Below are 70,910 nucleotides of genomic sequence, written 5' to 3'. Positions count from 1 at the left end.
CCAATAAAGCTGGGTGTAAAGGAGCTGTGCTAGGCTTGCCCAGAGCCCCAGAATCACAGCCTGGTTTGGGGGGAGAGCACCTCAGGACTCAGCTCCTTGCGCTCCCTGCCATGGCAGGGACACCTCCCACGGCCCAGCTGCTCCTGGCCAGCCTGGGCCCTCAGCTGGCAGTGAGGAGAGGGGGAATCAGGGATCCTGTCCCCAGCACAGCCCACAGTTCTCCTATTCCACAGGAGCAGAAACTGCAAAGGAGACACAACCCTTTGTGTGAGCAAGGCACCAAACTCCCGACACCAGAAATGGGTTTTCCCTGCCAGGATGGAGGCTACACCCAACTTTCCAGCCCATTTGTTTGCAATGTACCCACAGAGCTCTCTGAAGGTGACCCAGGAAAGCCTCCAGGAAGTGTAGAGTTGTATTAATGATCCAAAGAGATTTTAAAAGTAATTTTTTTTAGAACCATCTGTCTGCTAAAAATGGCCAAGAGTCTCCCATGGAATTCAGCTCCAGCGCTGATGCCCAGTGACAGAGCTGGACACCAGCAGCAGAGGAGACTCTGGTCCCCATGGCTCCTTCCACACATTCCTGCTCCCAGATAAGCCCAGGATGGCCAGAGCTGAGCAAGAGGAACCCCAGCCAAGAGGGGAAAGCAGAGCTGACAAGGAGGAGGTTGCAGGGCCTGAATGCTCCTCAGTCAGAGAGGGAGTTTTTAATTTTCATGCTCTAAATTAAGTCATCATTGGTTATTCCTGAGATGGAAGGTATGATCTCCCTTTCTAAATATACACCTGGAAGGCTGCCAGGGGAACACAGCCTCCAAAACCAACAGGCAATGCAGCCTGGAGGAGAGGAGAAGCCCTCAGAGACCTCGGGAGCTGCTGGAAAGGTTTTCCACAGCAGGGAGAGGAAACCTTGGCTGGGGTGTGGATCAGGAGAGCCTGCGGTCCTGAGCAGGGAGGAGCTGAGGAGGCAGAGCAGCCCTGAAGCTCAAAGGAGCTGCAGAGGGCTCCTGGCATGGTGGGATGCTCCCGAGGAGGACAGGAGGAGCTGGAGCTGCTCTGGATGAGCTCAGCTCCTTCCAGAGCTGCTCATGGCAAGGGCACAGCTGGCACCGGCTCCCCAGGGGGACAGGAACTCTCTGACAGGCTCCAGGCTGGGACAGAACCCACGGGAGGAAGACCCAGGACCCTCCCAAGGGTGGGATGTTCCAGGAGCCACATCCTGGGATCCACCACACCAGGGGCAAGGCGGGGCTGTGGGCACTGCAGGAGGCCCTACAAAACAGAACTCCCAACTTCCTCCTTGCTCATCAAGCCCAAACAGTGCTGATTAATCAGGGCAATGACCACTAATGGCACCACCCTGCAAGGACCCTGAAATTCTAAATATCGCCTTCATTTTACAACTCCTTGAAAACAAGGGATATGCCTGAAACCAGATTTAGGATTTGGACCATAGTCCATTGTTTCCCAGTTTACCAAACTGGGACGTGACTCACTGCAGATTTCCTATCACAGCAGCTCCCCCCATTCTGTGCTGCCAAAAGCTTCTCCTCCACACTTGAAAATGAATTAATGTAATGAATAATGCATTCATATTTCAATTTAAAAAATGATTCTCCCAAATGATGGCTGGATTCCTTAAAGACTGTCCCAAAGTAGGTAAGAGACAGGGCCACTCCAGCTCCCTGCTAACGGGGTGTTAAATGATCCCAATTACGAGTGCTGCAATGTCACATCTTTAGCTCCATAACAAGCAGCAAAATCTTGGCACGGCTTTTGGCCAAAGGCAATTGCTTATCAAAGGCAGTGCCAGAGAAGAATGATTACTATTTCCTAATGCATCAGAGGAATGCTGCAGTGGGATGCAGAGCTTCATTAGCCAGAGACAGGCCCATTGTGGTGGCGGGGCTTCCACCGTGCCAGGGAGGTCTGCGGGAGGAGGCTCCTGATGGAAGGAGAGGAGCAGAGCCCAGCCAGGGCCACCGAGCCGTGTAAATTCACTCCCTGATCCTCCTGATTTGTTTAGAAAGCTCAGGGGTTCGTGTTCACCGAGATGAATTCAGAGAGAGGCCAGCGGCAGCACAGAGAGCATTTCTGAGTGGAGGATTTATGGAATCATGGAATCCTTTAGGCTGGAAAAGGCCCCTAAGGTCAAGTCCAAGCATTAACAACACCACCCAAAAGCAGCCCGGCTGCAGGAGGAGCCAGCCAAGCTGGGGTGGGGGTCCCAAGGGCTGCTGCCTCCAGCCCCACCTGAAAAAGGAGGGATAAAGATCTGCTACCCAGAGCAACACCCAGACTTTGCAGGATACACAGCACACCAAATTATCCTGTTTGGAGGGCCAGGAGCATATCAGGATTGCTCTAAGTGCCACAGACTCCCAGATTTAGGGATTTAGACTTGACTGGAAATCCTGCAGCACTCAGGCAGCCGTGCATCCCAGTCCTGCTGGAACCTGGATGAGCAGAGCTTGCACTGAAGGGAAAAATAACACGGGGGGAGGAAGAAAGTCAGCTGAACTTAGTTTAACCCCACAACGAGTGCAAAGGGATTTCTTATTTTCTTCCCTCTGGTTTGTCCATCCCTAATTAGTATCTCAGAGAAAGCCATGTTGGAGTTGTGTAACCCCACCAGAGCTGGGAGGCTCGGCCAGGGCTGCCTGGGGTTGCAGAAATTCAGAGTTTTTGCTCTGTCCTCCCAGCACTTCTCCCAGGCCAGACCATGGAGTGTGCCAGGGACCAAACTGCCAGACATCACAGCCCTCTCTGGCCCAAAATATCCTCAAAGGGTGACCAAAATTGGAATGTCTGGAGGCTGGAGCTCCCTGGCCTGCAGCCAGCACTGGGAACATGCTGGATTGGACCAGGCAGGAGGGATAAGGACCTCACCATCCAAAGACTGGCCCATAAAAGATGTGACTGCAGCCTGCAGCTCCCCACATTTTATCCATTTAATCTCAAATTTGAGGAGCTCAGCTTTGGAAGTTGCATCACCCCAGGCAGAGATCCTTCAAGGGCAGGAGACTGAGATGGAGTGGGAAGGATACAGCCCCCTCCCCATCCCAAACCCCAGGGCCAGCTGCTCTCTCAGGGGATGCAAATATCAACTGTCAACCACCAAAACTCAGGATTTCTCACCCCAATGGGTATTTATGGGTGCTTCCCAGGAGCTCTGAGGCAGGGAAATGTGGACACTGCCTGGAAAGCGCAGGGAAGGCTGAAGTTGGATTTTAAGGGCTGTTTCCTGGCACTGGGTGTGTCAGGAATATTCATTCATAACAGCCAATTCACACCAAAAATCCCAGACTTGCCATCAGATATCCACAACAGAAGTCAGGCCTAAGAGCACAACCAGGCCAGGGAACAAAATCAGTGCTGAATGATCCATTATCCAGCCAAGGGAGTTAAATAAAACCACCGTGACTTCCTAACAAGCCAAAATATGAGACTGCTCACACAGAAACCTTTGATCCTGGAGGACAACAAGTGCTGAAAAGGAATCTCATCCATTCACCAATTTCTCCCACTCACGGGCTACCAAACCTGGCCAGGACATTCCTTTGTGGAGAGATGAAGATTTTACACCAGATGTTGGAGAGCCCCACAGAGCCTGGCTCACCAGGACTTGGTGCTGCCTGGAAGGTTCCAGGGGTGTCCCCAGCCCACACCCACCACAGCAGGGCTCTCAGCTGGCTGCTCCTGGAGCCACCAATAGCCCCAGGAGGGGCTCCTTGGGAGGGATTTACTCCAAAGGAGACACATCCTTCCTGATAATGTGTTCCAGCTTCCTTTTCCCTGTTCACATCTGGGCTGTATTTCTAGGTAGCCAATTTAGCTCCGTGGTTCCACACATGGCACCGCAGCATCGCCCTCCCCACTCAGAGAAAACCTTTCCTCTGCTGAGAAACAACCCCCAGCAGCTCCTAAAGCTCGACAAGGAGTGGCCAACACGAGGAAACAACAGAGCAGGGGGGAGGAAAAAGGAATAAAACCCAGAATGAAGCGGTGTGACAGCTCTGGAAAAAAGCAAGCAGCAATGATCCCGTTTGTATAAGATATTCCGAGGGCTGGTGTCAGTCCATCATGGTTTGTATTAAAGCCAGATGGAGATCATCTCCTCTTCAAAGAGAAGTGGCTGTAGTTGTTACAGTCGGCCAGCTGGTTCTGAGCTCCCCTTTTCCCTGCAGTGTAATATATCCCGTGCTCGTTGGAGCTCACGTCCCATGGAATATCTGTGCAATTTGTAACCAGCACACAATGCGGCTCAGCTGTAATTCCATAAATCACCCCGCAGCCTCCGTTTAAGAATAAATCTTCTGATGGCTCTGCCTTGCAAAGGACCAAGCAAAGGTTTGAAAGGGTTTGGGGTTTTTTGTTTGTCTTTTTTTCCCCCCTCGCCTTTCGAAGAGGAAAAGAGATTCAAAGACATTTGCAAAATCCACAAGGGGTCAGTGTCTTGGCAGAAATCCTCCTCCAGCGCTGAGGAACACAGGCATGGCCCCAGCTCCAGGATGTTTTTAATACTCCGAGACAAGGGAAGGATTTGTGGGGGCAGGGGGTTGATTTTGATGTTTCTCCCTGCCTCCTTTTTTAATGAAAAAAAGCAACTCAAGCAGCAATTCTGCTTTGCTGCACTGTTTTTCTGCTTCGGCACGAGTGACCTCTGAGGAGTGGGGGAGCCCGGGGGGGGATGCTGACCTTGGACCTGCCCTGCCAGGGGGAGGCTGGGGCCGGGCAGGGAGGGCTCAGCCCCAGCAGCTTTCCCAGGGCTCGGGAACGTCCCCTTGGGGCCAGGGTGGTGCCACACAGGGACGGTGGGGTCACAGCCCCACAGCAAGCTCAGGGTGCTCCCAGGGCAGTGGTGTCACCCCCACCGTGCCCGGGGACATCAGCCAGGCAGGACGGGCAAGGTGAGGCTGCACAGCCAAGTGAGAAGGGTCAGCAATAACACCCCAAAGCTCAGTCCAAACCCACATCCCACCACAGGGCTGGTGTTGCACTGAACCTGTGCACACACAAAGCCTCAGAGCCCTAAAAGTCCAGCCCCAAATCCTTCCTTCTCCTGATACCAAAAGCGGGTCTAAAGGAGGGATGGAAACTACAGAACCTTCAAGGTCCCTTCCAAGCCAACCCATCCTGGGGGTGCACAGAGCATTTCCCAGCCCTTCTCCAAACAACAGCCCAGAGGTGTTTGTAAAATAAATAAAGAACATGTCCAGTGCTGCTGCTGAAGCTCATTCATGACCACATAAGAAGTAGGCTGAGCTTCCCAAGCCCATGTGCTGCATTTTCCTGCCCACATGGAGGATTCAGGGCTGTTTTCTGATTTGCCCCTGACTCAGGGGCTGCTGCTCCAAGAGGTGATGCCCAGGGGCTCACGAGCCTTGGCTTGGTCTCCCCTCCTCAGGTGTGTGGAGGCACAGGAGGGGTCTCTGAGGGGGCTGTAGGTTGGTGAGAGAGGAAGGATTGCCCAAGTCTTACTCAAGGAGCAGCTCTGACCTCCCACCCTCCCGCCACACACCACACTTACTGATCTTGGAGGAAACATTTCACAACATCACATTAAAAAATTCTTTTACATTTAATAAACCAAAGTTTATGACCATTAAGCTGCTATCAAAAGCCTTCTGGAAATCTCAGCTTGTCTAATTTCAGGCTGAAAAGCTCCAACCACGTTGGTAACTCCAAAAATCACCATAAACCCCCTTTCATCTTGCTGGATCCCAGCTCACGTGCACATTTCTGTGAGAGGTTTCCTAAGCAGGAATTCAAGGCTATCAAGGGTTTTTTAAGGGAAAAGCAAAGCTGAGCTCAGTTCCCATCCCACCTCACATGAAGGCACCTCAGGTGCTGGGAGGCTCCTGCCCGAGTTCCTACAGCTGCACTGCAATCCCACAGGTTACTGATCCCAACAGCAGCAAAACTCCTGCTCATTTAACCCCAGCTGGGCCATGGCTCCAATTTCAGGGATTGATAAATCTGGGAAGGGGAGAGGAACAAAGTTCTGCCATCACATTGCCACAGATGGAGGGCGATGTCAGATGTTCCCTCCAGCCTTTCTGGAGAGCAGAGCTTGGATCCTACCAGGGATTTCTCTGCCAACACAACCAGCTGGAGGAGGGGAGGATTTGCCCACAAGCAGAGGGGATCTCATGCAGCAGAAACACAGCTCAGCAGGGACTTTCCTGTGGGAGGCTCAGAAAAGCAGAACAGCCTCTGTGACCATCCTCATGTAGCTGCACCTTCAGATCCACCAGCAAACCTCACACCCAGAAATCCACCCCTTGGGCAGGTCCAAGAAGCAACAATGGGTTAATTATGGACTTGCCAAAGCTATTTTAAACTGCTGCTGTGACAGAAGAGCTGCAGAAGCTGCTCCAGCACCAGCTTCCCTGGGCTGATGGTCCCATCCATCCCCACCATGAGAGCTGCACCAAGGGCTGGCTCAGAGTCCTCAGAAGAAAGAGAAAAACATGCTGAATTCCCCAGCATTTGAATCACAGAAGTGTTTGCCAAGAATGGGCCTCCCTCGTTCCAGTTTCATAATTCCTCAACGCTCTCAGCCCCGCTCAGACCCCGTTTGGGTAATAATTAACTGTTCCCAGCACTGCTCCAGCTTGGCACACAGGCCTTCCAAATTAACAGCACCGAGGAGTTTATTTCTGTTAATTACACTGTTTTGGAAGGAGGAGAGGAAGGAAAGCAATTTCCAGAGATGTGTGGGGGTTCTCTTCTCACCCTTCCCCCAGGCATCCTTCGGGAGAAGGCGCTTCACGCCCACCACGGAGCTTCCCCAGCAATGGGCTGTGGTTTCAGTCCTGCATCCCAAAGGGAACACAGATCCCTGTGCCAGGGAAAGAGGAGGCCCAGCCCTGCTCCACACACAGCCTCAGGGGCTGGTGGTGACTCAGTTCCCTTCCTGGAGGGGTTGGTGTCCCAAATGCCACCCACAACCCGACTCGCCCAGTGCTGGGACCATCAGGGATGGACAAGACCAGCAGGGACCAAACAGAATCTTCTCCCTCCAAAACCTGTCAGGGAAGCCCTGGGGACCCTTCCCTTTGCTCCCATCCCCGTTCTCCCCCACTGCCCATGCCTGTCCCTGGGATGCCAGGCTGGAGGGCACGCCCCGGGGACAGAGCCAGGCTGTGACATGCTGCCACTGTGACTGAATCACACAGGCAGGTCATCAAAAATGTTTTGTGGCCACTTCATTTGGTTCCTGCCCCACCTTGGGGTGCAGAGACACTGGGGGACCCAGCAAGAGCCACTGTCTCCTGCCCCACTATCACACATTCCATGGCAATGGAAAACCCATCCTGGGAAGAGAGACACTTTATTATTAAAAAAAATTAAAATTAATCAATAAAGAAGCTTCTGTGAGTGTTTCACAGGAGAGAACAATCTCCTTTCCTCTTCCCTGTGGCACAGGTTAGCGCCCACTCTCTGTCAGCACAGTGGGGTCCCCAGACAGTCCCACCACGCCTGGCACAAGGCCACCAGCTTGTCACCCAGGCTGAGGCTCCCAGCACTGCCAGGGAAGGAGCTGGGAAGCAGCAGCCTCTGAGGAAACTGCTGGCAGCAGTTTGGGAGCAGCAGGGAAACCCTGAGCTCTGGGCTTCCTCCTGACCACAGCACAGGGAGATGCCACCAGCCCATGGCCCTGGCCCTCCCAGAGCAGCTCCCAGTGCCAACCCCTCCCACAGATGTGATCATAGCAAGCACAATCCCATAAACAGCATCCAGATGTGCTTTGGGAGGCTCCATAAACCTTCTTGATCTCCTGACAATGGTGCCCAGAAGGACTTGGAAAGCTGACAGAACGCTTTGAAGTTTTATGTGATGTGCTTTGGACATTCACAGCAACTGCTCCATGTCCCCTTCCCACATCCCCAGGTGCTGCTGGGGCAGGAAACACAAACCTGACAGTGGCTGGATTCAGGAACTGGGGAGCCTGGAGGCTGTCCCACCCTTCATCTCCACCCTGGGGTCTGGAAACCACTCTGGCATCACCCGAGGAAAGCAGCACTTGGGACACTTCCTCTGCTTCCCTGTCCAGGCTGAAAACACTGTGGGAAAAACTATTCCCAGGGAGAAATTTGGGATCTCCAAGCCTGGCCGTGAGCAGAAAGTGAGAGGGAGGAAAAGCAGAGGAGCAGCACTTCCCAAACCCAGAGGGGACCTGAGGGGGTCATTTTTAACAATTTCCTAAGGAAACACAGGAATGAGCCACCCTGCCAGCCCATCCCCTCAATCCCTGAACCACTGACTTGCTTTTAACCAAAACTGTGTGAGGATGAGCCCCTGCCAAAGCCCTTCCTTGGGGTCTGAATGCCACCCCACAGCCCCTCCTGTCCCTGCAGGGAAGCAGCACCAAAACCCTGCTCCAGTGAGGAGCCACCAGAGATGTCCCAGCCTCAAAGCCACAACCAGAGCTGCACCCTCTCAGGCCAGCAGGAAAATCCAACCCCCAGATGCAATTCCACGGCAGCTGGAGCCCCCCAAGCCCCTCCTCAACAAACTCCTTTATTTTCCCCAAAGCTCTGCCTTTCCCCCAGCCCCCACAAGTGGGGTGCACATCCCACCACCCTCCCAGAGCCCCATTTGCAGCTTTGTCCCCCTCAGCCCCGTGGCAGGGCTGGAGGAAGGCTGGGAGAGTCACATTTCCCCAAGAAATTCCGGGAAAAGCACTCCTGCTTTTAATGAGAAGGCTTTTTTTTCTTTCCTCTGCTCTCTTCCATAGCCAAGCTAATAAAAATGGAAAGCACTAAGAAATTCCAGCAGAAGGGAGGTGTGGGGGAGGAGCAAAGGGAAGATCCCACTCATTTAAACCTATCCTAAGCAGAAGATAATTAGCCACATATATTCCAGAAAGAATAGCAACAGTATATGCAATTATTGGGAATGCACACTTTAAGAGCATTTGCCAAAAATGCTTATTTTTATTAAAAAGGAATGGTTTCACAAAGGCCCAACTGTAAGAAAGGTTGTAATTTGCCCAAATAAAACTTAATTTGATCCATGAAATAGCTGTGGTTTATTGTGTAATATATGTGCTATGTGTTTTAATTTAATAGAATCCAATATAATTGTAAGCCAGTTGAGTTTCAGAGCAATTTTGGGTTGTTCCCACAGTGTGCAGAGCACAGATGCCACTTTGTGCATCACACCAGCACATCCATAAATCAGGAATATAGGAAGGATTATCCACAAAGCAGCAAGTAATGCTTCATCACGCCCCAGACAGAAAATAAGGCCTTTGAGGGGAGCAAAAGGAGCCATTCACAGGAAATAGCTCGGGATGCTCTGCACTCAGCCAGGCTCCTGGATGCAGATTTGGGGTGCTGGAGCAGCCCCAGGTGCCACCCAGCAGCCAGTGATGCCACGGGCCCCTTGCAGAGCCCCCAGCCCGCCCCAGGGGAGGGGAGATGGAGGTGAATCCTTATTCTTGCTTTCTAGGAAGGTCGTGGTCCCTCCTGGACACTCACAAGAGTCCTGTTCTCCCACCAGGCAGCTCCTGCTCCCATACAGCTCAGGACACACTGAGGGGACGGCACAGGCTCTCCCCTCCCCAGCACAGCTCTGCAGCACCCAGCTCCCATTTCCTCCAAAGCTGAGCTTAAACCAGCCAGGGAGCAGCAGATTCACCTCCTCAAGCCCCCAGCCATGCCCTGCACCAGTTCCCCACAGCCCTGTGCCCCCACCAGCTCTCTCCACAAGGCATTGGGATGGATGAGAGAGACATTTGATTATTTTGTCGTGGTGTTTGTCAGGGAAAACCCCACAACCCCCCCTCTGGCTCCTGAGGCTCATCCCACACCCCTGAGAGGCACCAGCAGCTCCATCCTCTGAGGCAGCACCACCCTGGGCACTGTTAATGCTCCTCCTCCACCTCAGTCCCACTCCAGAACAGGCAGAGCCCCAGCCTGGAGCACCCAGGGCTTTGGGAAGCACGGGCTGGTGTGTGAGCAGCTCTGCTAGAAGCATTAACACACATCCCAAAGAGCTGGAGACCTTCCACCACTCACAGCCCGCGAAGCCAAGCAGCATCACACCCCAAACCAAACCTCAGCTCCCTTCTCTACACCAACAGGGATTTTTGTCCTCTGCCTTGGTAGCCCACACAGAGCCCTGAATTTGAATTCCAGCTCTGAATTATATATTGAACAAGCCCTTCCACTGTGGAGATAAAGCCCTGAGAAGGAGGATTATGGCCCAAAGACTGGCAGCCCCCATAAAACTGTGGCCACACCTGTGCCACAAAGGGCTCTCAGCCTTTCTTTTTAAGAAGAGCTGAGAGTAGATGAATTTAGCAATAATTTCTTTTCCATTCTGGCTGCTGAAAAGCATTTCTCAGTCATAGCAGCAATGAAGTCTAGGACTGGGATGATGAATGTCTGCTCACAGGGGGAGCAGCAGCCTCTGGGACCCACCAGCAGCAACTGGCTGCTCCTCCCCAGCCCAGTGCACAGATTTAAACCCCACTATTGCTAAATTAAAAGGATCCTATCAAATAAACACAGCCCACACTCCAAAGCCCGCAAGGACTCAGGTCCAATTGGAGAATTACTAATTCAGGACTTCCACTGGAGTGGACTTGGGGTACAGCCACAACACACCAGGAGAACCCAGCTGGTGCCTCCAGTCAAGCCTTGGCACTCACAGAACTGTCCATGAGTTTCAGTGCTCAAACACCAGCTCAGAAGATCTCCCTGTCCCACCACCCCTCAGGTGACCCATGGGGAGCCAGGTGAGCCACTCCACCCACCCCAGGCTTTGCTGCAGCACCAAGAGAGCTGCCTGCTCCTGCCAAGGCCGTGCCGTGGGGCAGCTCCCCCTGAGGAGTCACTGCCTGGGAGGGGTGACAGTCACAAACCCACCCAACAGCTCTGGCCTGCAATGAAACCATCCCCTCTCACCCATACAGCAGAGCAGCTCCGGGTCAGTGCCCAGCTGGGCCCTCAGCACCAGGACAGAGCTCTGTTTGCTGAGGGATCCCTGCCCCAGGCCCAAGGGCTCTGAGGGATCCCTGCCCCGGGCCCCGGCGGCTCTGAGGGATCCCTGCCCCGGGCCCCGGCGGCTCTGAGGGATCCCTGCCCCGGGCCCCGGCGGCTCTGAGGGATCCCTGCCCCGGGCCCCGGCGGCTCTGAGGGATCCCTGCCCCGGGCCCCGGCGGCTCTGAGGGATCCCTGCCCCGGGCCCCGGCGGCTCTGAGGGATCCCTGCCCCGGGCCCCGGCGGCTCTGAGGGATCCTGGCCCTGAGAGCTCTGAGGGATCCCTGCCCCGGGCCCCGAAGGCTCTGAGGGATCCCTGCCCCGACCCCGAGGGCTACTCAGGGATCCCTGCCCCGGCCCCGAGGGCTGCTGCAAACTCTCGGCCTTGGCACCAAAACAGCAGAGGCTCAGAACTCCCTGAGCTCAGTGTGACCCTGGGTGTTCCAGCACTGCTACAGGGAAAAAACCCCTCATTTCCCCACTGCACTGCCCAAAACAAGCCCCTGGTGATTTGTAAACACACGGGTGACCCAAAAGCCTCCTCAGGACAAAGCTGAGCCAGGGCCAGCCCAAAAGGAGCCACAAAGACCCCACAGATCAGGCCAAGCACAGGCCAGCACCCGCCTGTGAGGGAGCTCTTCAATTTCTACCCTTAAAATGCTCTAAACACTACACAGACCCAACAACAGGGAACATTCCACTTACCTCAGGTACAGGGAGAGCACAATTCCTGCAGGAAGGAGGAAAATCCCACATGGAGACACTCAGGAGGCAGCTCAGAAAGGAGCAGTGCTGTGGCCATCCTGCTTTTATAGGGCTGGGGCAATTGGCAGCAGCTGAGGGTGCTGCACAGCCGGATCCCATCAGCTCCCTAATCAGCCCCAACCGTGCCCAGCTGCTCCTGCAAACCTGGCAGGGAATTCACTCCTCCTTCCCCACGGCAGTGCCCTCCACCCACAGTCACCCCAGGGCTGCTCCAGGTGACAATTCCCAGCCCCAGGTCCATCCCCACTGCCGGGAAGGCTCCAGCTGAGCTCTGAGAGGGTCCAGTGTGGAGCTCTATAGCTTTGAAGTCCTAAAGCTCCTGTAAAGAGTTCTAAGTTTCAATGATTATAAGGTATTAAAGGGGCAAAATGACACAGAAAAGGATACTTGATGTCATATTTTTTGCCTCACCATAAAATCCTTTTTTATTCCCTTTAAAGCCCTGCTGTCAACTGAAATAAAACTCCAGATTTATTCCTGGGGAAGTGCATGAGTAATGAAAAAAAAGAGAATTAAGCACCATCAGTGGATTGCACAAGGGAAAGCCAGTTAACCCTCAAATCCCTCCTTTGGTGCTGTTTTGTCCACAATTATGAAGTGGGTAGAAAGTGGAAAATGGTGGCACTGCTCCACAAGGAGAACAGGGAACAAAGGTGTCAATGTGGTGTGGGAAATGCTGGGGAAAAGAAAAGGAAACAAAAAAAGCAATGTTTGCTGGTGCTCCCCAGGTAAAATGAGGACAGTATTGAGAAAAATCTCTTTTAAAAGCCCCCAAAACATAAAAATGGCCTCTTGATAGACTGTGTGAAAGTGATACAGCAAAGGAGGTGGGTGGTTTGGCAGGACCCACCAAACTTAAGCCAAAGGGATAAAAAAACCCCTGCAAAGCTCTTGAAAGCTGCTTTAAATGAGAGTGACATGTTTTGACACCGTTCCCTAAGAATGGCTGTAACACAAACAAAAATTAATGATGTCAAGTATTAATACTGATGCTGCAGGAATTCAACCAATGTGGTCCCAATTAAACATCAAATATGGTTATAATTTGAAAAATGACTGCGGGAATGTCATTGCAACATTCCCTGCTCAGATCTCTCCAGCATCCACCCAGGTTCCTGTGTTTCCCTGTGGGATGCAGCCCCCACCTTCCTCCATCCCTGGAAGTGTCCAGGGCCAGGCTGGATGGGGCTTGGAGCACCCTGGGATGGTGGAAGGTGTACAACAAGGTGACATTTCAGGTCTCCTCCAACCCAAACCATTCCAGGATTCCACAATTCTGTCATTCCCCATCCTCACTCGTGGCTGTGGCAGGAACATCAGGGCCAGGTGCCAAAGTGCAGGACCCTGACATGCACCAGGAGGCTTCTGAGTGATAAATTTAGGCCATATTTAACTCTTTAAGGTCTCATTGAATCTTTTTCTCTGTGAATATGGTGACAAAAATATCCTCTGCAACCTTGAAAGCTTCCCAGTCACTGGGCTCCAGAGGCTGGGATTTTATGGAAATCAAAGGCACAGACTGGAATTGTAGCAGAACTCCAGGACTTGGCAGAGCTCCTCCCTGGCTATAAATAACTTCCCTGACCAAGCACAGCCCGTGTCCAACCTGCCCCTGCCAGGCCCAGCACAAGTCAGAGCAAAGGAGCTGATTTTATCCAGGATTTCCAGGCAGAGTAAATCAGCTGAGACCGGCACATCTGACCAGGACATTTTTTTGGCTGCAGCTGCTCCTCAGAGTAAATATATTCTTCCCAAACACTCCTGGATCATTTATTGCCTGGATGACAGACTGGGAGATCTACGGGACAAAGCTGCTCATGGCTCCTCCGAGGCACTGGAGACATTCCCAAAATCCAGGCCATGCTCCAGTGGAGGATCCACCCAAACATGAGTTGTCCAAAACCTCCATTTGTTTCTCAACCATCAAACACATCTGGGACGTGCAGGGCTCACAGACAACCCCTGGGTAAGGCCAGAAATCCAAACTGGTCCTGCTGGGCAGCTTTGTGGCCGTGCAATATTCTGCTTTGCTCCAAGACCTACTGATTAGCACTGATGAAGATTAATCTGCACAGCATGGATGTGCACCCTCATTCTCACCATGTTCTGTGTTATCAGAGAGGTCAGACAGCCCTGGGTGAGAAGAGCCACAGATCACCTCCTCCCAGTGCTCCCTGGCTCTCCAACTGGCCTCACTCACCCTCCTCTTGGAGCCAGCTGCAGCCTTCCAACTCATTTACTGCTTTTCCAGGGTCCTGGCTGAGATGGGACAGCAGCTGCCCCCTGGAACCCCCCTGACTGCTGCCAACTTCAGCTGGGGGGGGAAGAAAAAAGACAAATCCCCCCCCATAATGCGAATACTTTATTATCAATGAGTGACTGGTATTAGCTTTTTGTCTGGGTATTAATAATATTTCAAAAAACCATACATCAAAATTAGGGCTTTCTCCTATTTTTGCTGTATAATTTTTGTTGTTTTTTTTTCTTTTTTTTAAAAATCTGTATTGAAAGAATTATATAAGCCAAAGTGCATTTTCTGTTTTTTGTCCATATACACATTGCACCATACATAAATAATTACATTGTAAAAATGACTCCATAATTACAAGTATAATATATATTTTCATATAATATATAAAACTTTATATTAAATCTAGGTAGATGATATTTGGGATAGTCTGTGTCTTTTTTTTTTTTTTTGTCTTTTTTTTTTTTTCTTTTTGTGTGTGTGTGTTTTGTTGCCGTCGATGTTTTCCTTTCCTCGGAGGGTTACCGGTTGTTGCTGAGTAAGATCTCCAGCCAACACGGACACGACGTGATGAACTGTCTGGAATAACAGGGCCCCCAGCCCTTGGCGAAGCTGATCCGGACGCTGTTGGGGTCGTAGGGCCCGTCTGCATAATCCAGCTCGGCCGTGTGCTGCAGCAGGCAGGACTTCTCGTAGTCAAACACCTTGATGGAGTAGCCCGGCATCACCTTGCGCACGATCAGAGTCCTGCAGTTGGGGATGTCCAGTGTTGGGGAGTTGACGAAGATGGGATGCTCGCTGCGGTTGTAGGCCCACACCCCGTCCGGTTCCTTGCTCAGTAAAATCCCGTAGCCAATTTTACTTCGAGTCCTTCTCACAGTCTCGCTCCTGTTGTCCAGGTTTAGCTGTCCGAGGCAGAAGCCGTTTCCTTGAGGTAGGTCGTAGAAGATACTGACAGACTGTTCGTACACTGTGTAGAGGCGGCCCACGCGTGTCCGGTGCTCCCAGTAGGCCACGTTGCACCAATGGCTCCTCTTCACGGCATCGGGCGACGTGCTGGCGTCTGTGGGGACAGAGAGGGAGTCAGGAGTGCTGGGATCACCTGGGGAACCACAGGGATGGAGCCTGGGAAACAGCTCCTCACACCCATCAGCTCTGCTCAGTGAAAACTTGAACTTGTGCTCAACCCAGCCCTTGCGTTCAACACAAATCTCACGTTCAACCCAAAGATGGTTCTCAACCCAAAACTTGTGTTGAACACAAATTTTATGGTCTTCCCAAAATTGGTGTTCAACCCAAAGATGGTGCTCAACCCAAAACTTGTGTTCAACACAAATTTCACACTCAACTCAAAACTTGTGTTCAAGCCAAAGCTGGAATTTAACTTGAAGTTCATGCTCAAGCTAAAACTTGTGTTCAACACAAACTCCATACTCAACCCAAACTTGTATTTAACCCGAAGTTTGTGCTCAGCCCAAAATCTGTGCTCAACCCAAAACTTGTGTTCAACATAAATTTTGTGCTATTCCCAAATCTGTGTTCAACCCAAAGATGGTGCTCAATCCAAAACTTGTGTTCAGCACAAACTTCATGTTCAACCCTGTATTTGCGTTCAACCCAAACTTGTATTTAACCCAAAATTTGCTTTCACCTCAAAAGTTCTGTTTAACCCAAAGCTTGTGCTCAACCCAAAAATGTGTGCTCAACCCAAAGTCCATCTTCAACCCAAAGCTTGTGCTCAACCCAAATCCTGTCTCCAATTACATCAAATGCCACCAAGACTGGTGGCTCAAGCCCAGGCTGGAGACCTCAGAGGATGCCCACCATCTCCCATGAGCTTAGCACATCTCTCTCTCCATTTAATGTCCAACCCTGCATCCACAGCTGGGCCTGCGTGCCCTCAGGATATTGGCATTCCTCCCAATGGATCTGGTTCCAACAGTGTCCCGGTATCCTGAGCCTGGTGGCTCCCCAGCACCCCTGCAACCCCACCTTCCAAGGCCAACTTGTGCCGAGCTGACCCCTGGGATGTCCAGGATGTGCGTGGGTGAGTGACCCGCCGGGTGTCTCCTCAGTGTAATACTCTCTGACAGCCATGCTGATGTTCCCACGGGGAACATGAAATCTGAGGAAGTGTTTCATGCCAAGGGGGAGTAGCTGCTATGAACTATACATGTCCTTCTAAAAACCCACTGGAACTCTCTCCAGACAATGAGAGATGTCTCTTCTTTCTAGGAATTACACTCAGGGAAGACGGGAGGGACGCAGGCTGCCAGAAATCTGTTTAATCTATGATGCCTCCAGGATTTATGATGTCTCCAGAAGGAAGACAGGAAAAGAAGGAGCCCCAAAGAGGGCGAATTAACCAATTGCTGAACATCATTCCTGCTCCTGCTGCACCGGTTAAGGGAAAACCGCCGTGGAATTTCCAGCCAGGAGCCGTGCTCTGGCTGGCCGTGCTCCGTGGCCGGCATTAAGCTCCCTGACAATCCCTCACGTGCCCGCGGCCTGCTGACCCCGGTGCCTCCGTGCCATCATGTCCCATTAACTCGCCCACGGGGTGATGCCATTATTTTGCTCCAGAGCCCCCATTGACACACCGGATTTCAGGCCCAGCCCTCCAGCCCCGCTTCTTTTCAGGCTCAAATTACCCCGGAGGAGAGCGGGCTCCCCTCCCCATTAACCAGCTTTGAATTAAGCGGCTTTGTTGGAGTTTAACCAGAGTTGTAACAATACAAATTTAAGGGGAGGGCTGTGGGGGAGGGGGTGACGGGGCAGGCAGTAGGATGCCCTTTGCTGTGGGCAGTGCTCATCAGCCTGAAGCAGCCCCTTCTCCCACCACAGGTCACATTTTGGGGGTACCATCTCAGTCCATCCCTCTGTCATCAACTGGGACAACTTGCACTAAACCGAGGTGCTAAGACCTCCACCCATCTTCCACAGCATCCAGTTTCCACAGTCATTTTTCCTCTGGGACATCCTACAGATGCTCCCAGTGCTTTCCCAAAGCTCTCCCCAAACACTGAACTTTGCTGCTGTCCCACTCAAGTGATCTGGGGGCTGCACACCAGCTCAGAGCCTTTCATGTGCCGGGGCTGGAGGCTGGTAGCAATTACTGAGCTCTGCATCTGTTTAACCTCCCAACCTCCTCAAAGCCCTCCATGCCCATTAGCTATGTTGGTTTTGTTATTACATTTTTGAGAAACTACTGCTCAGCCCCTGCACTTCCCTTACAGATTAAGGATGGGACAACTTCAAACCTCCAGTGTCCTCAGCAGCTTCAGCAATAAACATTTAAATAGGAGTTTCTCATGGTTTAGTGCAAATTAATATACAAGAGGGGGAAAGTAAAGCTGGAGGAAAACAGTGCCTATCCTACAAAAATATTTTGATGGAGGTGCCAACAGCCCTGGTGCCATCTCTGCTTTCCAGGAACTGAAAAATATCTAAGCAAAAGCAGCCATAAAACATGGGTGATGTTCACATGCATTTGAAATACCTTCATTAAAAGCATTTCCATGCAACTTAAGGCAGGAACTTCCCTCCATCCATGCATGAATGCAGCCCCCTGCCAGTGAGCTCCTCATCTCTGTCATCCCACACCCCTGCCTGGCAGTGCCAGCTCTGCCAGCTCACAGCACTCCTGGAGAACTCCCGTGCTCCTTCAAACAGGCGTGAGTTTCAGGTAACTGCGCCTCAAGAAAGGAGAAGTTTCCTTTCAACCCACTTCTTCTGGCCAAGGGACAGGAAAGTCTTCAAAATCCAAAAGCAGCAGCCCACAGGGAAGTGACCCCTGGCAGGGGACGGCTCTGGGCTCATCTGAGCAGCCCCTGCCCGCAGGGTCCCTCTCCCAGCGCTCCCGAGCTGCGGTGGGTTCCTCTCCCTCCTTTTATCTCCCGGTGCACTCAACCAATTCCTGCAAAGATGAACTCATCCCGCAGCCCTGACATAAAACAAGCACTTCAGCAAGCCCCCAAATCAGGGGGGCCTGTGCTGTGTCTCATCCCCTGCCAAGTATTAGTTTCGCCTCCAGCTATTAGCCACTACCACTCGGCAGAGAGCAGGGGCGGCCGGCACACCACCACCTCCTCCTCTGCCTTTTAAATAAATATTCCACTTTTCCCTCCTCTTTTTTTCCATGCTGCCCTTTATGCACAGACAAGAAAATCCACTTTTTGTTCTGTTTTTTCCCCCCTCCCACTTCTGCTGGAACAGAGGCGGGCTTGTTAGCGTTCTTTTTGAAGAAAGGAAAATATTTGAGTCCCGCCGTGGTACAGGAGGGGTTTTTAACAACTATCATTGTAGGCAGCTACAACTTGTAGCAGCTCCAGAGGGGCTGGCGTCAGGGCTATCTCCTCCATCAAAGCCACCTTCATCCATCAGATGGAGGGGCTGAAACTCTGCCTCATGTTTACTCCTTCCTCCACCACTGCTCCTCCATGCATCCCAGCGACGCCTCCCAGCACATCCCAAAGTGAATTCAAACAATTAGAGATAAAGAAACAAGATAGGAAAATCCAGCCCAGAATTTAAAGGGAAATGGCTCCTGCATGGCTCAGGCAAAAGGAATCTGGCTCTGGGAATAAATGCAGAGAGCAAACACTGTAAATCCTCCCGGCGTTAGCAGCACTGCTGCTGTCACTCCCTGCAGAGTGTGGAGGTAAAGAAAATAACTTGAGGTTTGAGACTATTTGTGATTTGACAGGGTTTTATGCCAGTAAAGTTCAAAGGAGTGCTTTAAAAGAGAAAAGAAAGATGCTTTTTTCCAAAACAAAACACTGCACAGTCCCACTGCTTGATGTTGCACTTGAAAGCAGGATGGAAAACATGGGCAGATCACGAAGCACATGAAACAAACTGCTCTGATTCACTCCTTGGCTTTTCCAAAGCCACCAAACCTCCTCCCAGCAGGTCAAATGGCCCCCTCAATACATGGCTGCAAGGAAGAGCTTCTCAAAACACACTGAAGAGGTGCCCATAGGGAAGACCACGCACATGAAAAATAAATCACTGCACTCTCCAGATGTGACAGGGACTTAATGCACATCTGGGCAACCTGGAAATGAAGCGGGATATTCAGAAGTCCTCCCACCACAGAGCCCACTCCCCATTTCCATGTCCCTCCTTCCTGTGTCACAGGGCAGCCTCACACTCTACTGGCCATGGAGCTCAGGTACACCCTGCCTCAACACCTCTCCATTCACTTTTACTCCACTTTTGGACTATCAGGCCCATGCTCTCTGCCACAGCACAGATCTGTATTTACACTGCCCAACACACAGGAGCAGGGAAGCAGGAAGGTTACAGCCATACACAGGTCACTGTGAACAAGGTCCAGATAAAAGCCCAGTACAAAGAACACACACATTTCCCCAAAATCTCTTAACAGTTCACTGGGGAGCCATCAGTTAAAATAATTCCCCATTAATACCTAGAAACAAGCACCAGGGTAAGGAAGGGGTTAAAACTTTCCACAGCAGAAATGGAATTTTTATGGCCCCGCAAAAAAAAAAAAAAAAAAGAAAAAAAGAAAAAAAAAGAAATTAATTGTCAATCTGCCCCAGCAAAGCTCACAACCATTTTCTTTAAGCCAATACATTAAAATACCTCTGCCTTACAAGTTTCAGCTGGAATGCATCACTGTGCCCCCCAGAGCCCCCCTGCCACCAGCACCAACCCCAGCACGGCCCCTTGGAGCTGTCCCCAGCACGGGGGCCCCTCAGGGGACACACACCAGCCCCTGCTGGCTGCCCATGCTCAGGGCAGCTGTGAGTGGCACCCTGAGGGCACCTCGGAGGGGCTGGGGACCCTGTCTCGGTGCCACCATGGAGCACCCCGGTGTTGGGCACACTGTGTGTATTCAGGGCAACATCTAACCCCAGCAGGGAACAGACACGGGAGGCTGGGCAGGAGCTTCTCCAGGTGAAAATCCTGGTGAGGACAGGACGCTTCAGGCCCCTTCCCTAAGTGCTCCTGCTACAGCAGGACAAGGGACTCCTGAGGGGAAAAGCAGGTGGGAAATTTTTGCCCATTACTGCAGCATTTAGAGAATCCCCCTGCAAAAACCCTGAAGAATAACTGGGTGTAAAACCAGGGTTGGATACTTTTCCAGAAATACATTCACAAAGCTCACACCAATTCCCACTTTGGGTAATTTTTGCCCATTATTGCAGCATTTCACACTGTTTTTGACGGGACTGTGGATGATGTGGAACCTCATGGTCCAACCCCACTCCTACATGGTGCAAACAGATATTGATGTTGGTTTCTGGTTTCCTTCACTGAATGTAAGGATTCAGCCCAGCTCCCATCTCAACTACAAAACAAGGATGTGATTTTATGGGTCCCAACCCCTCCACCCCCACAAGGCACCTTCCTCGTGCTGGATGTGGCTGTTGGGCAGCCATGGACTCCAGTTCAGCTCATTTAGCCCAAAAAACCGTGGGAAGACAGCTGGGAAGAGCCTTCCCCACCACCATGTCCACCATCCTCCTCCTCCAGGCCTTGCCTTGGAGCGGAGCTCTGCTGCTCCCCAGCCTCCTCCTCCAGCAGATTTAATTTGTTAACCCAGGAGATGATTAACTCCGAGGAACACTTGCGCTGGGTTAATTAATTAAATTAGTTCAAAAACAAGGGTCTGACGAGCACCAGAGCCGGTGCAAGAGGTGTGTGGAGAGGCCTGGGGGGAAAGGGGGACATTTCCATGGCAGCCCAAGAAACAAAAGCAACACAGGACAAGGAGCCAATGCCAAGAATGAGGATGAAAACAATTTTCTCTGCATAAAAGAAACCACTCTGCAAAATCATCAGCTCATGCTAATTTTTTTTTTTTATATCCTTCAAAGCAAAACACATGCCATGTTTAGTTCTGCCCGGAAATTTGGAAGTCATCATCAGTTAGCTTATTTTTAAGCTAAACTCAAGGAGTTTGCTTCTAATGGACCTTCCCTGGCCATTAAATCCACCGTCCAGAACATGATTTTAAGGTATTTTAGCACTGTTTTTCTCCCCAGCTCCCCTGTTTTAGAAAGGGCTTTTCAGCCAAGGGTGAAAACTGGAAAAACCCAACTTGGGTATTTTTCCCTGACATTTTTATGTGTTCCTTCTGAAGGCCAAAGTTTTCAGAGATTTAGGTGATATTTTTAAAATGTTTTTGAGTCCAACAGTCTCCATTAACCTCAGCCTGTCTTGCTCAGAGCTTTGAGGCACATCCATGGCTTTTCCAGCTCCAGGTACCTGCGTTACACCTGGCACATCCAGGGAGCACAACAATGTAAATAGAGCTTCAAAAGGAGCCCCGAATGTCACCGCCCACGCTGGCTGCCACTTCTGAGAGCCCCAGAGCTGTCATCAACCACAGCCTGCCTGGCACTTCTGCCCTCTTGGAAACCAGCCCTGGATAAACCCAAACCCAGCAAAATCCTGGGGTCGTGCTTGGCATCTCCGTAAGCATCCACCCCTGTGCCCCAAGCAGCTGGAAAATGGGGAGGAAAACGAGCTGGTGAAAACCACAGGGGAAAGGTTGGGTGAGGGAAGGTCCCCACTGTTTGATTTTCTGTAAAATCCAGAGGTTTGATCAAAATCTTCTGTGTCTCATCTGGTTGGGATTGGCTTTTTCTTCTGCCTGCCCCTGGCAAGACACCAGCTCCACTCACAGGGGAGAAGGTTCATTCCCAAAAGTGCCCTCTGCAGCAGGGTGAGGGAAGCCAGGAAAAAAATGAGGGGTAACCCCCCTTTTTCCCCACTTTGAGAACTTGCACATTTTCTGGTCCTCCACCCATCCATGTGTGCAGTCCCTTTTTTGTTCCCCCAGAGCCTGAAAATCGCTGAGAATCTGGGAGAAATCACCCGATAAATCAGGGGATGGCAGAACTCCCTTCCAGCCACAGCTGTGATGTCCAAGGCTCCTCTCCCCACGCCGCTCCCGCTGCTCATCAACCCGGGGGCTGCAATCCCAGCCACATCCCGTGGGATGGGCACAGCCTGGGATGGCCCACTGGGATCTCCTGGGCTCTCCCTGCCTTTGGGAGCCGTTCTGGCTTGGCACAGCAGCTGTGGGTGCTGCCAGCCTCCCCTGGGGCAGCGGGATAATCCTCCCAGCGGCCGGAGCGCGGCGGGGCCGGAGCTGGGAAATGGATAAATATAAATAATCATGGTTTTCGCTCCCAGAGAAGTTTCGGCTGAGCGCTTCAAAGCCTTTTAAAAGCAGAAACTAATTAGTAGGTCCCTCAGCAGAGAAACAGGAATAACACCCCTTCCTCCCGCCTCCATCGCACCGCTCGCACTGAGCACGTTGGGCGCTGGAGCCCAGCCTGGGAACTCCTCAGCACAGGGCACGGGCAGAGGCTGTGCTGCACCAAACCAGCACTCATCCTCAATCCTTAATGATGGCAAAGACCTCCAAGGAAGGGGGTTCTCTCAGGGTGGAGGGGCTCTGAGTGCTGGAGCTGGTTTTGAAGGCAGAGGCTGAGACGGTGAAGATGTCATGAGGAGGCTGCAGAGATGCTGCTTGAGCCTCCTCATTTCCCACACTTGCCAAGAACATCAGGGTGTCCCAGCAGCAGCAGCGGGACCACTGACCCAGCACTGGCTGCTTTTTATGTCCAGTTGTTGGATAATCCATGGGCACTGAGCTCTCCAAACCAGGAAGGCTGTCCTGCAAAGGCCAGGCAGCCCATCACCACCTCCTTGCACAGCCCAACCCCAAATTACAGCTCAGCTCCCTCCAGGAACAACCCAAATTTGCCATTTCCAGAGGAGAATGCTCAGCTTCCCCTTCATGAGGCCTCCTTCAGATGACCCAGCTGATCACAGAAAATCCACTTCCCAAAACACCATGGAAATGGGAACTTTGGGCTTTGCAGCTTGGACAGGACACAGGACCCTGAGCAGGCTGTGGCTGCAGCAGATTTTTAGTGTCCTAACCAGAAATGAGTGGAACTGGGAGGAAAACCAAAGCAATACCAAACAAAACACCACCACCAGACGGAATTTAGGAGCCTGCACTGCTCCAGCCCCAGCCATTCCCTTTGGAGCAAGAGCCTCTCCCTGCTCTCACACCTCTGTGGGATTTACTCCTGAGAACAATGATTTCCAGGGGTTATGTGAGGAGCAGCAAATGGGTTGAAAAAACCCAAGGCCACCCTGATTTCTCAGCAGCCACAGTGACACCTTCAAGGGCAGACCGAGTGTTGGCTCCACTGGAGTATCAAGGATGGAGAGTTTTAGGAAACCATCCCCGACCTGGAAAACAACCTGTGACAAGGAGGCTCCCTGAGGGGGCACAAACAGCAGCCCAACAAACACTTTTCTCCATACAAGCTGGGAATGAGCTGCTTTGCTCCTCCTTGGCCAGGTGGGTGTAGAGCCTGGGCTGGGCAGACACCTCAGTTTGGGAACTCTGCCTTTCAACCCAGCCCTGTGCCAGAGGGCTCATCCCAGACCCCAGAGAGGCTCTGGGTCCTCTATTCCAACCCAAACCCCTCTCCAAAAGGGCTCCAGCTGAAGCCTCCCCATATCTGATAATTCATGCCCAGCAACCCCAAAAAAAGGCACTTTTCCCCAGCCTGGTACCAGTGCCCTCACATATATGGGAAGCAGACAGGGGCAGTGAGAGGAATGGGAATTCAGGCTTTGCTCTGCCTGGCCAGAAGCCAAGATTCTGCTCCTGATAAAGCTCTCCCAGCCTCCCTGTCTGCGCAGGCACCTCCGAGGGAGCCAGGGCTGCGGGGCTGCCACCCTGTCACAACGCCCACGGCTCCTGCAAGTCCCCGCTCGCGGAGATTTGCTGGGCTTTTACAGGGAATTAAAGGATTTTGGGTGCCAGCCTGGCCTCTGCAAGGAAACAAATCCCTCTGGTGTGCTGGCCAACCTGGTCACGCTGAAAGGCTGAACCTGTACGGGGAGGTCTTGGGCTCCTGCCTGATGGAGGGGCTGAAAGGGCTGGGGTGGGATCGGGGTGAGCAGGGATGAGAAGGGGCTGGTGCAGGAATCCCACCACAGGGACCACAGGGATGGTTCCTGCCCTCCTACAACGTGCCCAGGGCTGCGTGGGCACCCCCACAGGCCAGATTTTCCGATAGCTGCTCCATGGACTGTGTGTAAACATCTGCTGGGGCCGCCCCAGCCCCGCTCCAAGCAGGCAGCTGGTCCACTCACCACTGCTCGTGGCCAGCGCCCACGGGCTCTGAGTCCCACTTCAAGCAAAGACTAAACAATGACTTCAGCAAGTCGGGATTTAGGCCCCAGGGTCGGTCCCTGACATGCACAGAGGAGCAGGGAGGATGCTGGGCTGGCGTCTCCAGGAGGATCTGCAGCCCCTGTGCCATCTGTGTGCATGGAGGGGCCCTTCTCCTGCAAAATCCACAAACAAGCAGCCCAGAGCACCCATTTCTGCTAACCCGGGACAAGACCATCCCTGAAGATCAAACAAATCTTTTCTCAGAATTGTAGAATTGTCACAGCTGTAACTCTAAAATCATTGAGTCCCATTGTCACATTTTTATACTCCCTGGAACGGTGCTGGAAAACCTGTTAAAGTGCAGATAAACAGCAAGAAAACTGGTGGGGGATGAAAATCAATGTATTTGCATGAAACCCACACCACTGAAGAGCATCACTGCAGCCCAGACCTCTGCAAGTGCCCATGTCCCAGTGTCATCTCCCAAATTCCTCACCCTGTACTTGCCCGGAGACTGGAGGTGACTCACACCAATTACCCTCCCTGGCCAAGAAGGACTTGTTTTCATTTCTACAAACCACAGTTTCTTTAAAAAAAAAAAAAAAGAGAGGGGGGGAAATAGGAAAATGCCAAAATACACAGAGAACTCCATGGAATACATCCTGTCCTGCTGCACTAATATGAATCCCAGACAACTCCAGCTTTGCTTGGGATATTCTAGGAGAAAAGGATTAATGAGTTATCACAGAATGGTTTGGGTTGGAAGGGAGCTTTAAGCTTATCCCATGGGCAGGGACAGCTTCCACCATCCCAGGCTGCTCCAAGCCCCATCCAGCCTGGCCTTGGACACTTCCAGGGATCCAGGGGCAGCCCCAGCTTGTCTGGAAAATCTGTGCCAGGGCCTGCCCACCCTGCCAGGGAAGAATTTCTCCCCAGTATGCCATCCATCCCTGCCCCCTGGCAGTGGGAAGCCATTCCCTGTGTCCTGTTCCTCCATGCTGTGAGTTATAGCAAGGACACAGCCAGTGGAACTGCATTTTCAAGCTGAAAAAATAACATTTTCAGGATTGCTCTGTGCAGGGCTTGTGGCTGCAACTCCTCCACGAGCTGTTTTGGGGCTGAAAGCAAAGGCTGAACTCAGAAACTGTAGAAGAAGCAGCAAAGAAATGACAGAAATGACCTTCCCATGGAGAGGGAAAGGAAGGAGAGGAAGGGGAGCAGGTCGGGCTCTTTGTACATCAAGGCCAGGGAGATTAAGGGAGCACGTGAAGGCATCCTTAGGGATAATGAATCCAACACTGCACTCCCCCAGCTCAGCACTGCAGGAGAAACAGCAGATTCCTCCCCTGCCTCTGGGGAAATCTGTTCTAAAAAATAAAGTGAGGAAAACTGGGGGAAACACCAGGCATTACACATTCAAAAGGCAGCTTGTCACCAGCCTGAACCAGACCCCTTTTTTTGCCTCATTCCATATATATCACACATATAAAGAATCCACATGGATGTAGAGAATCCCCCTGCAAAAACCCTGAAGAATAACTGGGTGTAAAACCAGGGTTGGATACTTTTCCAGAAATACATTCACAAAGCTCACACAAATTCCCACTTTGGGTAATTTTTGCCCATTATTGCAGCATTTCACACTATTTCTGATGGGGCTGTGGATGATGTGGAAGCCTCATGGTCCAACCCCACTCCTACATGGTACAAACAGATATTGGTGTTATAAACTGTCAAGTTCTACACTAGAATCTTTAAATTGTTAAAAATAGGAAAGAAACTGCACAGTTCACATATTTTATAAAGCTGGGTTAAATCAACATCTGCAAAAAATATCCCCGTTAAACGAAATAGCAGGATTTCATTAAGTAAATTGCAAGTTGGCAAAAATTCTGAAAGAAAGGGAAAAAGCCACAGCCAGCCCTGTAATTTAAACCTTATTTTAACTGTGACAGCATGGCTGTGAGAGGCTGCATTTCCAAAGGAAAAAATAAAATGAAGTTTAAAAAAAGTACCTGTTCCCCCTGTACCTCACCTCAGTGTCTGCAGTCGTCACTCAAATGAGTTTTTCCACAGGGAGATGAAGAGGGAGCAGGACACGCTGCCACCTCTGCATCCTCTGTTCTGTGTCAGACCTACCAGCCCTGAAAACCTCAGCGTTTTCCAGCACAGCAGCACCTGGATGCGGGTGGGTGCTGGTGTCTGTAAATCCCTCAGAGCCCAGAGGGCTCAGGGACACCCCAGGGAGGAGCAGCCCCCCTGCCACCCCTTTCCCTGTTAGCTGAGCAGCTGAAACCCGGGATGAGAGGCTGCAGAGCTGTCAAACAGCTCAGTCTGGGTGACACTGCATCACTTGCTGTGCTTTGAACACATCCTGCTCCCCTGCACGAGCCTGGGGTGCCACAGGAGTGGGGGAACCCAAAGAAACCCCTGAAGCGCTCACCCTGGGTTCCCCTCCGGGGTCGCTGCTTTAGGGTGGTCCTGGCCCCGTTCTGCAGCTGTGGGGCAAAGCTGAGCCCTGGGGCGGGCAGGGAGTTTCCAGCTGGTTTTCCCAAGCTGCTGAGCCTTTCCCTGCCCGGGGTGACTCAGGCAGGCTGGGCTGGGCTGCGTGGGGAAGCCGAGCTCTTCCCACAGCCCCGGCCAAGGCCCTGCAGGAGCCATCCCTGCAGGAGCAGGGACAGGGACAGGACACCCTGAGGGCACCGTGCAGGGCCACCTCCTCCAGGCCAACACCCAGCGCCGGGCTACACATTTCAGCTCCAGAAACTCCAATTTCCCACCCAAAAGCTCTGCCTGTCCCAGGGGAATCACCTGGAAGCAGCGCTCTGGGATCAGTAAAACCCATCTGGCACATACTGGATCTGTTTGCTTTGAGAAGAATTGCAAAACCTCAAAACAAAACGTGAAAAGAGCAGCTCTGATCTGCAAACTTGGAGCTCAAGAGGAGCCCTCTCACAAAAAGGCCAATTATTTGCTTACAAGGTTTTGGCTTCGCTGTTTTTCCTGGCACTTACGCCACTGGAGTTATTTTGAAGGGCTGTTTGCTCCAGGAGGAGCCGAGCAAACAGCAATCCCATTTCCTTTCGGATCTAAACATCCGTTTGCCGTGCGAGCGGGAGGAAAAACCCAGCCCCGAGAGGCTCAGGAAGCTCAGGGGAAGGGGAGGTGGGTGCTGTGGGGAGGGGGCTCAGCACCCACCCAGCCAAGGGCCTGAAACCAGAGGGAAAGGTCACCCGAGGGGTCTGGGATGCTCTGCTTGGAGCAGAGCAAGCAAAGCTCCAGCTCTGGGCCCTCCCACCTCCCTCAGCACATCCACGGGGGCTGCACTGGATGATCCTCACGGGTCCCTTCCCACCCAAACCAGTGCAGGATTCCACCCCTACAGTGGGATGGGGCAGCTCCTGAGGGGGGAATCCCGGGCAATGTCACAGCCTGGTGCTGGATGAAGCCAGAAACAAAAGGGGCTGCACGGGCCCCTTGGAGCTCCCTGGAGATGCAGCATCGCAAGAGGAAATTTGGGAGCAGAAGCAAGGTGGTTGTGCTGGGGGAAGTGCAAGGCAAAGAAGGACCTGGAGCTGCTGCAGCAATTCCAGAGGAGGCCATGGAGCCGCTCCAGAGCTGGGAGAGCTGGGAATGTTCCCCTGGGGAAGGGAAGGCTCCAGGGAGAGCTCAGAGCCCTTGCAGGGCCTGAAGGGGCTCCAGGAGAGCTGGAGAGGGACTGGGGACAAGGATGGAGGGACAGGACACAGGGAATGGCTCCCACTGCCACAGGGCAGGGGTGGATGGGATATTGGGGAGGAATCCTCTCAGCTACACCTTCCACCCTTCAGTGAGCAAAGGGCCAGCTTGCCGGCATTCCTAAATTTCCTGGCTTTTGAGGATACAAGCCAGGTCATTAACATTATTTATAGGTTCCTGTGTATGAGTTTCCATTTGTTTGCCTGCTTAAAATCAGTTAGGTGGAAAAAAAAAGCAATTCCTGGAGGTCAGACAGTTAAAAAACCCTCATGTCCATGGTCTGATGGACCCAAAGGATCAGCAGCTCCTTTAGAGGCATAACTGTTTCCTTAAATGCTTATTGTGTAAATATTTAAGCTACTTTATAAAACTTTTACAATGTACTTAGGAAGCATAAATCTCCCCAGCAGAGCACGGCAGGGCCCGGCCCTGCACGCTCAGGAACACAAACAGGGACATTTCCAATGCTAATGCTGCACCCAAGGGGCCCTGAGGTCACAATCCCAGGAAAATCATTACTGAGCTGATCCCCTGGGCTCACCCCAAAAGGAGCTGCTTACGTGCACTGAGTCATTGCTGCGGGTGACTCCAGCCTGGCGGCCCTGACAACAATCGGGGACTGATGGCTGCTGGGTGGTGGTGTGCAGGGAGCCCTGAGGTTTTTCCTCTTCAAAGCACGGCTCTTACACTCCAGAATTATGTAATACACAAACAATCCACTGATGCTCATCCGTTTTAAGAATGAAATGATTTTTTTTTTTTTCGCTGCCTGTGGAAGGTTTGAGGTCAAGCCCAACTCGTCAGAGCCCACTGTTGCATCCCTCACCAGTGCACACCAGTGCCACCCACCCATGGCAGCCTCTCTCCTGGGGCTTTGTGGGGAGATGAACTTCCCAGAGGTGAATATTCCCTTGCACTGGGAAAAATCCCCCATGTGCTGACGGACACATCTGTATCCAGGCTGGCTTCCACAGGGAAACTGCAGCTTTGTGGGATTTGCTTGGACACAGCACTCACCAGCAGCTCCAATTCTTCAAAGAAAGAGACCTTATTTAACATAGGAAATAACATGTTTAGGATTTTTCCCCAGAACAGCCTCTCTACTGTAATTTAGGTGCGTCTGAGGCAACAGCCACAAACGGAACCAGGGAAATGGAAATTTATTCTCTCTGCAAAGCACAGCTTGCTGTTGTATATGATGAAATACATAGAAAGTCTGGAAAAAACTTGGATGGGAGTTCAAACACTGATGTTTTAAAGATGAAAGCGTGTTCTGCGATTAAATGTTTAAATAAAGTTTTCTGGTACTAAATCATTTAAACATTTTTACATTCCTCACATTTCTAGAAGTGCTGTTGGCTTTTATTTATTGTCATAACCCAGTGCCCTCAGCAAGCCACCAGGGCCACTTGAGGCAACCTGCCTTCCAAAGGGAAAGTTCTTTCCGCATGGTAAAAAGTCAGGAAGAACAAGGGAGCCTGAGCCTTATTCTCCACCCCCCATTTATTCTCCAACCCCAGTCATATTTTCCTCTTTTGCTTTACAAATAAATCCTCCCATGCTGCACATGGGCACAGCCAGGTTCTGCTCCAAATATTGACCAGAAATTCAAAGCAATTCCACTGACTTCACCATACTTAGCTGAAAATCAACAGAAATTGGCCTGAAGCAGGCTGTTCCAGGCTGCTGTCAGTGATGGAATCAGAATTGCCCATGGGGACACGGAGCAAGGCTCCACACCAGTGCCTCAAACAGTCCCAGGAAGAGGAAAACCTGAAGTCCTCGAGCTTTTTAAGAAGGTACCACTCATGAAACCACCAAGCCCAACGCTGCAGCCCAGCAATGCAAGGAAGCTCCAACCTGGCCTCTCCCAGCTCTGCCACAAAGCTTTGAGGAACTGCAGAGAGATCCAGGAGAAATGGGGTTAAATCTGCCACGAGCCAATTAAAAGTGGAAATGCTGGCAAGGTTTTTCCTGCAGGACAACACAGCAGTAGCAGAGGAACGAAAATCTGACTTTCTCCTACGACAGAGCTCGACAAACAAAACGTGGTTTCCAAAGCCAGAAGATAACTGGGCTCAGTCACCCAGCACGCTGCTGATGTCCTTGTTTCCTTGTAAATCCATCATTAAGGAATACAAACACCAGCCCAGGCTCAAGGGGACGTTGGTGAGCCGCGGGTCCTGCCCGGCGCTCCGGGCTCCATCCCTGATGGTTCCATCCCTGCTGCTCTGCACTGAACGTCTCCCCAGGAGCTCCAGGGCTGTTTGGCTGACACGGCCCAGGATAAAACTCCCTATTTATCTTGGCTCCCTCCGCTCCCAAGGCCCTAAAACCCAAATAAAGTCCGTTCCCCTCTGTGTGTATCTCCAACTATTGACACTGCTCGGGACCAATTTGCAAATCCAAACAACCGCGCTGTTGTGTAATGGGGCTGGAAAAACAATCAGGAAGGGGCTGGGGGTGTGCTCACAGGTTCCTGCTGAGGGAGGGCTGCAAGGGCCAGCAGCCCAGGCAGAGATTACAAGAAATTCAACTTTTACTCTGATAACAACAGGGGCTATTTTCTGCCCATGACATCACGCTCCCAACCCGCCCCGAAGCGGCGGAGATGGTGCTGGGGGAAGTCATGGAGCACTTTGCTGGTTGTTCCAGTGGCCAACATCCTACAGTTCCCTCTTTTTAAAACAGTGATTTTTCTTGTCTTTTGCAGCGCCTCACAACCACCAAATCCCCTCTGCTGACTCAGCTGATCTGAGGATAAATCACAGCACCCCAAATCCATGTGAACAAGGCCAGACCCTCCCACCTGCACTCCCCAGCATGAAATGATGGGGACACAACTTATCTGCCCTGTTCTGTAGAGAGAAGACGACCTGTGCCCCTCAGCTGGCTCTTCCTCCCTGTTGGCTGCAGTTAAGTATCTAAAAAAACCATCTCAGACATGGACATCTGTATTATTCTGAGATTAAGTGCAAGAATTGCTACCCAAACACCATCAAAATGGTCCAAAACATTATTAGCTCTTTAATCACATGCAAAAGCAACATCTCACTAAGGGAATTCAAATCTTATGGGCAATGTGTCGTTGCCTGGATGACTCTGGATAGGAAATGGAGCTGGAAATGGATTGTGACAATAAATACATTGGTGTGCCCTACCTGCAGACACAGAATTGATGTATAAGTGGTGGCATTAAGCTACACCTACATAACTGAAGGATGTCAGGGGCTGGAAAAGCACAATGCTGTGCAGGGCAGGGTGAAGTTAAAACTCTTATCATGAGCCCATTATTTCAGAATCAATGCTTAAAACTAAGAGCTGCCACAAACTTCTCCTGCAGCTTGAAGGACCAACCCAGAGCCCCATCCCAGCCACCACAGAGGCTCTGCTCAGCAGAAAAAAGGTCTCCTTTCAATGCAATGGAGAAGGCAGAGCAACAACTCTATTTTAGCCCTGTTGCTATGAAATGTCTACAAAAATAAGTCCTGGTTGTGCCCTCGCTGAGGCACATCCCTGTCCCGCTCCTCCTCACAGCCCTGTCCCAGCCAGAGCCTGGCCTTGGCCAAACTCACCTGGTTTCAGGTTTCCTGACAAACCCCGAAACATAAATACATCCCTAATTCTGCTGGGGAGGCTGAGCCAAGTTTCTGGCAGGGCTGTGCTTGGGATTGAAACAAGGGGGGGAACAAAACCACAGCGGTTTTGACCCAAAACCAAGGCTCCCCCCTAACTTGGCTCTTCCCACTGGTTTTTATTTTGACTCAAAACTCAGAGCTCCAACACCCCACTTGGGGAGGGGGATTTTCAGAGCCCTGCAGGACATGCAGCTTCCTGCCTGACACTGGATATCCTGATGGAACTGTGCTGCAGCTCTCCAGTGCCATGATGAGGAAATCCCTGCAGCAGAAATCCCAAAACCTGGGAGGCTGTCCCTAAGCCCTCCCTGCAAATCCCATCCATGCCCAGAGCCCAGCGCTTGGAGGCTGCACACAAACAGAGCCGCAGGCATCTTTCTGAGTCTGAAAGCAGGATGTTTGGCTGAGCTGCTCTTCCCTCAAATAAACACCCAGGCCCTCACTCCAGCAGAGAGGCACCGCTCTGGGAGCGCTGCAGCCGCTGCATTTCCAAAGAGCCAGCCTGGATCCCCTGCTCTGGGAGCGCTACAGCCGCTGCATTTGCACAGAGCCAGTCTGGATCCCCTGCTCTGGGAGCACTGCAGCCGCTGCATTTCCAAAGAGCCAGCCTGGATCCCCTGCTCTGGGAGCGCTGCAGCCGCTGCATTTGCACAGAGCCAGCCTGGATCCCCTGCTCTGGGAGCGCTGCAGCCGCTGCATTGCCACAGAGCCAGCCTGGATCCCCTGCTCTGGGAGTGCCACCTGGGGAAGGCAGCCATGGCCACAGCTCTGCAGGTGCCACGCTGCAATTCTGGCACGTGTAGGGAAGTGTTTGCTCATCCCCCCTTTCTCACGGACCTGCTGGGTTGAGTTAGTCAGAAAAACTCTGCTCTGCAAGCTGTGAAATGCTGAATTGGTGAGAATTTCTTTCTGCATCACAGTCTGCTGCATCACAGCTCAGGGAATGAATCCAAGGTGTCCAAGCTGATGCTCCCAGGCTGGGAGTGCATCTTCATTCAACACTCACTGCTGCCTTTGTAGTTTGGAGACCACCAAACCTCCAGTGTGTGCAACTGCACCACTCACAGCAGGAGCCAGGGTCTCACCCCTGTGCCACCACTAACCCAGGATAAAGACACAGCACTTTGGAGAAACATTTCTGCTGCCTGCTCCTCATACACCCTACACACTGCTCAGGTCATTCACGTGGCACAAGCATTAAGCACAACTTCAAAGGAGAAATGAGGAATAGAAGCCCCAAGAAAGGCCTGAGCTGTTTCCCTCAGGTGGCTGCACTCACCCAGGCACTGCAGAAATGCTCCTTCCCTGTTAAACCAGCCTGTGCCCACCCTCACCACTGCCCTGAGCCACTGAAGGCTGATGTGAGGAGCTTGGTACTTACTGCAGCTGGCACATGTGAGTTGTTAATGCCTGAACCACTTTCAGTCACTTGCCTGCCTTGGCAGCACCCCCTGAATCCCTAAAACCTTCCTGGGGGTTTGAACAGGGTGGAAAACATGACTCCAAACCCCAGGGAATGCTTCCTGTGCTCAACACACACCAAACACTCAGCCCCAGGGATGTGCACCGAGGCAGCCTGACCCACAGAAACAAGAGAGAAACTAATAAAGGCAAAATTTAACAACCTCTAACCCAAGCAGGGCTGTGCTGTGATGGCTGGAGGTGGCAGGGCCATGGCACATCCCAAACCCGGGTGCTCCCTGTGCCCACCCCAGGATGCTCCAGGGTGGGATGGCTCCAAACCCAGCCCAGATGCCAGAGTACCAACACCCCTGAGGGAGGACAGAGGCAGCAGGGAGGGCTCAGTGGGCTGGGGGAGAGCCCCCGTGCCAGGGGAGAGGGCTCTGGGAGGCAGCTGCTTCTCATTGAGAGCCCTGAGCCTGCAGGGAAGGGCACGGCGAGGAGGAGGAGGGGCCACAGGACGGGGATTAAAATAATATTGTGTCGAAATCTCAATGAGAGGGAGCAAAGGGGGAAGGGCGGGGGAAGCAGCGCCAGCGATGCGGCCCGGGGCTGAGCTGGGATGATCTGCTGGCTCCCAGCAATGTCCTGGTGCTGCCTGGTTTGTCCTCAGCCAAACCTGCATTGGTCCTGCTGCATGCACCCAGCCAGGGCAGCTCCTTCCTGCAGCCCAAGGCTCCCACAGGGGACCAGGCACTCACAGAAACCTTCCACGGCTGTCTGGGCACAGACAGCCCCTCTGTGGACAGCCCAAGGCTCTGGGAGGTGACAGCCCTTCAGCCCTTCCATTAACACCTTCCATTTTATGGGCTTTTTTCCTTTTGTGCTGTAAAGTGATCAGTTCCACAGTGCAGCCCGCTGGGATGTGCATGGATACACCAGGCTGGAGGGAAAAGGGCTCCAGCCCCACTCCAACAAAACCTGGTTGGTGACAGACCTGATCTAAACATGCACAAGTCCAGGATGTGAGACAGGTTCTCTCCCATTTTCCCTTCTGAAATTCAATTTCTTTGAAAAAAAAAAAAAAAAACAAAAACAATCAACCAGATTTGAAGCCAAGAATCAGGAGATTTCACAATATTATTTTCACTGTTTACCTTTGTTTGAATACCAGCTCTAGTCCAACCCAATCTCTTGTGTTTGGTTCTCACTGCCAAGATCTCAGCTGAATTTCCTGGGACCAGCTCTCCCCGATTCTCCAAACACACAGGGGTTTTCCCTCACCCACGGGAAGGGCCATGGAACCATTCCTGGGGCTGCAGCAGCGACACACACCAGCACAGGCAGCCCCAGCACCCGCTTCCTACAGGAGTAAGCCCTGGGCATCCAGTTTCCTTGAAAGCTTTGAAAAGCCAGGCTCAGCTTTTCCTTCCTGCAGGTTTAACACGAGCTGACACTTCCCAGCGAGGCTGCAGAGCTCGGGGGACTGCAGAGCTCAGCACATAAAACACCCAGAGCTGCAGCCTTTGAAGCACAGCCCTTCAAAGACAGGCACATACCAAATCTACTGAGGTTTTCTACACAAACAAATTCAGCATGGCAAGAGCAAAACTAATTTGCAAAGATCTTTTAATGTTGGAAGTCTCAAATGACCGACCCTTTCAAGCACAGCTGAATTCAATCCTGCTCTGAAGGTCTGCACTGGCGATTCAGCATGGAAAAGACACGGAGATTTCAAAATATGTGCCTGTAATTACTGGGGAATAAAGAATGACTCCAATTTTCTTGTTCCAGTGATGAAGAAGCTGCCCAGTGTGATCCTAGTCTGTAACCTGTGAAATGTGAGTGACTTTTTTTTTTTAAAAACATAATTCTGCTGACATTTCCCTTCCATTGAAATAACCCAGCCATGGGGGAAGAGCAGCTCCACGAGCTCACAGGATCTTCACCTCAGTTTGTACTCTGCTGGGAATTTCCTTGTTCTGCTGGGCTGGAAGTGCCCTCAGTCACACACATCCCTTTGTGCAAGCACTGCACAGGCCTGGTGCAAATGAAGAGTCAGATGAATTCCCATGCTCGGAACCCCTGTGGCATTTAAAGATGAGCCAAAGCAGAAATGGGCCCGTTCTGGGGTCTGCTGCTCCACACAAGCCAGATCCTGACTCCTGGGACACCACCCTGGGGCTTGGGGGGCTGGGATGTCCCCACCAGAGACAGGAGCAATCCCACAATGGGTAAGGCTGGAAAAGCCCTCTAAGATCAGCAGCTCCAACCATTCCACTTGTCCCCATGTGCCACAGCCACATGGCTTTTACACCCCTCCAGCCATGGTGACTCCACAACTGCCCTGAGCAGCTGTGCCAGGCTGGACAGCCCTTGTTGGGATGAAATCTTCCCAGATATCCATCCTAAACCTCAGCTGGCACAACACCCAACAGCATCCAACACCCCTGAAGTGGCGCAGCCACACTGACCCAGCTCTTCCCTGGATCAGCTCCAGGAACAAATCCAACATCCCACAGATACAACTCCATCCCATGTCCTCACCTGCACCCTGCAAACCCACAGGAACCCACCTGAGATGGGGCAGGGAGCCCCCAGGCAGGGCTGCAAACTGCAGAGCTGCCACCCAGCTCAGGCCCCAGCCATAAAAAGAGCTCCACAATAGTGTTATTTATTTTTTTGGAGTCACAAATGATTTCCAGCAGCAGGAGGGTGAGGGATGCGGCGCTGGACCCGGCACCCGGCCAGTCTCATAAATGGTTGGCAGCCAGCAGAGCAGCAAACCCATTTCCATTGAAATCAGCTTGTTGCTACTAATTTTTACTGGCTTCCTGGTCGATTCATAAAGTTTTGTTGGGTTTTTTGTGTTCTGTTGGGGTTTTTTTGCAGATCTCAGAAAGCAACTCCACGATGCTTGAGGGAAGCTGAGCCCTGGCCTTGCCCAAGGGCTGCTCTGCACCAGGCAGCACCCACAGCCCCCATGGAAACACTGTCCTGCTCCCAGGGCTTCACAAAACCTCAGCACAAAGAGCTCTGCAGAACAGCCACAACCCAAACCTGCTGGGCCCAGTGTCACAGTGCCCAGAGCAGCCCGAGCCCTCAGTGGCAGCTGCAGACACACAATTTATAGGGCAGGATGGGGTCTGAGACATTCAACTGCCCATTTTCACATCTGCCCCTTATCTCCACAGCTGCTGCACCACACAAACCCAACCAGATCCAACCTTGGAGCCTGAGCTTTTTAGAAGCACCAGTGACTGTTTGCTGTGAGACTTGGCCAAGCTTTGGATCACAGAACCATGGAATGGTTTGGGTTGGAAGAGACCTTTAAGATCAGCCTATTCCATCCCCTCCATGGGCAGGGACACCTCCCACCACACCAGGCTGCTCAGAGCTCCATCCAGCCTGGCCTCAAACACTTCCAGGCTCAGAGCTCCTGTTGGGCTGTGTCACTGCTCCTCTGGATTTCAAGCAGAATGCTGGAAAAAAAACCTACAGCTTTTTTTACCTATAGCTTGGATACCTTTTTTGAACTATAGTTCATTTTTACCTACAGCTCTCACTGTAGGGTTTAAAGAGCAACAAATAACAAAAAATAAACAGGCAAAAATCAGGACACAATGCCTGTGTTTGCCACAGAGCTGAGGGGAAGATGCAGCGTTGCTTCCAAAGGAGCAACATTTATTCAGGACTGAGGGAAAGCAGAACCCTGGGAGTTCCCAGCCAGCAGAGCCCATGTTTGCCTTCCCTGTGGAGGACAGGGATGCTCCCAGACCCCACAGCCTCGCACGGGGGGGAGAATCAAGTGCCTCATTCTTCCCCCTGGACAAACTTGGCTTTTCCCAGCACAGGCTCGCACAAACGGGGCCTTGTGTGAGCTCCAGGCTCAGGAACTGCACAGGCCAGGCCTTGGAGCAGCCAGGAGGGCAAAGAAAGAGCAAAGGGAAGCAAAGGGATGTGTGTCCATCCCAGCAGCAGCCTCTGCAGACAGGTGGGGTAAATCTGAAGATCTCAGCAGAGAAACAGAACGGGCTGGGCTGGGTTGGGAGGGCTCATCCCATCCCTCCTTCCAGGCTGCCCCAAGCCCATCCAGCACTGCCAGGGATGGGGCAGCCCCAGTTTCCCTGGGCAGCCTGTGCCAGGGCCTTGCCCAGCTCTCATCACCCACCAGCTCCTGAGGTGCCTCTTCCCTGATTGAACTGACAGCTTTGCATCACTCTCTGTGAAAGCACAAAGCAGCTGGCACTTTTTTTTTTTTCAAGTCTTTAACATTCTTTGGCTTCTCTCATGGAAAAATCTTAGCAAATGAGACCTTAATAAATGGAAAGAGCTGAAAAATAGCCTTGCTGCTGGCAGGTTCTGCTCCTGCTCATGGAATACACAGATAAAACCAACACACTTGTGTCTCCCGCCCTTGCGTGGAGCCACTGTGAGAAATCCTGCCCAAGCATCCCTGGCACCCAGAGATGCCCCTGAAGGCTCCAGCTTCTCCAGCCTGGAGGAATGGGCAGCCTGATCCTTGGGCCACAAGGAGGAGGAACATCTCCAAAGCCATAAACCAACCACAGGAGCAGGAAGGGGACGTGGCCAAGCTGCAGTGGGGCCAGCAGAGCAGCAGTGCCCAGCTGGGACAGCAAAAGTGGCACCAGGGCACTGCCATGAATTGCCCTGGGAAGGGAGGGATGGCTCTGGTCCAGCTTTGGCTCTGGGAATGCCCATGGAGCGGGTGGGGATGCTGCAGGACAGGAGCACGTGGGCTCCTTGAACCCTCAGCAGAGACCCCCTGCATCCCACAGAACACAGAACTGCTGTCAAGGGCAAAACAAACTCCCCACACATCCCTCTCCCCTGCACTGCTGGGATTTGACTATTTGGCAGGTTCCAGACATGGGATTGTATAACCTGGAAGGCAAAATGCTGAGGGCAGGGAGCAGCATCCCAGGCTGAGCCTGCTCCCAGCAGGGCTGCATCCCTGTGGGGAGCCAGGCTATATTTTGGGAGGGTTTGCAGGCCTGGGAATCAGAGGCAACTCTTTGCCATTTAAAGAATAAAACTAGGAAAATACAGTAAAAAAAGAGGGGGAAACCTGGGGTGTGGGGCTGATCAAGGAGGTGCTGGGCCAGGAGAGGAGCTTTGGGTTTAATTCTGTTTATGTCCTCTGATGCTGGTGGGTTTTCCCACATATTTTCCCACATCCAAAGCCTGGGATGAGGAACCAGCTTCTCCCTGAAGGAGCAGCTTCTCTGGGACAGCAGCACAGCCCAGCACTTCCATGCCAGAGCTGTTTGATCCCTGCTCCAGCCCCAGGAGCTGCAAAGGCCATTACCAGTCAGCATCAGCAGCCCTGCCAGAGGTCAGCCAAGACAGGCATTTCCATGTGAAATGGTTTTGTTCTTTCACAAAAAACACACCCAAACAGGAATCCAACAGTGCTGAGCATCCCCAGCCCAGACCCCAGTGCTGCACATCCTCCCCTCTCCATTCTCCCAGCCCTGCCCTCGGCTGATGCTCTTTCCCAGCTAAACTCCCATTTCCTGGGCTACAAGAAACCTGCAGAAGGAGTTTTGACAAGGTTGGCACAGTGTCCCAGGCCAGGCTGGATGGGTTTGGAGCCCCCTGGATGTGGGAGGGGTCCCTGCCATGGCAGGGGGGAGCAGGATGGGCTCTAAGCTCCCTCCCAGCCCAAACCAGGATTTGATGAATCAGCCAAGTGAAAGGCACAGAGCAGGGGCAGAGCAAGAGCTGGGACAAACCCCAAGCCCAGGAGCCAGGAGGGACCTCAGTGAGGCAATGTCCCCCCTGCAGCAGCAGGCAGCAGCAGGAGCCTGGGGCAGGGCTGGGAATGGCAGCCCCAGGCTCTGGGGAAGCACAAAGAGCTGAGTCTCCTTTGCCAGCAAACTGAACCTGGGCTTCAGGGGCTGGGGACACTTCAAAGCCCTCAGCAGCACTGAAGGGATGGACTTTTCAGCTGTGGAGCAGAGAAAATCCACACAAACAAGCAGTGTTCCAGAAAAGCAGGTTTAACCATCAGCAGCTCCCAGCGACAGCAGGGATGTTTTTCCTGAGGTTTTTTCCTCCTTCTTCCAGTTTGCCTTTTTTAAAAATTTGTTACCAAAAGCCAGCTCGAGCTCCCACACCACACAGCCCTTCTGGGTCTGAGCATCCTGCAGAGGTAAAATGCTGAGTTAGGCCTTGGAGCTGGGGAAGGAGGTGCCTTTGATGAAGAGCAAATCTCCAGACTTCAATGGCTCCGGTGAGCGCCACACAGTTAATAAGTTATTTCCGTGGAAAACCTTGGTAACTCAGTTATGAATCAAGCCTATAAACACCTCTCACTCATCAAAGTGCCACAAAAAAATCTATTACTGGGACTGTGAACACAAGCCTCTCTCTACAGGTCCCCTATAAGAAGCCAAAATTCCTCCTTCAAAACATTCCCCGTTTTCAAAGGTCATAAATACACTGTGTCCAGTATTCAGCAAATCCCTTTAAAAAGCAAAACACAGGCCCAGGGAAAAAGGAAAGTTCAAACAAAGCTGGATCCATGGATCCATGCTGCTTAAAGGACACAACCAGAGCTACATCAAAGGAACTTTTACTACCTAGAAAGTCGTATCCAGCCCCTAATAGGGTGCAAGAATGTAACATTTAGGCTACAAAGATTAAACTAATTTACTTTTAAGTAACTTGCTTACTTCCTGATGTTTCTTTTTATAAAGAGTGATGCCTAGGTGCTTGGAGAAGTGAGGGATGTGATTATTCTGTGATTCAAGGCCAAACATCATAACTACTCAATGAAGCACAGACAAAAACATATTTTATCTGCATCTTGTACTTTCTCCAAGAACTTCTAGGTTGAAAACACCCAGGCTAGCTGTGAAAACCCATCCCAGTTCTAGGTGACAGAGGGAGAAAAAGCAACTTTCTCCTTCTCTGCTGGAATATACTGAGAACTTCAGAGTCCTGCCTTCAAGGGAACCCAAATTCTGCCCATGGAACTTTCCCTCCAGGGCATCATCCTGCCTGGATCCCTGATGGAAAATTCCCCTCTGGGGCTCTGGAGCCGTGTGTACACACAAATACAGAGGCATCATCTGCAGGGCAGCTTTCATCTCTGCATCAGGCACGGGGTTTCACCAATATTGGTGAGACCAACCTCCTCCCACCCCTGTGCAGCCTGTGCCTCTCCAGGCAGATGATCCCAGGCTCTGGCAGCCAGCTTGGCTTCTCCCCTTCCTTCTTCTGAACAAGGCCCAGCTCCAGCTGCCCAGATGTTTTAGGGACAGCTCTGACTGTCCTCATGTCTGAAGGGAGGCTGTTGGGTGGGTTTAGCAACACAGGGACATTGCCCACCTCCTGCCCTCCTGTCAGCTGCTGCTCCCTGTGCACAGGAGCAAAACCTCAAGAGGAACATCAATGTCCCTCCTCAGGAGACCTTCAGCACAAACCACCCCTTCCCACCTCCAGCCTGTATGAAATGAATTTCCCCATGCCACATCACTGCCTGGGTGAGCCCTGCACTCCAAGCCCATTACCCACGGGGTATTTTACACCAACAGCTTCACTGGCTTTAGGAACAGCTCTGGAGCTGCCCAGGCACTGCCAGAGCTCCCTGCTCTGCAGGGATGGAGCCACGGGCACCTCTCCACACAATGCACAGGGTACAGGTGGCACCACAAAGGTGCAGGGCCACCAAAGCACGGGCACCCAGCAGCTCAGGGACAGCTCAGTGCTCCAGCTCTTGGTTTGGTGGCCCAACCTGAGTTATCCCACAGGGTTTTAATAGAAAAACAACCACATGCAGGTAATATCTCCCTCCAGCCTTGATCTAGGGTGATCCTATTCCACTGGCAAGTCATCGAACTCTTTTTCTTAAACTGCTGCTTGCTCAATGCCCTGAACAACTTCATCTGTTCACAATTTTCCCGGGTGGAATACTCTCTGCTCTCAACAGGATTTGGACACAAAGAGGAGCCCAGCTGGCCCCAGAGTCAATGATCCCTTCACCTTCTGCTCCAAAGGAACGGCAGAGCTCCAGGAGCTGCCACCTGAGCCCCCCACCATGGTAAGCACAAATGGATGTGGAAAACCCCCTGCCCTCCATAAATCCTCTGGCTCCAGGGGTTTATCACCAGCCCAGACACACATATAAACTAAAGGAGCACACCTGCACCCCTGTGAAAGGGACAGCCCTGAGAGCCCAGGGAGCTGCTCCCAGAGCTTCCCCACCTCCCCTTCAGGGACAATCCATGATTCACCCCCAGCTGGAGAAGCTGCCTCTGGTGCCAGCCCATGAGCAAAGCCCCAGGGAGGGCAGGCTGGGCTCTGGGGCTCTCCCACGGGGCTCCAGCACCCACGGCCATCCCCAGCCAAGTGGGAAAAGCCTCCACAGCGAGCAGAGAACTCCTCTCTGAAGCACTCTGGAAAATAGATGCACTTTATTTCCCGTTGGCAAAGTGAAACTATGGAGGAAAGCTGTTTAATATAAAAACATCTGACAAAGCACCTCCAGGATGTATTTTTTTGCATCAAAGAAGTAGCTCTTGGCAAGGGGCTCGTTCCTCCGACCAGGAGAGGCTGCAGCCAAACCCTGATTGTTCTAGACTGCACAGGGGAAGGCAAGCCAGCAAAGCTACAGTTAAATGTGAAAGAAAAAAAGAAACCAAAACCCAAACTGGCCCAAACAAACATCTGTCTGTGATTAAACTGGATGCACAGATAGGTTGTGTCTTTCTAAAAGGATTTGTTCCTGCAGGAAGGGAGGGGAGAAGGGATGAAAAGGCTCCAGGGTGGTGCTGGCCAGTCCGAGCCCCCAGCCCAGAGCTGTCACTGAGTCTGTCCTCAAAACCCAACATTTCCCCCAGAAGAAAGTGCTGTCCCATCACTAACAGAAATACCCTTTTTCTATGAACAGGTAATTCCAGAACCTCTCCCCCAGCCCGGAAAGGGCAATGTTTGCCCAGTTGCCACACACATCCGCCTGACACATTTAATGGGCTCCTTTTTTTTTTTTTTTTTTCCTACTCCTAACACACAGGATCTTCATAAATTTCCTTGTTAGCATAAATCCTGCAGCCTGTTATTTCTGAGGGGGAGAGGAAGGGAGACGTTCACTTTCTCCACTCAGTGGGTTTTAAAATATGCTTCCTTAAGTTCATCCTAAATATTGCTGGAAGCAGAAAAAACCCTCTGGCTCTTGCCTGGAGCTGTGGCATCACCTCAGCAGGGCTGAGTCACCAGCTGGGATGGATGCTCCTGCCTTCTTCCTCCCTTTGGGGATACAGGGACCCTGCTCCCCTAATCCAATAATCCAATGTCCCCAGCCCCACCACTGCCCTGCAAAAACTGCCCCATCTTAAAAAGAAAAAAACCAATCAAACCAGAGATAATTTAAATAAGTTCCTGCCCATTCAGTCTCTGTTTTTTTCTCTCTGTTAATTCTCAGCTTTCCTCCACCACCATCAGTCACCAAGCACAGCTCACCTCCACATGGAGCTCAGCACCTTCTGGACATCAGCAGAGCTGCTGGAATAAACTCATGCCTGTGCTTCCACTTCAGGGTGGAAAACACCTTCCTGCTGCTTTGGAGCACAGACAGAATTCATCTCTCCTCCAACAAACCACCAATGCAACATTTCTTCTTTGGGATGCACATTTTCAGCTCGGATTCATCAGAGCTGAAACTCTTGGAGAGTTTTAGCACATGGGAAGCGATTTCAAAGTTTAAAAACACCCAAAACAACTATTTTTGGAAAAAATAAATCAGCATCTTCCCTGGGGATGGTCAAGCCAGCACAGAGACCTACAGATGCAAGGCCACCTTTAGCTCTCCCACCTGCCCTCTCCTATTTAAAGTCAGCACTAGCAAGAACTGTGCCCAATGTTCACAGTGGGGCTTTTCCAACAGGAATGGGGCAATTCCATGGGTTTTAAGAAAAAATCCTTCCCAGGGCCAGTGAGGGAGAGCCCTGTGGGACTCAGAGGAAGGCAGGAATCCCAGAGCCCACAGCAGTGCTCCATCCCATCCCATCCCATCCCTGCAGAGGCTCAGCCCTCCCCATGCCTGGCAAGTCCAACGGGTGCAGCAGCTTCTTGGCAAGTGCTGGAGGAGCCAAGTCTGAGGGGAAGGGAAAAAAAATTACTACAAATGTTCCACCAATTATGAGTCACGAGGCTGAGCTTTGTTCCTGCCTTGCTGGGCTTTGCCCTTTCCCTGGTATTTCCCCAGCCCTGCTGGGACGCCAGGGCTGGCCAAGGCTCTGCTGCTCCCAGGGGACACACAGGCTCAGCCCAGGCCAGGGAACCACCTGGGCCTCAAACACAAGCCCAAAGAGCAGGTTCTGCTCAGCCCTGCTGCCCAGGCGGGAATGAACCTCAGGAGGAAAGGATGGAGCTCTCTCTGTGCTGAGTGTGGCACTGCCTGAGCCCAGGAGGAGCAAGCTGCAGGCTCAGACACCCCCAAGTGCCTTTGGCCACCAACCCAGACCTTCCCAGGCCACTGCACCTCCTGGGGAAACAGCAGCACCCCCATTCCAAGGGAGAAGCTGTGGCTGGACACTGACCCTTGCATGAACAACTCTGCTCCAAGACCCAAATGTTTGAGCAGGAGATGAAGAGGGCTCTGGGGAATCATCCATGGACCCAGGTCACATCCAGCCACCCACCCACGGCCTGTGCTTCAGTCAGCACTGACTGCTCCTCTGAACTTTACACTGAGCCTGACACTTCACTGTTTCCCTCTTTTAAGGGTAATATTTTAACCATGGAAGGCCCTACTTCAAAAAAAAGGGTTTGTTATTTTTTAAAATTAACACACATGACAGAGATCATCTTTTGCCTTCACTCTAAAACCTCCTGTTTGGAAGTTCATCAAGTAAAGGAGAAACAGGAGAAGAATGGTTCTCTTTGTTACACAAAATTGAATTTTGTGGCTTTAGTAGGAAAAGCCTTTTTGATGATCAAAGCTGGACCAATAAACAGCAGTGGCTTGATGCTAGACCCAAAATGTACTTGTTTTGGAAGACAAGCTAAATGCACACTGAGTACACAAGAGGAGGCAGGGAGGACCACATGCTTGGTGTATCACTCCCACAGACATACACTTCAAGCAGAGCTATTAAATGAGTTGAAATGGAGAATAAACAAACTGAAATGAGGCAGGTAGACTGGAGCCTAAGTGGGTTTTTCCCTTGTACTTCCCCGTGATGACATGTATGGGTTAACTTCAGCAGGGCTCTTATCCTCTTTCAGCAATCCTGAGCACTGGGGAAAAATAAATCACCCAGCCCCAGACTCTTATTAAAAGTTACACCATTGGAAACAGCACAGGGGGAGAGGAGGGATCTGGTTTCAGCACAATCTCGGTCACATGTTATCATTATATTGTTCAAGGAAAAGTTAAAATCTCTCTTCTCTCCAGCAAACCCACCAGATGTCCCATAAAGGCTGGGCCATGAGGGAGGCTAAACCATTACATCTTCAGGAACCCCACTTTTCCAACTTGGCTGCTGTAATTAATGCCAATTATCAAGTTACAACAAAAGCCACGGGCACGGGGAGCTTTAGGGATGTGCATGCAGCCCTAGGAATGTTTGTTAGGAAATGCAAACACACATTTATTAGAGCACAAGGCTCAATGATCCCAGTTCTGCTATCCATTGTTCCCCTGCTCTGGACACTTGGCAGCACAGCAAGGTGGGCCCAAGCACAGGGACACCTGAAAGGACAAGGGGAAGGGAAAATCCCCAGAGGGAAATGAGCCACTGTGCCATGATACAGACCCTGTGCTATCTGAACTCCCTTTGGAGCTGGGATCAGCCTAAACATCCCCAGGAATGCCCAAGCCTCACCAAACTTCTCACCAGACTGACCATGAACTCTTGCAAGGAAAGAAAATGAAGAAAAATGCCACAGCCAAGGGACCAGTACCCAAAGTTCCCCTGCAGCCCCTCCCCTGAGCCACAGCATCCCCAAGGAACAGCACATCCCATCCATGTGCTCAGCAACCCAGCCAGGAGCCCCCGAGGTGCCCCAGCCCCACCCCAGCTGCCGAAGAGGCACGAGGGGCTCCACCAAAATCCATCTTAGTCTGCCTTCACCCCAATCTCAGACCTTGAACCAGGCAAAGGAATTAAGCCTGGTCCTACAGGCAGGCCCCTCCTGTCACACAGGAGCCCCCAGCAAGAACAGAGATGTGGGATGTGCTGAGCCAAGGCCAGCCCCAGCTCTCCCTGCTGTCAGGGAAAACCACCCCAGGCCTTGCAGAGCCCCATTAAGTGAATGAAAGGTTGCAGGGTGGGGCAGAGCAAAAACCAGGACCTAATTAAGCCAAGCTTTGTTCGGGATCTTCAATGGCTCTGTAGCTGGGAGCCTGCTCATGAAAGCAGGGAGTGCAGCCCGGGGCCAGGGCCCAACAGGTAACACCAGCCCGACGGTCCCGGCAGGAACCAGAACCTCCCCACAGCAGCAGCGCTGCAGGGGCCCCAGTGCCTGCCATGGAAATGGGGAGGGGCCCAGTGCCTGCCATGGAAATGGGGAGGGCCCAGTGCCTGCCATGGAAATGGGGAGGGCCCACGGCCCAGCCATGGAAGTGGAGAGGGCCCACGGCCCAGCCATGGAAATGGAGAGGGCCCACGGCCCAGCCATGGAAATGGGGAGGGCCCACGGCCCAGCCATGGAAATGGGGAGGGCCCACGGCCCTGCCCCACAGCCTGGGACCCATCCTGGTGGACTCCACACAGGACACGAGTGGCCCTGTGGCCACCTCCAAACGTCCCTGCTCACCCCACAAACAGCATCTTATCACAACATGCACAGCATGGATGTCTTTGAAAAACCAACTCAAACAACTGCTCCTTGTCCTTCTCTGCCCACCCAGAGCACAAACCAAGAGCAGGACCAGGACCCCCATCCCCTCCTGCCCCACCACCAGCCCCCATGGAGGGGGGAAAGCACCAAGAGCTGCCAACCAACCTGAGAAATCTCCGGGCGTGACGTTGGGAGAGTTTGTAGCCTCTGTTTCAGTGTAAGACAACGTGGAATCTGATAGATCTGGAGGAGAAAACAAAGGAAAAAAAAGCACTTTTAGTCCTGCTGCGTTTGCCAGTGCTACGTGAGCACCCGTGGCTGCTGGGCTTCCCAGCACCTCCCCAGCAGAGAAACTCTGCACAGAGCCAGAGAGCAGCCATTAACTTTGGAGCTCCACCACGCAAATGCAAAGTTTGAATTGCCTCGACCACAAAAATAACACCAGTTAAGTTGATCAAACAAGTAGGAACTTGGTGCTTACTGGATAAAGTTACATTAAGCCTCTAAACAAGTCAGAGTTACTATACTTAATTATCACCATTAAAATTCTTGAAGCTGTTTATTCTTGCTTCCTTCCTTCCTCTTTGCTGAAGCGAAGGAAACTTTGTTTTAACAAGTTAAGAGTCTTTGTTATTCTCTCTTGCTTACACCCCTCTAATTAAGTGCTCAACTGTTTGCTCACAGATTAACTATTATTTTTCCAATCAAACAAGCCAGTGAAGCAAATTTCAACCCCTGGCTGTTGTTTTAATAAAGTCACGTGTCGCTCACTATCATCTCTCCCTGCAGCACAAGCAGTTTCTAAAAGGAATTAACTTGGAAGGGGGAGCGCAGAAAGGGACAACTCCTTTTTTTTTTTGCCTCCACACCTAACAAAAAAAAGGAAAAAAAGCCACCAGCAGCCAAGTTGGCCTTGCAGGCTGCTCTGGTCACAGCCCTGTGGCGATGGAGGCGCCGGGCACGGGGTGCACACACGGCTGAGCTGCTCCCAGGCTGGCAGGGCAGGGGCAGCAGTGCCTTTCCCCGGGGCTGTCCCCTCCTAGCCCTGCCCAACCCCGTCTGTCTCCTCCCTGTCCCTGCCCCATGGCAGCAAAAGCAGCTCCCCTGGGCATTAACCCCGGGAAATCACTGACCCAAGTCTCAGCTGCACTGATCCCAGCAAGAAATCCAAGAGGGATGTGGGATTCCTCCCTTCCCTCCCATGCTCCCAGGTTTTGCTTTCCATTTAATTCCACAAGAAGCAGGGCTGAGAAAGGATGGTGAGGATGCAGCAATGGCAGCTCAAAACATCTCCAGGCCAGCGTGCAGCACACAGGACCAGGATCCAGGGCTGCCAGCCCAGCACCCAGCACTCCACAACCAGCCTGGCCACCCCAAAGCTGCTCTCACCAACTCTGCCTGGAAAACCTTCCATAATTCCCCAGGAGAAGTGACACCCCGCTCAGAAATGACACAGCGCTGAGTTTCAAAGGGTTTCCTTCTCTTTGTAAGGAGCAGAGGAAGGGTAATAGCTGGTTCCTGCATGGAGCAGCACAGCCAGGCCTTTATGGAAATGGCACCAGGAGCTCCCACTCCCGCAGATTACACACGCAGACAAAACATGACGTCTGGTAACCTTTCATTACGCCTTCATTAAAAATAGAGCTTCATATTATTTTGGAAAATATGCATGTGTCTGCACGGTAATTTGGTAGGATAAACTGGCATCCATTTACTTCTTAAAACTTGTCAGCTGATGCTTGCTCAGAAATAATGAGCAGCCATAAAACCCCGACTTGTTGGCTTTTGCCTGGCGTGCCAGGCAGGGCTGTCTCAGAACCAGCACCGGGGCTGCACCATGAAAGAGTTCCCCGAGATCAAAAGACACAAAACACGTACCCAGTGGCTTTTGCTCATCATTAGGAGACAGCCGAGAGTAGGGAGGTGGTGGAGACTCTGGAAAAACAAAACTTCAGGTTAGTGCTGTGCTCGGTTTATCAACAAACCCTCTCGCATTCTCTTTTGGGGGGGTAGGAACTCTTCCAAGGTTATAAACACCCAGTGGAAAACAAAACACTTGGAAGCAACTGGAGACCAAGGGTTCCCTAATTTTTGAACAATGGGAGTCCCACCTCGAACTTTCAAAGTGGGCTTTGCTACTGGAAGTGCTGCAACCCTGTGCCCCATATCTGTGCCTGGACACCCACAGATCGAGTCACACAAAACATCAAATTGCTCTCCAAGAACCCCAATTCCATCATCTGCACTGGGAGACAACCTTCCATGGGTGACTCCAACACACAGGGCTCGACAAGAGCTCCCCAAACACTTCCCAAGCACTGAAAAGAAGGATTAGGTGGTGAGGAGGCTCCTCCTGGCACACAGGGCTGGCACCAGAGCTGGGCTGGTTGGCCACCAAGCCACCCCATAACCTCAGTCCATCCCAAAAGGCCTTGGCACTAGAGTGGCTCAGGAGCAGAGGCCACCATGATACCCTCACCCTGAATCCATCCCACAAAGCTCTGAGCTCGGCTTTAAGCAGCAGCACTGAGCAGCCATGTGCTCCAAGCCCAGCAAATCCTCAGAGGTGCTTTGCTAGACCAGGTCGGTCATTCAAGCATTCTCGCTGTTCTTGGAAGGGTCCAGGCCCTGATCACAGGGCTTTCTTTCCCCCTTCCATAGTATGGCAGTGATGTTTCTTGAACTGTAACTTGCCAAAACTGAGCGTGCAGCCAGCTGGGCTGAACCAGCATTGAGCAGGCACCGGCTCCAGTGAGGAATCGCTCTGTGAAGTCCCTGAGTGGCACCAAACCCACCCCAGAGCAGGGAAACACGGCAGTGCCCTCAGCCCCTACCCGGAGCTGACAGCAGCACCCGCAGCTCACCCCGCTGGGCTCCCCAAAAAGCACCTCAGCATCCCCCGTGAGACGGCTCTGGGCAGGTCATCCACTGCTTCTCACAAAAGCTTCCCCGTTCCCCCCAAGGGAGCAGGGTGCTTATAAATCCCAAAATACAGAAAAATAAAGGTGCTGGTGTCCCTATGTGGAGGTAGCAGGCAGACCTGGCTGTGCTGGTGCCACTCCGTCCTGCTGTCACCAGGGACTCGTTGGAAGCCCCCCAGGACTTTCACACCCCAATGGGTGGGAAACAGCAGCAGGATGATCCCTGCAGGGAGCCACTTGTGGGAAAAGGGCATCAAGGCCTTCTCCTGGCTCCTGTTACCAGCGCCCAGCCGGCGCGGGTGGGGTCCTGGCACAGCCGCCCGTTATCAAGGTGATAAGAAGCCACTCGATAACAGCTCTGCTTTCTACTACTCCCAGCACAGGGCTGGCAGCCGCTCACCGCTGGGAAAACCACCCCGGCTGCAGGACAGACACCGGGAAACTTCTCCCGTTTCTACGAGAAATGCCCCGTTCCTAAAAACGCAGCTCAGCTCCAGCGGGAGCAAAAGAGCTGCCTCCAGCCTCTAGCGAGCTTCGGGAGAAGCACGCCCAGAAGAGAAGTTTCTTTGAAAGAAGTGATGCAAAGCGAGGCAGGAGCCCAGATTGCAACAGAAATAATAAAATCAAAGGTCTTGCCAAAAAAAGGGACAGTCAGCACAGAATCATAGGATGGTTTGGGTTGGAAAGGACATAAAAAATCATCTCGTTCCACCCCTGCCATGGGAGGGACATCTTCCACTGTCCCAGGCTGCTCCTAGCCCCATCCAACCTGGCCTGGGACACTTCCAGGGATCCAGGGGCAGCCCCAGCTTCTCTGGGCACCCTGTGCCAGGGCCTGCCCACCCTGCCAGGGAACAATTCCTTCCCAATATCCCATCTAACCCTGCCCTCTGGCAGTGGGAATCCAGCTGTCCAGTCTCATTACAGTTTTTGTACAGCCTATTAAATATTATTTCCATTTCTGCACCTCAAACTCCAACATGTCTCTGCTCCATCTAACCATTCCCTGCTGACATGGACACACAATCGAGCGTTGCTGAAAAAAAACAAAAAACCCTCAACGAGCCCAAACCCACGCCTGGAAAACGCTTATCTCTGCCCACGGTAAAAAAAACAAAAAAGAAAGAAAAAAGAGAAACGCTGGAGACTTGCAGGAGCCCCCGCAGTCCCCGCGGGTGCGGGGATCCCCGCGGCGGGGACATCCCCGCGGCCCCCCCGAAGCGCCTGCGGCTTTAAGCCGGCGGCGGTGACCGCCCGGCTCCGATAGGAGCGAGCCAGGCTGGCGCCAGCGGGATGGAGCCGCCGATTATCGCCCGTCCGGCTCCCGGAGAGCGGGGAAACTCCGCGGGAAGGGGAAAAAACCAATAAAGGGAAAGGGCTTCTTACGCACAACTGGAAGCGCTGGTTCCAGAGAGGGGGGATGCCCGGCGGAGACCCCGGAGCGGGCGCGTCCCCCCGGGCATCCCCGCAACACCGCGGGGCCGGGGCAGCGCTGCCCACCAGGGTTCCGATAAACCCCGTGAGGGGTCAGAAACCCCGAACCCCCAAACCCGTGCGTGTTTGTACCGGGGGGGGGGGGGGAGGACGACCCAACTCGCCGCTGCTCACCTGGCCCACAGAGGCGGCTGAAGTGGTAGGGGTTGCAGCAGACCGTGGGTCCGTCGGCGACGCCGAAGCTCTGGCACTCGCAGAGGGGCTTCAGCTCGGCGGGGTGCTGCAGGTCGGGCCAGCGGAACAATTTGCCCAGGAGAAGGTGCGGGGGCGCCGCCAGGCCCCCCAGGCGCACCTCGGTGCGGGCCACCAGGACGCAGCCGCCGGGCATCCCCCCGCGGGACTCCACCGCCTCCAGCAGGCTGTCCAGCGAGCGCTCCTTCAGCCGCTTCAGCAGCGAGTAGGTGACGGCCTTCAGCTCCTGCTCCAGCAGCAGTAGCCGCGCCCGCGCCTCCCGGCCCCGCCGCTCCGGGGAGCCGCCGTCGGCCGCGCCGTCGGGGCCGGGGGCGGCGGCGGGGGGAGGTTGGGGGCCGCCCGGCTCCCGCTCCGAGAAGAGGCAGCAGGTCACGGTCCGGCCGTCGCTCTCCGGCGCGGAGCCGGGGGCGCGGAGCCGGGCCCCGCGCCGCTCCGCCATGGGGTCCCCGCGCGGCGCCGCCGCCGCCTCGCCCGCCGCCCCGCGCCGCTCCTCCGGCTCCCGCAGCAGCAGGCTGCGCGCTACCGCGCGGAGCTCCACCGAGGGGCTTTTCTCCGCGATCTTGCAGCTGCCGGTGGCTCCGAGGTCGTGGCCGCTCCTGGCGCTCCCATCTCCGCCGTCCCTGTCCGGAATGACGCGGCTCCTCCAAAGTCGCCGCACCAGCCCTGAGCGTTTGGACCTGAACATACGACCCGCGGGCGGCCGGGGGTCGCGTCGCTCTCCGCCGCCCCCCGCCCTCCTCCGCGGGGCTCCTCGCTCCGCCGCCGGCTCTATCTCATCGCAGCCCCGGAGCAGCCCGGACTCCCCGCGGCGCTGCTGCCCAGCGGATCTCCGACGGCCCGCGGCGGGGCCGCACCATGGGGGGGGCGGCGGGGCGGCGCGGGCATAGACGGCGCCGCGGGGGCCGCTCCCGTGGCGGCGCTGGGGCTCGGGCGCGCCGCGCCGTGCCCTACATCGGCTGCCAACGCGGGGCCGGGCGGGGAGCGGCGGGGGCGAGGGCCGGGGGGAGCCCGGGGCAGCGCTCGGCTGCGCCCCGCGGCCGCTCCACCATACAAGGTGGGGAGGAGCGGGGAAGCGCGCTCGGCGCGGGGGTGCCGCCCGGCGGGGAACCGGCGCCGGGGGCCGCTCGGAGGCGTCGGATCCCTTCAGCCAAAAATAGTAAAAAAAAAAAAAAAAAAAAAAAAGTAAAAAAAAAATTATAAAAAAAAAGAAGGGAAAAAAATTAAATCAGAAAGGCGAAGAAGCAGCAGAGCCCGCAGCGCAGGCCGGTTGTCAGCGCGTCCCTTGTCCGCATCGCAGGGCGCGGCCCCGGTCCGGCGGGTCCCCGCGCTCCGTGCGCGGCTCCCGGGGCCGCCGCCGCCGCCCGCTCGCGCCCGCCCGCCCCTCGCCGGCTTTTGTGTGGCCGGGGCGCGCGCGCGGGGCCCCTCGCGAGCGGCGCCGCCATTGGCTGCCGCCCATCATGTGCCAGTCTAGACACTCCGGCGGCTCCGCGCGGCACCGGCCCTTGCGCAAACACCGGCTCGGGTTTCCGACCGCTTAAAGCGCCCCGCGCCGCCCCGCGCCCGCCCGCCGCCGGCCCCGCGCGGCCCAGCGCTGCCGCGGGCCGGGGTGAGGGGGGGTCGCCCCGCGGGGAGCGGCGGCGCGGGGCGGGGGGGGGGGGGCGAGCGCGGCGCGGTGAAAGTGGGTCACGGCAGCGAGGGGGTTAACGGCCCCCCCGCGGGCCGCGCGCCGGACACACCCCCGCGATGTATCAACTTGTCCGCCGTGGCAAAAGTTCAGGCCCGGCGCGCTCCCATTGGCCCGCGGCCGCGTGACGCGCGCCGCCGCCGCCTCCCATTGGCCGGCGCTCGGCGCGGGCCCCGCCCCCCTCCCGGCCCGGCGCGGCCGTGAATGAACGGCGGCCCCGGGAGCGCGGCGGCACCGCGGGCTGGGAGCGAACCGGGAACCAACGGGGAACCAACGGGGAGCGAACGGGGGGACACGGACCGGCCCGGGCCACCAGCACCGCCTCCGGGAGCGGGGCGAGGGCCGGCCGCGTGTCCCGCCCCACGGCGGCACAGTGCCCGTGGGGAGCGGCGCCCCGGGGATGGGAGCCATCCCAGTAACCCTTCCCCGAATACAGAATAAATAAATAAATCCCTGTAAAACAGCCATTCCCGCACGCCCAGGGAGGCGAGCCCCGGTTCGGAGCAGGACGGCTTTGCCCATCCTCGCTCCATGCCAGGGATGCGGGGAAGTTCCCCCACCTGCATGGATCGGTGGGAACCTGCTGCAGGAAAGGCTTGGGGCCAGCCTGAAGGCTTCGCTAATGAGCAAAAATTAATCTGGGCAATTAATCCCCCAGCAGTTGATCAGTTAAGGGAAAAACACCCAAAACCAAATAAATGAAATTGTTTCTACCAACAGAACCTAGGCAACCTGAATGTTTGCAGGTTTTCTCTTGGAATCTTTTGGGTGGCTTTTTCCATACCTGAAGGCTTCTGCCCAAATTTCTGTCCACATTTCCCCAAATCTGCCCTAATCCACCCAAGAACATAATTTTTTTCTGCTGGATGAAGACTACATTTTTTTTTTTTTTTACAGCAAACCTAATCAGTGCAGCATCAAATACTCCATTTAAAATCCATAGGTGTGTGCCACCAATGTTCGCCCCAACATAAACACAGAATTCAAATAGGTATTTTGATTTTGGAGTTACTTCTGCCCGTTCTGACCTGTAGGACCGGGGGCAAAGCTCCTTTCCCCCTGCCATTTTGGGGTGTGGTTTAGGAAATGTGCAGCTTGCCTGGTTAAGGATATAAAGAATCCTACAAAACCTGTGGGGGACTTGCTGCCATTGACTGCAGGCACGTTTCACACCTGAACCATGGTTTGGGCTGAAGTCACCCAACACCCCACTGTGGGAGGGAAATGCCTTTTTTTCACAGTGAAAAGGCACAAAAGGGGTAAAAAAAGAATAATTCAGCTTCAGACATGGAAGTAGAAACTGGGATTGCCTGGATCTCATGGAATCATGGTTTGGGTTGGCGTCACCCCTTACCATGGCAGGGACACCTTCCACTGTTCCAGGCTGCTCCAACCTGGCCTTGGACACTTCCAGGGATGGATCTGCAGCCCTGGTGGGATCCCTGCCCATCCTGGGGCTGCTCCAGAGAGGTCCCAACCCTTGTGTGAAATCCCCACGGATCAATCTGCCCTGTGTGACCCCAGGATTCTCCTCCCTGAATGCAGCTGATGCTTTTCTTCCCACCACTGTCCTTCCAAGCTGTCACCCAAATTACAATATGTCCCAAATGTGCAATTACCAGCATTTAAATATATATAAATGTTAAATATAGCAGTGCTAGAGTCAAGAATAGGTTATTATTGCAAGCAGGACTCATCCAAGGCTCTGTAATCACGGAGTGTGCAATATGGCAGCAAGAACAATGGGGCTTTCATGGGCTGGGGAGCAGCCCAGCATCTCCACGGGCCCAGGTATGCAGGAGCAGCCCCACTGCACCCGGAATGCCATCCATCCCAGCCCCTGCAGCAACAACAGCACATTGTTCACATCGTTCCTGCTCCTGCCCAACGTGGGCAGCCACAACAGAGCCCTCGATTGTGCCCCCACAATGCACGTACAATTTATAGTAATGGTGCTTATTAAAGGATTGCTGCTGATTAACAGCAATGTCCTCTTTCACTGGCTTTTTTTTTAAACCACTTTTTTTTTTTTTTTTTTGCCTGTCATAATAACAAACATTCCTGGGAGATGCTCTGGAACACATCCTATAGGTCTTGGCAGGGAAGCTGGAGAGAAGCTTTTGAAAGCCTGCCAGTGTTATCTGACATGGATCTCCCAGGTATGACACAAAGCCAAATCCTCCTGGGTCCAAGAGGACCGTGGGTGGCCAGGAGGGCACCAACCTCTTCCCAAAGCCAAACTGCAGCTGGGATGGGGGAAAAAGGGGGACAGGGACCAGCCCTGCCTCTGCCAACACAATCAAAAGCATCAGTAGAGCCCAAACCCTGACTGTGGCAGTCCAGGTGTTCAGTAAGGAAAATTATTATCAGCAATTTCTGCTTTAAAAAAAACCCTCAGTATTCGATACATTCCTGATCAAAAAGAAGAATGCAAGGGTTAAAACACAAAATGAAGAATTGACACTTAAATGATGTTGTAGGAGCTCAACTTGTAGGTTATTTTAATGCCTTGGAAATGGGGGGCAGATGGGGCCCCCCAAGGGGTGGGGAGGGCTGGGGGACACGTTGCACCCCCTTTTCCCCCAGGAATGGGAGCTCAGAGTGTCTGAGCCCGAGCAGAGAAAGCACCACAAACCTGCTGCGCCAGAGCCAGGGGCTCTGCCAAAAACTAAAATGCCTCATAAAATCCTGCTGGTTTTGCTGGAAGCTGATTTTGAAAGGAACCAGAGAAAAAAGGTTTTGACAACATCAGAATGTCCCATTTCCTTTGTTTTCATGACATTGCCATGATTTTCCAGTTCAAACTGACTTTTCATTTTGCTCTTGCAAATGTTATACCCTGTGTGGTAACACACTGTGATAGGACCTTGGCCTCTCTTCAAAATGGAAAAAGCTAAAATCAGAATGAGACATTTTGATAAATCCAAAGTATATAAAAAAATTATGTTTGAAGAGTTTTCCTCCATGGAGAATTTCCCAGCTGCTGGACTCCACACTCCCAGAGCTCCTTGGCATCTTGAAACCTTTGTGCAGAGAGGTGATCTCACCTCAGCAGCTCAGGCTGTGCCCCCATCCTAGAGGAGCTGCAGCCTTGGCAAACCCTTCCCATGGGATGTGACCACACTTTCCCAGCTCTCCTGGGGTATAAAATCCTGCAATGGTTTGGTTTGGAAGGGACATTAAAGCCCATCCAGTGTCACCCCTGCCATGGCAATCCCAGGCTGCTCCCAGCCCTGACCAACCGGACCTTGGGCACTGCCAGGGATCCTGGGGCAGCTTCTGTGCCAGGGCCTGCCCACCCTGCCAGGGAACAATTCCTAATTCCCAATATCCCGTTCATCCCTGCCCTCTGGCACTGGGAGCCATTCCCTGTGTCCTGTCCCTCCATCCCTTGTCCCCAGTCCCTCTGCAGCTCTCCTGGAGCTCCTTCAGGCCCTGGAAGGGGCTGTAAGATTTCCCTGGAGCCTTCTCCTCTCCAGGTGAGCATTCCCAGCTCTCCCAGCCTGGCTCTGGAGCATCACCCTCAGCCCTGTCCTGATGTGTGGGGACACCAGTGCAGGAGCCTCTGTCAGGCCAGGGAATGCCCAGATGGGTGCACTGACATACCAGCCCATCCATCCATCCATCCATCCATCCATCCATCCATCCATCCATCCATCCATCCATCCATCCATCATCCATCCATCCATCATCCATCCATCCATCCATCCATCCATCCATCCATCCATCCATCCATCCCTCATCCCTCCATCCATCCATCCATCCATCCATCCATCCATCCATCCATCCATCCATCCATCCATCCCTCATCCATCCATCCATCATCCATCCATCCATCCATCCATCCATCCATCCATCCATCCATCCATCCCTCATCCATCCATCCATCATCCATCCATCCATCATCCATCCATCCATCCATCCATCCATCCATCCATCCATCCATCCATCATCCATCCATCCATCCATCCATCCATCCATCCATCCATCATCCATCCATCATCCATTCATCCATCCATCCATCCATCCATCCATCCATCCCTCCATCCATCCATCCATCCATCCATCCCTCATCCATCCATCCATCCATCCATCCATCCATCATCCATCCATCATCCATCCATCCATCCATCCATCCATCCATCCATCCATCCATCCATCCATCATCCATCCATCCATCCATCCATCCATCCATCCATCCATCCATCCATCATCCATCCATCCATCCATCCATCCATCCATCATCCATCCATCCATCATCCATCCATCCATCCATCCATCCATCCATCCATCCATCCATCCATCATCCATCCATCCATCCATCCATCCATCCATCCATCCATCCATCCATCCATCATCCATCCATCATCCATCCATCCATCCATCCATCCATCCATCCATCCATCCATCCATCCATCATCCATTGGGGCCAAATCAGCCAAATTTCTTAGGGATGGACTGAAACTACATATCCTCCAAAATTCCTCACCTTCAGGAAGGAGAAAAAAGAGGCAAAATCCACGAGGACTTGGCCAAAGCTGCGTTTCAGCAGGGATCCATGTGATGGGTTAATGGGAGCTGCACCAGGCAGGAGCTGCTGAGTTTCCCGGCTTTCCAAGGCCCTTCCCACGAGTATCTGCTGTGGGTGGGGACAAGCTGACTCACAGTTTCCAGGGCTGCAGTAACATTTCAACACCCCGGCGCTCCAGCCTTGGGGACTGATGGCAAAGAGCACATTCCCAGCAGAGTGGTTGGGAAGCTTTTTGACAAAATGTTTTCTTGGGTCAGAAAATGTCACTTTGGCAAAACCAGAAATTTTTTTTCCTTTTTGGTAGCAAAGTACGAGTTTCCACGAAATGCTGCTTGGAAGGGTTTTCTGGGAGCAAGCCTGGATTTCTAGTCAAAGCCACAGAGGTAAAATCATCTCCCCAGAGGTCCTTGGGGTGGGTGATGGCATCCATCCGTGGTGGTGCCCATTCCAAGAAATGTCCCTTGCTTGGAGCAGGGATGTGGATTCTTTAAATCCCTTCTAGGTGGAGCTGGGCCAAATTGTACAAACTGATTAAGCAGTTACTGAGGGAGACAGAGTCTGACTTTAGCACTGGAGATGAGAGCCCTGATCTGAGATAGGGAGTGTTGGGTTCAGTTCCCTGGCTTGGCTTATGACAAACAAGGACTGAACCACAAGTCAGGCCAGTGCCACGAGTACAGGATTATCCCCTGTGCTGCTGCTTTCATTTTTAGGAAAACAAACTCGAGGCATCCCAGAAAAGCCCTGCTGCAGTCCAAGACAAGCATTGGTGTCTCCGGTGCTGTAGCCCAGTAGGAGTGCCTCCATCCAAGCACAATGCCAGCCTCCACAGACAGAAAAGAGGGGCTTTTCTCCTGAATAAAACATTCATTTCATTTTTCCCATGGCAGAACGAGCCAGAGGCACCCCGTGGCTCTTGGTCAGTCACAGGGTGAAACACAAAGCAGGAGAAGCATCTCCTGTCATTCCCAGAGGTGCTGAAAATCCCCTCTGGGAAGTGTAATCCTCTCTGGGCAGCCTTGGATGCCTTCAGGAAATGCAGAGTCAGCCCAGCAGAGCAGAGAAGGGTGAGGGGCTCCTCAGTGTGCCCAGGCTTCCTCTGGCAGTGCCAGGGGAAGGTGCCCTGTGAGCACAGGGCTGCCATCTGTGCCCTCTGCTGCCACTGACTGGGATCCCCCCGGCCTTTGCACTGGTGAGCTGAGAAAAGGAGGCACAGGTGGGAGAGGGTGAAGGCATCGATTGCTGAGCCCATCTGGGCTTCATCCAGGAGCTCTTCCCACCTGGGGGAGCAAGGGGGGCTGCAGGGGGTCCCACAGGGGTGGGAGCACGAGGAGGGGACAGTGCCAGGTCCTGCCAGGATGGAAGGGAGCCCACAGGACAGAGGGAGAGGGAATTTCCACCAGGGCCTGGAGGGACAGGACAGCAGGGAACTGATTAAAACTGCTGGAGAGAAGTGTTGGGTTGGATGTTAGGAGGAAGTTCCTCCCTGTGAGGGCGGGCAGGCCCTGGCACAGGTGCCCAGAGCAGCTGGGGCTGCCCCTGCATCCCTGGCAGTGCCCAAGGCCAGGCTGGATGGGGCTGGGAGCAGCCTGGGATAGGGGAAGTGTCCCTGCCCAGACAAGATGAGATTTAAGGTCCCTTCCAAAACAAACCATTCTGGGGTTCTGTCAGATGGAGAAGGGGATGGGGAGGAAAAGTCACCTTGAGCACCTCTGAAAATGCTGCTGAGGGGGCCAGAGAGGCCTGTGCTGAGTGCAGCCCCTGCCTGCAGGGCTCTGTGGGAGTTTGGCCCATCTGCCCCAGCCTCAATCCTTCCCTCCCCAGCCTTGGAAGGACCAGCAGCCCCCAAACCCCTCCTGTCCTGCCCTGGCTGCAGGAGCCCAGCTCTGTCACATGAACCAGCTGCTCTGCTCGGAGGGGAAGGGAATTACAAGCAGAGGACATCCAGAAATCACACCCCCTAACAAACACCAGCAGTTTGTCCTTCTATCAGCTCTTATTCAGCAGCTTGTGGAGACAGTCTGCCTTTCTGGAGCCCTTTCCAGGCAGATAACACCCACTTCTGAAACTGCCCTTGACGTTCTTGTTGGCTTGGCTGTGGTGAATTGTCATTTTTGAGCTGGAAAGGGACTATTTGAGTAAGAAAAACAGCTCTGTGTGCTGCCACCACGCTGATCCAGCAACAAACTGTGCAACATGCCAAGCCCAGTGTCCTTAAAAAAAAAAAAATCTACCCCTCTCCATGTTTACCCATACAATTTGCAAACACAAAACTGGAAGTTCCCCAGGGGGATAGGATTAAAAAAAGGATTATTCTATTTGGAGCTGGTCCAGAAAGCAAAGGGAGTATATACAAATGTATATGTTTATGTCCAAAATGGGCCTTAATTGAGGTTTGTTGTGAACAGTGGTGCTCTGCTAGCAGCAGGAGCTAAAAACACAGCAGGGCTGGAGGAGAAGAAGGTTGAGGAGGACACCAAAGCAGATCTGAGAAAGGTCAGCCCTAAATGGCAACCTGTCCATTTCTGCAGTAGTTTGCTCTCCTATTTATGATGGCATTTTCTGGGAAGAGCTGGCCAGAGCCAACTAGGGCAGGCTTGTAAAAAGATAATTTTTCTCCCTTAGAAAACACAAAGACAGACAGACTGGGCTGCTGGCTTTTCTCCCTGCCCAAGATCTGCTGCCCTGGGCAATTTGTTCTGTTGCAGCAGCTCTTTGCTGGAGTGAGTGGCGTCTGGGCAGCCTCAGAGCAGACGCCAGTCACTCCAGCACAGAGCTGCTTAGCACAGCTCTGTAAATATTTTCTGCAGAGCTGCAGCAGCATCTCACAGAGCAGCACTGTTATTGCACAGGCATCTCCAATAATAACTCCGAGAGCAGCGGCCACAGGACATCAGCAGAAGCTGCTGCCACTGACCAAAACTTTGGAGGAGCAGGAACAGAAGTGGGAAGAGAATAGAAATAGGGACTGAGTCACTGGCTGGAGAGGCAGCAAGGGAAAATTGAAAAAGGCAGGATTCTGAAGCTGGGACACGGCTGTGGGATCAGCACACGCTGGGCTGATGCTTCCCCAGATTTCTCACAACCTCCAAATGGGGACATGAAAATCATCATGGGAAAAAGAGAATATTGGCTTCCCTGTTGTGAGTCCAGACCAAAGGTAGCCAGAGGCACTCATTGCTGAAGTAGCACAGCTCCAGCTCCTTTTGTGCTGAAACTGCGCGGTGAGTGTCCCTGCTGGCAGCTGGCTGCAGGACCTCCAGGGCTGCTTTTCCAACAGAGAGCAGGACTGGGGAGGAAAGGAGCTCACCCCGGAGTCATTGGCACCGCTGGGTGTTGCTGGGAGCAAATCACCCCTAAACAGAGGCCAGGACTCTGTTTGTGCAGCAAACACCCAGCTCCCACACCCAGCACAGGAGCAGGCTTTGCTGGGAGGGCACACGGGCTTGGATCCAGCCACGTCTGCAGGGGATCCTCTCCATTCCATTGCCACACCATGGAATGAGAAAACCCCTCTCTGAGCTGGCACCCTGGGCCCTTCTGTTCTGCCGAGAGCCCCAGGCAAAGCCGGCTCTGACATCCCAGGCTGCTGGCAGAGATCAGGAGAGCAACTCCGTCCCCAGGGGTGCCAGCAGCGCCTCCCCTGCTGCACAGGGACCCTGGCAGTGCCAGGCAGCCCTGGGTGCCCTCTGCACACCCCCTGCCATCCTCTTGGAGCCAGGACTGGGGTTTTGCCTAGCTGGACACGCATTTCTGACACTCAACAGGGATCAGATGTGAGCTGAGACCAGCAATGAGAGAGCAGGAGTGTGGAGAGCTCAGCTGAGATTGCAGGAACCAAACCCCAGAAACTCTTGTCCCACTTTTCATGGGACCCTCCCTCTCTTCACTGAGCTCCACCAGCCCTGTGGCAGGGACAGCAGCTGGTCAGCACAGCTCAGGACAAGGGAAATAAACTCATAAATTCCCAAAGCCAGGTTAGGACAAAGCTTTTGGCTGCAAGTGCTGCCAACCCCTCCCAAAGCCACCTCCAGCGAGGGCAGTGCCCATGGCAGTGCCAGTGACCCAGCTCCCAGTGCCACCCTGTCCCTGGGCTCTCCAAACAGGTGCAGGAGGACAGAGGGACACTGGCCATCCCAACAGGAGCTCTTCCCATCATCATTAGCCAAGCAACAAACGCTCCTCGTGCGGCCATAAAGCCACGGTGGCATTTTTATTAGCTGAGGTTTCCTCCTTTCTTCTTTTTCTTTTTTTTTTCTCCTTTTTTATGGCCTTATCCACAAATGCTGAGAGCCAGAGGGAATTATTTGTTGCTTACATTAAAGCAAGAAGCCCTCAGACCACAGTGCTGCAACCACTCCCCATATCATTATTTTCTTCTTTTTGGATTTATATGAAGCTCATTATTAAACCTGAGCCAACACAGACATCCTAACAAGGCACCCAGTGCTAATAACTGCTAAACAGCATTATTAATTATTGTAATTACAGTGTTTAATTGATGATATTAAAGAGAATACTTGCCTAGTTTTCCAACAAAAAAAATTCCACAAATGTAGCTTATTAACACGAATTCTATTCTTATTGGTAAAACTATTGTTAGATTTCAAAGACAGCAAGTTTGGTGCACAAACAGCACCAAAAAAGACAGCATAAAAAAATGGCTCATGCTGGGATGGTGGGGCACGTTCCCAAACTCTGGTGTTGCTTAGCTGGGATGGGGATGGAGGGAGCTGGGCAAAATGAGGAACTCTGTCCCTGAAACCTGACAGCAGCAGCACTGGTGGCTTTTACAGGGGCATAAATCCATATATTCCCTAAAAACAGAGCAGGCAGGTCTGTGCAGGCTTGGGGAGCCAGGATCACCCCTCCAAAGGGTGGTTCTGTACCTGAGAGGGAATGGGAATGGCAGGAAGCATCTCCAGGCTCCCCGGTGCTCAGTTGTGGGTCTGATTTGGGGCTGGGATCTGTGACAGCCCCGGTCTGATTTGGGGCTGGGATCTGTGACAGCCCCATCCTCAGTGCCTCTGCTGTGTCCAGTGGAATTATTCATGCTGAGCCCAGACACCCAAACGGCCGCATAAACACCGAGCTGCGCTTTTAATTAAAGATGTGCCGAGATAAAAGCTGCACAAACCAATTTTGAACAATTAAAAGTAATATTGGAGGCGTTCGTCTCCCCAGCCCGCCTGTGTCCCGAGCGCTGGGGAGCCTTGCTGCATTTTCATGGTTTTTATCTCAGTCAGGGCTTTTCGCAGCCATTCCCTGGGCAGGATGAGCCCGTCCAGACGTCTCTTTGCTCCAAAGAGTTAAGATTTCACTTGTCAGGCTGTTTTTGTTTCTATTCACATGTCAGTGCCTGTCATTTATTTAGTCAATGGGACATGTCCAAGGGATGGAGACAGACTGGGTTAGTCATTCTGACCGTGGGTCGCCAGTCACTGCAAAGCGCCTGAGGTCATTTCCAAAAGCGCCAGGAACAATGAGAGGGAAGCTGGGCCCGGGAGACCTGCAGGAAACGCCGCGGAGATTAAAGACAGAGATAGTCCTTTGCAAAAGTACACTGGAGGAATGTTCCCTATGTTCTGTCAACAGAGTTTCTTCCTCGCTCAAGACTGTCTATTTTAAGTCTGAGCTCGCACCAAAAATGGAAATCCTCGCTCAATGGCTATCAGTGGATCTTGGGTTTCTGGGGCTGCCTCAGCCGAGGAAATGAACCCTCAGGCTGGCTGGAGCAGCTTCAAACGATCCCTCCTTGCAGCAGCCCCGTGCCTGGCTGAAGGATGGAGTGGAGCCATGGCAGGGCCCTGTTGCCCACCAGCATTGTCCCCACGGGGTCCCCACAGAGCCCAGAGCCACAGAACGGCTCAGCCTGGAAGGGACAGGGCTGGGGACATCGGCTCAGCATCCCTGCTCAGGCAGGGTCATCCAGAGCGCCTGGCTGGGCACTGGAAGGGCATCCCAAGCCCCGGTGGCAGCAGAGCCAGGCAGGGCTGCCAGGCCCACCCAGGACACTCTCCTGCTTTGGGGAGGGGGCTGCAAAGGGAGCAGAAACACAGCCATGAATATTTGCTGCAGCACCTTGGGCTGATTTGGGGAATGGGAAATTGCTCTGGCAGCCTCAGTGCAGGGCTGGAACACCAGAGCAGTGCGAGGTGCAGGGATGCACTTTCTGCTTTTTGAGCAGAACAGGCCAGGCTGCCCTCAGGTCACACACAAGGTACCTCTGGGTGTTTTGGAAAACACTAATAACAACCACATGATTGGTGTAAAACGCTGCCTTTTCCATCTAGACACACTATTGTTTTCAGATAAATACATTCCATCGAGCTTTTTTTCCCCTATCCTTTCTGCATGTGGCTTCTGCCTCTCAGGAGGATGAGGATGGGGGTTTGACCATGGTGGTGGCCCAGGAGGAGCCACTGGAGCCCTCAGGCTTGGGAATTAGGGATGGGGGCTAAGCCTTGCCCTGGGTGAGGGTACAAGAGCCAGAGCTACGGGACAGGGGTGGAAGGGTGAGGAAAAGGAGCTGCACAGTAGATCTGTAGCAGTTTTACCAGGGGAAAGCAGAAAATGCATTTTTTAGAACACAAGCGTCCCTCATGGACACGCACACAGGAGAAAACCCAAATTCCCAAATTCCTCAGCGCGGTATTTATGAAGCCACTCGCAGACATGACACAGGCCAGCTCCAGCTCCGGGAGATCTCTCCACGTGTTGTTAAAGATTCAAATTACAGAGCAATTTGGAGCCTTTGAAGAGGCTGGAGGGGCACAGCGAGCCCGGGCCGCTGGGGCAGGGGCTGGCTGGAGATAAGGCAGAGCCAGCAGTGACGGAGGCACGGGGGGAATTGGCTCTGCCTGCAGATAAGGGAAGCATCCTGCTTTGAGCACGGGGTAAACAACTTCTAATACACAAGTGACTTATCTGGAGAGTCCCACGGGAGGAAGCGGCGCTGGCCGGGGAGGCTCCGTCTGTGCGGTGACACGGCGGGGACAGGACACTGCCACAGCACCGGGGGTCTGGGGACATCAGGGGGTCTGGGGAGATCAGGGGGTCTGGGGACATCAGGGGTTTGTGGAGATCAGGGGGTTTGGGTTTGGGGACATCAGGGGGTCTGGGGACATCAGGGGATTTGGGTTTGGGTTTGGGGAGTCCAGCTGCTCATGGGTGCTGGGGGTAAGGCTCAGCCATCTTGCAGAAGAGGATGGAGAAAAATGGATTTGTCTCTGGCAGATCCTAGTCCACAGGTTGTACAGGTAGGGATTGAGCCAGCCAAAGGAAAAATCACAGAACAGCTGGGTAAAATCAGAAAGACTCCAAAAAGAGACTTAGCGCTCTTTTTAAACAAAAAACTGCCAATGCCATCATTTCCCCCACTAACAACACAGAATACTGGGTAAATTTCAGGTGTGTTTTCATTGATAAGGGCAGGAAAGCACTCCCAGGCTGGAGACAACACGTCCCAGTTGTTTCACCACAGCTGGAGAAGGCAGGATAAGGTTTGGAGAAATCAGGGATCCCAGGCACTCCCTGGTGCTCCTTGCAGCTGCAGGGCTCATCTCTGAGCTCTGCCACCTCGCTGAGCATCACTCCCAGGTGGGGACATGGCCACAGCCTCGTCCCTGTGTGGATTTTGGGGAGAGGAGATGGAGTGAGGAGGCAGCAGGAAGAGCTGCTCTCCAGTTGAGAGCCTGATTTATGGCCCAGGCCTCAGGCAAATCCCTCACTGCCTTTGTGGTTTCATTTCCCCATCTCTACAATCTCTTTCACGGGTCATGTGTGAGGGGGAATTAACAGTCAAACTTTGTTTTTAATAAATATTTAAAGATTTGTCTGGTGTTTTATGGGTATTTCTGCATGATCTTCCTGCCCTTGCATAAGGGTCTCTCCCTGCCAGCTCTTTAATCCCAGCTCCTCTGCTGCAGATTTGGGTTTTCATTGAGTAACAATTAAGCTGCCTCACTTCAATGTAAAGGCATGTGAAGAAAGTTTGCTGCTGCCAGATCAGTGCTGGGTGCCAGCAGCACCCTAAACTGAAGGGTTCCTCTACAAAATCTCAGCCAAAGCAGCACCCAGCACCCTGCAAGGAGCTCTGAGTGACCCCCAGTGCTCCAAAATTCCCCAATTTTGTGTGAAGCTGAGTAAAAACTCTGTTTTCAGCAGCCCAGCGTGGTTTGGAAGTGAAAGCACAGGCTTGAAGCTCCTCTGAGCTGAGGCCAGTGGAAATTCAGTGTGGGTTTGACCCCAGCACTGTGCACACTTTGCTCTCTGCCTGTTTATTGTTAAACTCATTAAAACCATCGGGGTTTTTGCATCTTAAAAGTGTTTTCTGACTTCACAAAATATGTGAATGCTTAAGAAACAGTCTGTGTGCAACTGTATAAATAGTGACTAAGGAGGAGGGATTCTGTGGCGTTCAAAGGCGGGGAGAGGAGCTGAGGAATAATGAGTTCATTTGTCTCCAGCCTACCTGGTGCCTGCTGATGGGCCCTCTGCTCCTCCACCCAGAGGAGTGATTTTAAGCTAAAGATTCAAAATTGGCTGTCTCAGACATGCCCCAGCACAAGGTTGGTCCCTTCCTTACAATATGGATGTGGGATTTCAATGAGAAGAAATTGAAAAAATTTCAGAACGAAGCATTTTGACTCTTTGAGTTGAAATCATCTCCATTTCTAACTGACTCTTCATTCTAATTTGAAAATGTTATAAAGTTTGGAGAGCAGATCCATGCATGCATTCAACCAACATTTTTGTTCAAACCCACATTTCCCAGAAAATAATTTGGTTTATTCAGAGCTAGAACAAAACTTTGCAACTGCCAATAATCCATTTCCATCCCAGACTTAATGTGATAAACTTTCTGGAACTGCTGGAAGTTGAGGATGTCATTAAGTGGACACCTTGTACTGTCACCAAGATTCATGGAATCCCCCAAACTCATCCCAGGCTTCAGCAGCCCTGTTCAGGGGATGTTTGCAGCTCATTCTCCCCTTGTAGGAGAATGATCCCAAGCTCTAAACCTGGTGGGGGCACCTGGCTGTCTGTCACAGGGGCACCTGCTGAAATACGGCAGTGAAAAAAGCCAGCAATGCTCCAAGCACTGCACAATCCCAGCAGAACAAGGCATGAGAGAAACATTTTATATTTAAAATAAATGAGAGGAATATTTGATATTTAGGCAGAGGAGGGGTAAGGCAGGAGCTGGATGATGCTGGGCTTCTCATGATAAGGAACATTTATCCCTGCCATGGGAAAAGTTCCACGTTTTATTTTCCTGAGGAACAACTGTCTCCTGTGTTTCCCACCAGGTTGCTTATGATACAGAGCTGCAGCAATCCTACTTCCCCTCTCCATGTCCTTTTCAGCCCACATTTTCAGCTTTATTTGCCAGGATGGGAAAAAGATTTGGAAAGCATAAACAAAACCCACAACATCAGTTGCAAAAATAACTGGCTAAATGGCTGTGCTTAATGAGTGGACTTTATATTGGATATTGGGAAGGAATTGATCCCTGTGAGGGTGGGCAGGCCCTGGCACAGGTGTCCAGAGCAGCTGGGGCTGCCCCTGGATCCCTGGCAGTGCCAAGGCCAGGCTGGAGCACCTGGGACAGTGGAAGGTGTCCCTGCCATGGCAGGGGTGGAACGGGATGAGCTTTGAGGTCCCTTCCAACCCAAACCATTCTGGGATTCTGTGATCCCAAAGGTCTTTTCCACCCTAAACAATTCTAAGATTCCAGCCTCATGCTCCCAGGCTCTCCTGAGCTGAGAGGTCTCCTTTAGTCCTCACAGTCCCTGGAGAGGAGCCTGTTCCTGCCTGTTCCTGGTGTTGTTTTCCCCGGGATCTTCTGTCTCTCCTGTGCCCCTGCTCCACCTTCTCCCCGTGCCCTGGGTGAGGTGAGGAACCAGCAGCACTGATCAAACCAACAGCACAGGGGTGCACAAGGACCCAAAATGAGGATCCACAAAAGCTCAGGCTGGAGAGACAGGGAAATGTTCCACAGCACTGCAGCACCTGGGCAAGCGTCAGTGCCCAGCACAGACTGGCAGTGATGAGGGGAATGCACAGATCCCTCTGCCTGTCAGTGCCCAGCACAGACTGGCAGTGATGAGGGGAATGCACAGATCCCTCTGCCTGTCAGTGCCCAGCACAGAGCTGGCAGTGATGAGGGGAATGCACAGATCCCTCTGCCTGTCAGTGCCCAGCACAGAGCTGGCAGCGATGAGGGGAATGCACAGATCCCTCTGCCTTGAGGGAAGGAGCACCGGCATCCCACAGTGACACACTGGGCTGCTGCCCTGAGTGCCTGAACCAGGGCCCTGGCCAGGAGCACACTCACACTCACTCACACTCACTCACTCACTCACTCACTCACTCACTCACTCACTCACTCACTCACTCTCACTCTCACTCACTCACACTCACTCACACTCACTCACACTCACTCACTCACACTCACTCACTCACACTCACTCACTCACTCACTCACTCACTCACTCACTCACTCACTCACACTCACTCACTCACTCTCACTCACACTCTCACTCACTCACTCACACTCACTCACTCACTCACTCACTCACTCACTCACTCACTCACTCACTCACACTCACTCACACTCTCACTCACTCACTCTCACTCACACTCACTCACTCACTCACTCACTCACTCACTCACTCACTCACACTCTCACTCACTCACTCACACTCACACTCACTCACACTCACTCACTCACACTCACTCACTCACACTCACTCACACTCACTCACACTCACTCACTCACACTCACACTCACTCACTCACACTCACTCACTCACTCACTCACTCACACTCACTCACTCTCACTCACACTCTCACTCACTCACTCACTCACTCACTCACTCACTCACTCACTCACACTCTCACTCACTCACTCACACTCACTCACACTCACTCACACTCACTCACTCACACTCACACTCACTCACTCACTCTCACTCACACACTCACTCACACTCACTCACTCACTCACTCACTCACTCACTCACTCACTCACACTCACTCACTCACTCACTCACTCACTCACTCACACTCACTCACTCACTCACTCACTCACTCACTCACTCACTCACTCACTCACTCACTCACACTCTCACTCACTCTCACTCACTCACACTCCCTCCCTCCCTGTCCCTGGGCCTGACCCACACCCTGCTCCTGCCAGGGCTGCCCTGTCCTGGCTCTCCCGTTCCACGTGTGAAGGTGGAACAATGCAGCTCTCTGAGCACCCCTCCAGCACCGAGGAGTTGGACATTGTTTTCTTTTCCTGTTTTGTTTTGTGTGAACAACTCCCCTCTGTGGAGTCACTTCGGCTCCAGAGCAGACTATTAATAAACTGAACTGCTTTGGGGAGCCCAAGCCAAACGCTGCCCTTAGAGGGGAAAAAAATAAAATCTACAATTGCACAGAGCCTTTTCATCCCTGTGAGCCTTCTGAGGGACACGTGGTGATTATCCACCACGTCACCACGTCACTGCCCAGCCTGCCCGTGCTGGCCTGGCCTGAGTGAGCTCTGCAGGCTCAGCAGGGCCTTTCTCTCTTGCTGGTTTCCACCAGCTGGGTTCATGGATAAATGGTCCCATGAAGGGGTCAAGGGGTGGTGTTAAGGCACAGAGCAGGGAGCTCAGCAGGAGGATGAGATAGTGCTTTGGTATCAAGGTTTTCTCTGCTGGCCCCACCAGGTTCTGCAGAACATAAATTTTAGGTTTAAAAAGAAAAACCAGCTGCATTGTTTGGGAGTCTGAGGTCCAGTTCAAGCAGGCAATGAGGATAAAAACAGTTGAAGTCTGTGCTCCCCGTTCAATGGTAAATCTCACTGCAGGCACAGGATCAGAGTCTCAGGCTGAAGCCACTTTGGATAAAACCAAGGGTGTCCAGCAGCAGGAACAGCCAGGGATCACAGGAACAGGCTGAGAGTTACTTTGGTAGGGGGTGAGATGGTATTTTAAATATATGAGTACAACACCCAACCTAGAGAGGGGAGCAGAGGTCCCACAGAAGCACAAAAGGAAGAAGACCATGTGCCAGATCTTCCTCCAGGTGATACCTGGAGCCAGTGGAGTTGCTCTGGATCTGTGTAGAGAAGCCAAAATCAGATTTTAGCACCAGTTCTGGAATGGGATGCATGCAGAACTGACACATGGGTGCAAGACTGCCAGAGAAGGGTGAGCACTGGTATGGATCTCCCAGACAACAGAGGGTTCCATTATTTTCCTTTTAAAAATGAATAAAATTAATAGAGCTCTGAAACAAGAAACAGCACAAGTCAAATGTTCAATTTGCCCTCACAAACCACAAACCAGCACCTACCCCCCACCCAACTCCCAAAATAAACTTGAGCCTAAAATTCAGTAATTTTCAAAACTGCAGGTCTTTCACTCAAAATCCCCAAATAACCACAGGTTTCACTTTCTTCCATTATCTCCAGCACCAAGAAAGCCTGAGGCATCCCTTCCATGCAACACGTGCCTCTCCTTGGCATTAGCCTGTCCCCAGACAGCACTGGGGTGGTCACCTCTGTTTTCCTGCCTGTCCTGGAATGAAATCCCTGTTTGCCCAGGGTGAGGGCTGGTGCCTTCCCCTCTCCCATATCACCTGTGCTTGCTCCTGGCCCTCAGAACTCCCTGTCCATGTGCTTCCCCCTCTCCCTGTGGATGAGGCTGTGCCTGATGTGCAGGGACTTGCTTTGGCACCATCTGATTAGCTGCTGTTAACATCACTTATCCTGCTGGAGCTGCTTCCCAGTGAGCAACGAAACATTCCTAATCCAGGCAGATTAAAGAGAAACACGTTTCATCATCCACCTCCCAGCTTCCAGCACTCCATTAGGAGGCTGAAGGCCTTTGGGAATTGCTCCCAGCTCCATCGGAGTGGAGCAGCCCCGATGGAGACACAGCCTGACAGCTCCCAGCTCCACGGGGAGCTCTGGCTGTGAAAATGAATTTCATGGTGCTTTACCTCAACCTGCTGCAGATGTTCTGTGCCCTGGGAGAGCCCTGCCTGAGGTGCTGCAGCTTCCAGACCCTTCCCAAGGCTTTCCATGCCGGGTGAGCTGCAGCCACTGCTGCTGCCCAGCCTCCTCCTGGGCTCAGGCTAGGAACCAGGAGATCATACCCAGCAGGGCCTTATCCAGAACACAATTCCCATGTTTTAACCTGCTCCTCTAAGCTTGTGGGGCTGCTCTCAGTGGATGTGAGCACGTGCACACATTCCCCAACCATGGCAGGGGCTTTCAGAGCCGTGGGCCAGTCACCACCTGGCTGAGCTGTGCCACAGGTGAGGGCTCCATGGCCATCCCAGCTGGGAGGAGAGAGCACCTGAGCACCACTGCTGGGGAGGGACCAACCCACAGCCCAGAAGATGTGACACCAAGGAATTTACTGGCAGGATGGAAATACTGTGTCAGAAAGAGCTGGAATTGGAAGCTGTTTTTGTTGTCACCCAGAAATCCCAGCACAAGGTAAAAATAGGGAGGAAACCAGAGCTTCACTATTTCCGCTGCTCATGGGGCAAGTTATTTTTATTACCACAATAAAAAAAGATTCTGCCTTGAGAGGTTTGGGGAGGTACCACTGGCCTTCTAAAACCTCTCTCTGGAAAAGGTGGTGACCACTAACCCCAGGTAAAGCATTACAGTCTCCCTCCAGCCTTGATCTCTCCCCAGTTTCCCATATCCCTTGTTTTGCCTGATCCCCTCACGTTGTGCTTTGGAGCAGGGGCTCTCTGTGCCTGCCTGGGGCACTGCAGCTCCTGAGCTCCAGCAGGACCCTGCTATGAACCAGGAAAGTTCCCACATTCCTGGGACATGGCTGGACACAACAAAGCAGGAACAGAGGCAGCAGCTCGGAGGAGCCCGGCCGTGCTGCTCCGCTCTGCCACGACACTGAGAACCAATTTAGATTCAAACCAAACTTTTCACTTGCCACCAAAATAAGCAACTTATGGAATTGCTATCCTCCCCAAACCACAGGGTTGTTTTAATGACCTTCCATTTAAGCATTAAGGAGTGAAATGTCTAATCCTGTCGAGTGTGTAAGAACGTGACTCATCCCCGCAGTGCCGTAAGCTGCCTCCCTTTTGGCAGCTGCTCTGTGCAGCAAGGAGAGCAGCCTCCAAAATGGCAGGGCTTGGATCTGCTCACCTGGAATGAGAAACAAACCCTAACTGCAGGGAAGACCTCATTTCACGTGTGTGTGCAATAATATTATTCCAGTTGCCAAGCAGCAACCAGGAGGTGCAGTAAAGGACAGAGATAAACCCATGTGAACAGGGGT

The 70,910-nt window shown here is 52.7% G+C and overlaps 1 protein-coding gene across 1 annotated transcript; it reads right to left on the bottom strand.

Annotated features, from left to right (window-relative positions):
* Positions 1-12,159: 12,159 nt before the first annotated feature.
* On the bottom strand, positions 12,160-51,121 carry SMAD6 (SMAD family member 6). Its single transcript, XM_063170000.1, has 5 exons — positions 50,985-51,121; positions 50,306-50,849; positions 47,655-47,711; positions 45,942-46,019; positions 12,160-15,072 (listed from the first exon to the last, which is right to left on the bottom strand). The coding sequence occupies exons 1-5, from the start codon at positions 51,066-51,068 to the stop codon at positions 14,531-14,533; spliced, it is 1,305 nt and encodes a 434-aa protein (XP_063026070.1). The 5' UTR covers positions 51,069-51,121; the 3' UTR covers positions 12,160-14,530.
* Between the last annotated feature and the right edge of the window lie 19,789 nt (positions 51,122-70,910).

The sequence above is a fragment of the Melospiza melodia genome, chromosome 15 (assembly GCF_035770615.1).
Source record: "Melospiza melodia melodia isolate bMelMel2 chromosome 15, bMelMel2.pri, whole genome shotgun sequence".
In the NCBI taxonomy this organism is placed as follows: Eukaryota; Metazoa; Chordata; class Aves; order Passeriformes; family Passerellidae; genus Melospiza; species Melospiza melodia.
Note: the sequence above shows the minus strand (reverse complement) of the source record. Positions and strands in the feature narration are given on the sequence as shown.

What these genes read in the sequence shown, in the direction of transcription:
- SMAD6 (XM_063170000.1), bottom strand. Translation starts at nt 51,068, where the DNA reads ATGTTCAGGTCCAAACGCTCAGGGCTGGTGCGGCGACTTTGGAGGAGC. An exon ending in CAGCCGCCTCTGTGGGCCAG is followed by an intron (nt 47,712 to 50,305) that starts GTGAGCAGCGGC and finishes TTGTTTTTCCAG; the next exon opens with AGTCTCCACCACCTCCCTAC. An exon ending in CACGCCCGGAGATTTCTCAG is followed by an intron (nt 15,073 to 45,941) that starts GTTGGTTGGCAG and finishes CTGTCCCCACAG; the next exon opens with ACGCCAGCACGTCGCCCGAT.